This window comes from Schistocerca nitens, chromosome 8, assembly GCF_023898315.1.
Source record: "Schistocerca nitens isolate TAMUIC-IGC-003100 chromosome 8, iqSchNite1.1, whole genome shotgun sequence".
Classification (NCBI taxonomy): domain Eukaryota; kingdom Metazoa; phylum Arthropoda; class Insecta; order Orthoptera; family Acrididae; genus Schistocerca; species Schistocerca nitens.
This window is the reverse complement of record NC_064621.1, coordinates 138,494,742-138,566,830: the sequence shown is the minus strand read 5'-3', so window position 1 is coordinate 138,566,830 and position 72,089 is coordinate 138,494,742.

Genomic DNA, 72,089 nt, shown 5'->3' with positions numbered 1-72,089 from the left:
CCTTACCCTTTCCTTCCACCCAACCGTCCTAAACCTCCACCCCCACACCAACCGATTGGGTATCCAGAAGGCCTTGTCGGCCTTTCCAGGGAGGATTACAACCTGATTAATTCCTACCCTATCTTTACCGAGTGGCAAATGCGCTACATCATCTTCGCTCTGGCCAGCGGAGAATACGAAGAAGCAGGGCACACTGTACCCAGCACCCCAACCGAGGGAGAGCCCTCACCAACAGCCAAGAAGAAGAAGAAAAATCGTCACACCGACAAGCACAGGAAATAGGACATCGGCACTCCTTGCCAGTACAGAACCAACCACCAGTACAGACAGAAGATTCGACAGATTCCCAGGGGAGTAAAGGCCAACAGGCCACAAACTTCCAATAGAACATCCTCAGAGTGAGGAAGTCATAAAGGAGAGCAGCAGCAGCTCGACACTTCGCTTGAAGATGATGGGTACGAAACCCTTCGAAACGTTGCGAGAAGACGACGCCTTTACTCGGCTGATCACCCGAGAAGATTTCACGAGTGGTGAGTCATTGTTGAGAAGTTCCCATGGAGAGTGCTTGTTCAGATGTTGTCATATTGTTTTGATGGGCTAGACACCAGATATTGTTGGATTGGGGATGCTGTAATGATCAAAGTGTGCTTTTCGTCAATATATATGAAGGTAAAAAATTCCTTTTTTTATTATTTCAATGTCTTAAACAATAATGCCTCTTGGTCACAGGTTCAGTCAACAAAGCATCTGGCTCGTGTTCTTGTATTAGACTGTATTTCTGGTTTCTATGTGCAATTATAGTATTTCTGGTTTTTTTTAATTACTTCAGTATAAATGGTGTTTAAAATATCTGGTCTTATTGAGGAAGAACCGTGCCAGATGTGTACGTTGAATCACACTTCCACACACAGAACAGCTACACTTGTGTTTTGTTGTTTCCTAGGTTTTATAGTTGCTGGGGACTTAATTAATTAATTGTGTTAACGGAAATTTTCTTTCATTCTTTGTTGTTATTCTATGCAGTCAGATTGCGGAGTAATACTAGTCAGGGCCAACAGGTTACGAGACTTCGTAGCCGGACATTCAGCTACTAAAATTAAAATTATTTAATAATTAAGCCCCCATGCAAATTGTAACACAGTGTGCTTTATTTAGTATTACATATCTGTGATGATATAGTGATCATAGCTTCGTCGACAGTGTGGGGAGAGTGTTGGTTATGCGTTCACTTGTTAATTACAACAGGAGACATCTAGTTTATAGCAGAGATTTAGAAGCTCAACTACCTGTGTAAAATTGTCTTAACCAAACCAATAGCAGTCATGGCAGTCTGGCTGAAGGCAGAAAATTAAGGCGGAGCCATGCCCGGCTCGTGTTCGTCCCATTAATTGTCATCTTCTATTATGGTAGTGCTGCCTCGTTTTCATTTTCCATTTACTGGCGTTACTAACTTCCTGCCTTACTTGCCCGTGAGTGGCAGCAGCAGCGCGTATTGATAAGCTCACTGTCGTACCATCTCTGGAGCGACCAATAGTATTTGCGGGTCGTCGTGTGTCGGGTAGTCAGTGAGTAGGAGATGCACCAGCAGTGCAGTCGCGACGGAGCAGCAGTCACGGACGGACCAGCAGTCCAGTCCGTCGGTTGGCGTGGAGCAGGAAGCAAGCCCCCGTCGTGTGGAGTCGGGCTGGAGAGGCTGGCGGTATGCACGTGCGGTTGGAGTGTGAGGTGCTGCTTGCGAGTGCTACTAAATTCGTCACCCACCGATCTTGGACATGAAAGTTGAGTCCGCACTTAACTTACTATCGAGCTTCAACTGTTTACATTTCTTCATTTGATCCTGGTTGTCGCTTTTGGGACGTTCCCGCGAGCAACAACGGGCGTGTATCTAACTTGGCTAAGATTCCAGACGTCTACCTGTGAAATTTAATTTAACTTAATTATTCCCTGTTATGGAAGTTCACCAGCGGTATCTTCTGCCTTGTGGCTGTTGGCGTTCAGGTTACCTGCCCTGGTCGTTGACGTAATTGTAGGCAGTGTATTTTCCTCGTCGTGTTGTTGCTGTCCAGCGCAGCATGTAGTTCGACAGCTGAGGTGTTGTTGGTCGTTGTGGGCGCCAATATTCTGTGTGTTGTGTATTGAAATCTTGTGGTCGTTCTGCCGGTTGCGTGGAGCGGAACTGATTTGGTTGATTGGTCATTCAGCTGTTTGTCGGTTGGGTTTCCTCCAGATTAAGAAGTCAGTGGACAGGCTGCCTGTCTCACCAAAACGGGCGTTAGTGTTACAGTCCCAGGCCGACCCTTGGAAACTTCTGAGCGCCATTCCCTGTGTGTTATGTAGTAATTTCCCTGTTTGGATTTTAGTTATTTGGTTGATGTGTGGCTTTCAGCCGAATATCAGTATCTCTTAAATTAATGTTCTTGTCTTGCCCTTAAGGCGTGAGATTGTTATATTTTTATATGGAGCCTTCAGCCGAATTTTACTGGAGAGGTTTTAAGATAAGGCCTTCTACCTTTTAGATTGAAACTCTTTCTACGCCTTAAGACGTTAAACGTATTTTGTTGATATGTGGCCTTCGGCCGAGTATTAATAACTCTTAAATTAATGTCCTTGTCTTGCCCTTAAGGCATGAGATTGTTATTCTTCATTTTATATGATAAGTTTTAAGATACGGCCTTCTGCCCTTTAAAATTGAAACTCTTCTTCTAGAGCTTAACCGAATTACACTCCTGGAAATTGAAATAAGAACACCGTGAATTCATTGTCCCAGGAAGGGGAAACTTTATTGACACATTCCTGGGGTCAGATACATCACATGATCACACTGACAGAACCACAGGCACATAGACACAGGCAACAGAGCATGCACAATGTCGGCACTAGTACAGTGTATATCCACCTTTCGCAGCAATGCAGGCTGCTATTCTCCCATGGAGACGATCGTAGAGATGCTGGATGTAGTCCTGTGGAACGGCTTGCCATGCCATTTCCACCTGGCGCCTCAGTTGGACCAGCGTTCGTGCTGGACGTGCAGACCGCGTGAGACGACGCTTCATCCAGTCCCAAACATGCTCAATGGGGGACAGATCCGGAGATCTTGCTGGCCAGGGTAGTTGACTTACACCTTCTAGAGCACGTTGGGTGGCACGGGATACATGCGGACGTGCATTGTCCTGTTGGAACAGCAAGTTCCCTTGCCGGTCTAGGAATGGTAGAACGATGGGTTCGATGACGGTTTGGATGTACCGTGCACTATTCAGTGTCCCCTCGACGATCACCAGTGGTGTACGGCCAGTGTAGGAGATCGCTCCCCACACCATGATGCCAGGTGTTGGCCCTGTGTGCCTCGGTGGTATGCAGTCCTGATTGTGGCGCTCACCTGCACGGCGCCAAACACGCATACGACCATCATTGGCACCAAGGCAGAAGCGACTCTCATCGCTGAAGACGACACGTCTCCATTCGTCCCTCCATTCACGCCTGTCGCGACACCACTGGAGGCGGGCTGCACGATGTTGGGGCGTGAGCGGAAGACGGCCTAACGGTGTGCGGGACCGTAGCCCAGCTTCATGGAGACGGTTGCGAATGGTCCTCGCCGATTCCCCAGGAGCAACAGTGTCCCTAATTTGCTGGGAAGTGGCGGTGCGGTCCCCTACGGCACTGCGTAGGATCCTACGGTCTTGGCGTGCATCCGTGCGTCGCTGCGGTCCGGTCCCAGGTCGACGGGCACGTGCACCTTCCGCCGACCACTGGCGACAACATCGATGTACTGTGGAGACCTCACGCCCCACGTGTTGAGCAATTCGGCGGTACGTCCACCCGGCCTCCCGCATGCCCACTATACGCCCTCGCTCAAAGTCCGTCAACTGCACATACGGTTCACGTCCACGCTGTCGCGGCATGCTACCAGTGTTAAAGACTGCGATGGAGCCCGTATGCCACGGCAAACGCTGACACTAACGGCGGCGGTGCACAAATGCTGCGCAGCTAGCGCCATTCGACGGCCAACACCGCGGTTCCTGGTGTGTCCGCTGTGCCGTGCGTGTGATCATTGCTTGTACAGCCCTCTCGCAGTGTCCGGAGCAAGTATGGTGGGTCTGACACACCGGTGTCAATGTGTTCTTTTTTCCATTTCCAGGAGTGTATTTGTTGGTGAGCAGCCATCAGCGGAGTTTTAATGTCTCTTAAACTAATCTTCTTTTGTTGCCCTTAAGGCATAAGATTGTTATGTTTTTGAATGGGGACTTCAGCCCAATTTGCCTTTTGATTGAAACTCCAAAAAAAATGGTTCAAATGGCTCTGAGCACTATGGGACTCAACTGCTGTGGTCATCAGTCCCCTAGAACTTAGAACTACTTAAACCTGACTAACCTAAGGACATCACACACATCTATGCCCGAGGCAGGATTCGAACCTGCGACCGTAGCAGTCGCACGGTTCCGGACTGCGCGCCTAGAACCGCGAGACCACCGCGGCCGGCATTGAAACTCCTCTTATTGCTTAGTATTCGATCTCCAGCCTAGTTCCTTAAAATTAAATTGCTGAGGCCTTCAGCTGATTAGATTCAAGATTTAGAAAATATTCTCGGGTGAAACCTCCAGAAGAACCTTGTACTTCAATTTTGCAGAAGCCTTGTGTCTTGGATTTTGAATGTAGCCTTCAGCCGATCTAAAGTTAATCAAAGGAGATCGATTAAAGTTTTGCATCCTTGTTGTAATATTGTGTGTTGATAAATAAAGTTTGTATGTTGAATGCAACTGACAGGAACTCATTTTGGCCCCTTACCACAACCTAATCCGCTCTGTTCTGCTAGCCCAGGCATTTCAAAGTTCATTTTGGACTGATGGACGGGTAGCAATAGATGGTGATGTGGAAATCAGGTAGGCAGAAAGAACAGGTTGTACGTTCTATGTCTCTCTCGAATTTTACGTGATTAAATTTTATATAACAGGGATCACACCGTGAGGTGAATTTTTTGGTGTATCTGGAGTGACCGTTGGAAACTAGGAAGGTTGGGAGGGCAAAACGGAAGACAACATCATCAAAATGCAGGAGCAGATGGACAAGGGTAGGTGGCTGGGGCATATCAGTTGCTTTGAGGAACTTGCATACTTTATGGATGGGTGGTATGTCAGTGATTGCGAACATGCTGCAATATGAGGTATCAGCGTTCTTGGACTCTTCAAAATGGAAAATCGAGCCATCTGCTACCATGTCACTCTGGGCGATGAGTTTACATCAGAGGGGTCATCACCTTTGGAAACGCTCCACAATGCCGCAAAATCTTCCAGTTCCCATATGTTGCGATGCCTTGCACATTTTTGTAAATAAGCAACACCGCCTCTAACTTCTATTTCAACCATTGTGCGTGTTGTGGGAGCAGCATAGTTTACACCATGTGATATCTGGCTTTCTCCGAGAGCCAATGGATCGGAATGTCAGTTTAAAACCTGACACAGACCTCGAAGTCATGGTAGAAAAAAACAAAATGTATGGCTGTGGGTACACCTGTAGTCTTAAATTGAAATCAGGCATACAGCAGGAAATACAATGTATCAGACAACTCTCTCTTGCAACTGATAGTCTGTGGGATATGACCCTCCTACAGATTGTAGCGTTTCGTGATGCAAAAACCAATAAATATTGTGCGACGGACTATTAATACGATGATAAGTGTAAAATACCTGCGTGATAGATAAATACTCTGTGGAATTTAAACAAATTGGAAACAGCAGAACGCGAACTTTCTTCCGATCCATTCTTGGTTCCAGACCATGGCGCCTCAAGAAACTATGCTACACAGAAACTCAGCTCCCGATGGCTTCGTATTTTATGTCATAATTTCTAAAGGCTTTAGTCACTGAAATGTTATTGACTTTTAGTTATAACAGATACAAACAAGAACGAAACGTTTTCATGAATCTTGAATGGGTCGTTGCCCAATATGGATTGCTCTCATAACACGTAAGTTATAACGCAAAAGCAACTACACTGAGACGCCAAAGAAACTAGTATAGGCATGCGTATTCAAATGCAGACATATGTAAACAGGCAGAATACGGCGCTGCGGTCGGCAACGCCTAATATGAGACAAGTGTCTGGCGCAGTTGTTAGATCGGTTACTGCTGCTACAATGGCAGGTTATCAAGATTTAAGTGAGTTTGAATGTGGTGTTATAGTCGGCGCACGAGCGATGGGACACAGCATCTCCGAGGTAGGGATGAAATGGGGATCTTCCCGTACGACCATTTTAGAGTTACCGTGTGTATCAAGAGTCCGGTAAAACATCATATCTCCGACATCACTGCGGCCGGGAAAAGATCCTGCAATAACGGGACCAACGACGGCTGAATAGTTCAACGTGACAGAAGTGCAACCCTTCAGCGAGTTGCTGCAGATTTCAACAAGTGTCAGCGTGAAAACCATTGAGCGAACCATCATCGATATGGGCTTTCGGAGCCGAAGGTCCACTCGTGTACCCTTGATGACAGCACTGCTCTAAGCTTTACACCTCGCATAGGCCCGTCAGCACCGATGTTGGACTGTTGATGACTGAAAACATGTTGTCTAATCGGACGAGTCTCGTTTCAAATTGTATCGAATGGATGGACAACCTCCTCAATCCATGCACCCAGCAAATCAGCATCGGACTGTTCAAGCTGGTGGAGGCTCTGTAATGGTGTGGGGCGTGTGCAGTTGGAGTGAAATGGGAATCATGATAGTCTAGATGCAACTGTGACAAGTGACACGTACGTAAGCATTATGTCTGATCACCTGCATCCGTTTATGTCCATTGTGCATTCCGAAGGACTTGAGCAATTCCAGCAGGACAATGCGACACCCCAGAAGTCCAGAACTGTTACAGAGTAGCCCCAGGAACACTTTTCTGAGTTTAAATACTTTCGCGGGCCACCACACTCCGCAGACATGAACATTATTGAGCATACCTGAGGTACCTTACAACGTGCTGTTCAGAAGAGATCTCCACCCCCTCGTACTCTTACGGATTTATTGACGCCCTGGCCGGCCGAAGTGGCCAAGCGGTTCTAGGCGCTACAATCTGGAACCGCGCGACCGCTACGGTTGCAGGTTCGAATCCTGCCTCGGGCATGGATGTGTTTGATGTCCTTAGGTTAGTTAGGTTTAAGTAGTTCTAAGTTCTAGGGGACTGATGACCTCAGAAGTAAGGTCCCATGGTGCTCAGAGCCATTTGAACCATTTTTTTTTTATGGACGCCCTGCAGGATTCATGGTGTCAGTTCCCTCCAACACTACTACTTCATACATTAGTCGAGTCCATGCCACGTCGTGTTGCGGCACTTCTGCGTGTTCGCGGGGCTCCTCACGACGTTAGGCAGGTGTACCAGTTTTTCTGGCTCTTCAGTGTAAATAACAACCAATATGACGTTTCTCGTCACGTTATTACAACAAATCGTACCAATAACGATTCGTTCTCGAAATATTCAATGTGAAACGACGTATGTTCATGTGATGTAACATGTAAGATAAAACCCATCCCATATGGGTTTCTGCTGAACGCGACGAATACAGTAATGCGTCTCGCTTTCTGCTTGTGACGTGGGGAGCCTTTTTGCTTCCTACTGTTCTGCTTACGAGGTACGTTGCCGAAATACCGTAAATCCTTATTTTGTGTTTCATGTGACGACATGGATCCTCAACGAGAAGTAGCAGGTAGTGACGTCACAAAAAACGTAGGGCGCCACATAAACGGTAACTAACTCGTCCCGCGTGGCGAGGATTTACGCTATGCGAGCAGGTTATGTCCCGTCCTGCAATTGGTGTGTTTAATTCGGTTTTGGGCGTTGCGAGTCTTGACAGCGCCGCGCCGGCATTAATTTGGCGAGGTGAGCTAGTTGCCAAGAGCATGTTCCAGCTGTCCGAGCAACCCAGCCTGCTGGCAGGTTTAGTGGACAGCTACAACACCTCTGATAGGCTCTCTGAATCGAAATGCAAGCAAGTCGGAGACACTAAGCAAAGAGGTAAAAATAAATCTGCCCAGTAACTTCCCGCAAGAGACGGAGGAGAGGGGGGGGGGGGAGAAAGAACGACTCTAGTGCACCCCTGGCGTCTCCATAGCAGTCGTTTCTACTAAAGTGTCCGGTAACTAGCAATAAATACTTCATCTCTTACTTCAAGCCGACTTGTTGGGAAGCTAAAACAATTATTTACTGTGGAGGAACAGGTTGTACTGTAATATACTTGCCGCTGGCGCTGTCTGCTCTTGCTGAAATGAGCACTCGTCTTACGGCTTCTTGTTCTGACTGCGACTCAGGCGTAGGCTTCATCTCGTACTTGCAAGCATAATTTAAACTCGATCTCTTAGTCACTGTGATTATGATCTATACAGATGAGGTGATTACGTACCGATATAAATAAGAGTTGAAAGCAGCCTCGAATAAGCAGCTTTATTAAATAAACTCCTTAGATACAGATACAAAAAGTTACCTCGAATGAGTGGCAAAGCGTGCTTAAACTGTTAGAGTTCAAATGTTCAAATGTGTGTGAAATCTTATGGGACTTAACTGCTAAGGTCATCAGTCCCTAAGCTTACACACTACTTAACCTAAATTATCCTAAGGACAAATACATACACCCATGCCCGAGGGAGGACTCGAACCTCCGACGGGACCAGCCGCACAGTCCATGACTGCAGCGCCTCAGACCGCTCGGCTAATCCCGCGCGGCACTGTTAGAGTATTAGAGGCTGTTAGAGTATTAGAGGTTACTTGACCACCAATCACAGCTCGGTCAACAGCAGAAAATCGTATATAATAATTATTGTAACATATGAGGAAGTAAAGACGAAAAAGAGAGTCTGCCAGATGATGGTACGATGGAAACACAACGGTTAGTTTCCTGAACAGCAGCACGGATGACTCTCCAGTTTCGTGAACGGTCGTTCATTCGAGCTGTCATCATAATGTCCGTTATCTGTATTACTAATCAACTAAGACGGTTACACACTCATCCGATTTCAGCTGCCGGTTGCTTATCTAATGGTTTCCATGGGCAACAAAAATTTGATCTGCGGCGCTTCATATTGTAATCAGCGATGGAAAAATGCTCCTGTTGGAGCACAAACTCTGACAAAACATTCGGCAATCAACTTCCTCACTTCCCACCCTCGTCATCAATTCTGGCATGCAAACATACTTGTGCGCTTTCAACAAAAATCGTTTTAAATCCTTTTTCTCTCTGTAGTTAAGCCTCCTGTTCAGCATCTCCCTGTCACTACCGCTGTCTGTATATGTATCTTTTCTATTGTTTCCTCCCCCCCCCCCCCCCTTGATTTAGTTACAGTATATCCCACTATCTCCTCTCTCACACTGTCACCTTTTGTCTTTTTTTTTTTTCATTGCCACTGTTTCCACCACACCTCAGCAGCTCAAAAATTTTGGTGGTGCAATTTAACTTCAGGTTTCCGTGCCTCGGTCGGTAAAAACTGAACCCTTATAGAATAGATTTGTTGTCTGTCTGTCTGTCCGACCATCAAGAACACTTTTTCTCGGAATGAGTAAGTGTGTCAAGTTCAAATTTATGTCACATACTAAGGTCTGTGGTCTCTCCGCGATGTAAAAGATTGAAGCTCCAAAGTCAATGAAATCAACAGATACGGCTCAAGTTCGGTACTCGCAAATTCTCGTAACAAAACCTGTTCGGTACTTCTTGTTCACGTTGAATCATGAAATTCGGCAGGAGTACTTGTAGGGGAAAAAATCCGAAAACTGTTACTTTGTATTTATATCGCATAAAACTATCTTTTTGTGGTTTATCATCCGTCAAAAGCATAATAGATAAATATTACTGCATGCGAACGTAAAACAATGTGTAGTGATGTTTTAGTAAGTAACTTTATCAAACCTTCTCTCTCTCTCTCTCTCTCTCTCTCTCTCTCTCCCTCTCTCTCTCTCTCCACATACACTCATAAAAAAAAAGTTTTGCATCACCTCGGTTCCGAGAGTTCCGGAACCTGTACAGAAAATTGGAATAGAGACCAACATAAAGATCATTTTCGATCTTTTTATTGCTCATGAAAACCACACATTGCGTGTTGTACCACCATACAGCGAGATCTTTAGACGTGGTGGTTCATATTTCTGTACACACCGGTGCGTCTACCGGCCCCTGTGGCCGAGCGTTTCTAGGCGCTTCAGTCCGGAACCGCGCTGCTACTACGGTCGCAGGTTCGAATCCTGCCTTGGGCATGGATGCGTGTGATGTCCTTAGGTTATTTAGGTGTAAGTACCGGGTGATCTAAAAGTCAGTATAAATTTGAAAACTTTATAAACCACGGAATAATGTAAAAATTGACACAGATGCTTGGAATGACAAGGGGTTTTATTAGAACAAAAAAACACCCCATATTGCTAGACGCGTGAAAGATCTCTTGCATGCGTCGTTTGGTGATGATCGTGTGCTCAGCCGCCACTTTCGTCATGCTTGGTCTCCCAGGTCCCCAGACCTCTGTCCGTGCAATTATTGGCTTTGGGGTTACCTGAAGTCGCAAGTGTATCGTGATCGACCGACATCTCTACGGATGCTGAAAGACAACATCCGACGCCAATGCCTCACCATAACTCCGGACATGCTTTACAGTGCTGCTAACAACATTATTCCTTGACTAAAGCTATTGTTGAGGAATGATGATGGGCATATTGAGCATTTCCTGTAAAGAACATCATCTTTGCTTTGTCTTACTTTGTTATGCTAATTATTGCTATTCTGATTAGATGAAGCGCCATCTGTCGGACATTTTTTGAACGTTTGTATTTTTTTTTTGGTTCTAATAAACCCCCATGTCATTTCAAGCATGTGTGTCAATTTGTACCTCTCTATCTACATTATTCCGTGATTTATTCAGTTTTCAAATTTATACTGACTTTTTGATCACTCGGTAGTTCTAAATCTAGGGGACTGATGACCTCAGATGTCAAGTCCCATAGTGCTTAGAGCCATTTGAGCCCATTACTTTACCTCAGCGTATTTAGTGTTGCGACGCGAATTATTTACTGGGCACGACTGAGTAAAAGTGAGCACTTCAAGGCTGACGCAAGAGGCCACAGAAGCGGGTCTTTTCAGGTTGACCGGGCGAAGTCACACCGGCGGCTTCCTGCTAATACGACAAATACTGTCTCCGACGCGTCGAGACGGTTAGTACATGCCACGGCCAAGTAGAGGGCCAAAGATTTAATAGCACTGCACAGCAGAAAGGCAGTGCTGATGCTACATGGGTGACCTGATTGTTTCATACGATATTGCAGTGCCTGTGTTATTCTGATTACGATGGAAAGTTCCTTTGGACAGGCATGTATGTCCAAAGGAACTTTGCAGCGTAATCAGAATAACACAGGCACTGCAATATCATATTTATCTGCCGATACCGGTCAGAAACCAGATGGCAGTTATAAGAGTCGAGGGGCATGAAAGGGAAGCAGTGGTTGCGAAAGGGGTGAGACAGGGTTGTAGTCTCTCCCCAATGTTATTCAATCTGTATATTGAGCAAGCAGTAAAGGAAACAAAAGAAAAATTCGGAGTAGGTATTAAAATTCATGGAGAAGAAGTAAAAACTTTGAGGTTCGCCGATGACATTGTAATTCTGTCAGAGACAGCAAAGGACTTGGAAGAGCAGTTGAACGGAATGGACAGTGTCTTGAAAGGAGGATATAAGATGAACATCAACAAAAGCAAAACGAGGATAATGGAATGTAGTCAAATTAAATCGGGTGATGCTGAGGGGATTAGATTAGGAAATGAGACACTTAAAGTAGTAAAGGAGTTTTGCTATTTAGGGAGTAAAATAACTGATGATGGTCGAAGTAGAGAGGATATAAAATGTAGACTGGCAATGGCAAGGAAATCGTTTCTGAAGAAGAGAAATTTGTTAACATCGAGTATAGATTTAATTGTCAGGAAGGCGTTTCTGAAAGTATTTGTATGGAGTGTAGCCATGTACGGAAGTGAAACATGGACGATAACCAGTTTGGACAAGAAGAGAATAGAAGCTTTCGAAATGTGGTGCTACAGAAGAATGCTGAAGATAAGGTGGGTAGATCACGTAACTGATGAGGAGGTATTGAATAGAATTGGGGAGAAGAGGAGCTTGTGGCACAACTTGACTAGAAGAAGGGATCGGTTGGTAGGACATGTTTTGAGGCATCAAGGGATCACAAATTTAGCATTGGAGGGTAGCGTGGAGGGTAAAAATCGTAGAGGGAGACCAAGAGATGAATACACAAAGCAGATTCAGAAGGATGTAGGTTGCAGTAGGTACTGGGAGATGAAGCAGCTTGCACAGGATAGAGTAGCATGGAGAGCTGCATCAAACCAGTCTCAGGACTGAAGACAACAACAACAACAACAACAACCGGGCAAGTGACTTTCAAGTACAACGTCTGACCTGTGCAGGTATACGCGTATATGGCCTTCTGGAGATCCACAAAGAAAGGGCTCCTCTTCGTCCCATTATAAGTAACATTTGTGCTCCGACATATCGTGTAGCAAAACTGCTTGCTTCTCTGTAGAATCCACTAGCTGGTCGGTGTGAGTGTCACGTTAAGAACTCGGCGAATTTCTCAAGAGAGATCAGACCTTCGTCGCGCTATCGACCACGTATGCCCCAGATGAGTGATGACAATACCGAGGTGGCACCAAAGCCTACGGCCTTTTCGACTTATACGCGTATTTCCAAAAGCACTGGTCGTATATTGGGGAAATATGACCTAAAGTGTGTTTTTCGACCACCGCCTAAGATCAGGGGTCTTACAGGTTTCGTAAAGGGCGATCTTGGTTTGCGGAAGGCGAGTGTCTACCGTATACCTTGCAGCTGTGGCATGTTATGTATTGGTCAGACTATCAGGACCGTGGAGGTCCGTGTACTGACAATAAGCGTCACACACGCTTACAACAGCCGAGGAAACCGGCTATTGCAGAACAGTGTCTTGTCACCAGTCACCTTATGGAATATAACAACACGAGATTGTGGCATGCTCTTCCAGCTATTCGGATAGTATTACTACTGTTCTCTCCCTTGTCAAAAAGATTGTGACAGAGTTGATGCTACCTCACCTGTAGTTTAGTAACTCTCACGATCGATCAAATCTGGCGTTCGTCATCTTTGTTTGTGTGGTGGCGCTTATGTTTACAGTGTATGGCGCGTGTGTTGTCTTTCCGGAAGTGCTCTGCAAAGCGAAGTTTTAAATTCCCGTACACAGAACTTTCTTGCTGAAGTTTTGCCTTGAAAACGACGAAGTATTTACGTGTCGAAATATCGGCTGTTGTTGTCCATGTCACCCGGCTGTATTTCCGTAAGTTGTTCGTACAAGATCCCACTTATCTAGTATCCTAGCTGTCTCCACTACCAAAACGAAAACATCTGCAGGCTCATTAGCCGTAGCTTCTGTCCTCCTCTGCAACAATCTGTCACGCACTCTGCGGACAATTAAACGCCCTGTTGCTTTTAGTAGAAGTTGGAATACTTTCTTGTCATCCTTATAATGTTTCCACTAAAATCACCGTATATGGCCAACTTTCCCTCTGTTATACAGTAAATGCAATGCCATTGTGATTTCCTGTCAGAGAGGTCACAGTTCTTAGTAACTGACGGAAAGTCATCGACTAAAACGGAAGTGATTTTTGGCGTTCCCCAAGGTGGTGTTGTAGGCCCTTTGCTGTTCCTTATCTATATAAACGATTTGGGAGACAATATGAGCAGCCGTCTTCGATTGTTTGCAGACGACGCTGTCGTTTATCGACTAAAAAAGTCATCAGAAGATCAAAACAAACTGCAAAACGATTTAGAAGAAATATCGGAATGGTAGGACATACTCTGAGGCATCAAGGTATCACCAATTTACTATTGGAGGGCAGCGTGGAGGGCAAAAATCGTAGAGGGAGACCAAGAGATGAATACACTAAACAGATTCAGAAGGATGTAGCTTGCAGTAGGTAATGGGAGCTGAAGAAGCTTGCACAGGATAGAGTAGCGTGGAGAGCTGTATCAAACCATTCTCTGGACTGAAGACAACAAAAACAACAACAACGGAATGATGCGGAAAGTGGCAGATGGCACTAAATAACGAAAAGTTTGAGGTCATCCACATGAGTGCTAAAAGAAATTCGTTAAACTTCGGTTACAAGATAAATCAGTCTAATCTAAAAGCCGTAAATTCAACTATATACCTAGGTATTACAATTACGAGCAACTTAAATTGGAAGGAACACACAGAAAATGTGGTGGGGAAGGCTAACTAAAGACCGCGTTTTATTGGCAGGACACTTAGAAAATGTAACAGACCTACTAAGGAGACGGCCTACACTACGCTTGTCCGTCCTCTTTTAGAGTACTGCTGCGTGGTGTGGGATCCTTACCAGATAGGACTGACGGAGTACGTCGAAAAAGTTCAAAGAAAGGCAGCACGTTTTGTATTATCGCGAAGTATGGGAGAGAGTGTCACAGAAATGTTACAGGATTTGGGCTGGAAATCATTAAAAGAAAGGCGTTTTCTCGTTGTGAAAATTTCTCACGAAATTCCAATCACCATCTTTCTCCTCCGAATGCGAAAATATTTTATTGACACCGACCTACACAGGGAGGAACGATCACCACGATAAAATAAGGGAAATCAGAGCTCGTACGGAAAGATATAGGTGTTCATTCTTTCCGCGTGCTATACGAGATTGGAATAATAGAGTATTGTGAGGGTGGTTCGATGAACCCTCTACCAGGCACTTAAATGTGATTTGCAGAGTATTCATATAGATGTAGATGTACAGTGTCTCCTCTCAGTTATCCTTCTCTCTCTCTTCCTTTCTCTGTGAGTCACGCTTATATTCATTATCTGTGTGTCACCACGTTCGTCCTTTTTTCCTTCTTACATCCCTTCCTTTCATGCCCATTGCTGCTAGCGCTTGTAATTAAAACCTACCTTCCTGTAATTTCTATTTATTGTTATACTTCTCATGGACCAATTTAACTGTGTGTGTGTTTTCTAACTCTACTATTGGTATCTTTAATTTCTAATTGTAATACAACATGAATGGAAATGAAATTGAGATAAGGCGAGGAACTCAGGGGTAAATAAGGGATATTTTGACATATGGAACGTGCTGTGCAGCAAAGCAGTTTCGAAACGTTTTAAAATCAGACTATGCTAGAGCGTTATTCTTCCGGAAGCTCTGTATGGGTCTCAAACATTTACATTAAGATAAATAGATGAACAAAAGCTGGTAGTCTTCGAGAGTAATATATTAAGGAAAATATTGGTCACTAGAGGGGTTCAAAATGGTTCAAATAGCTCTGAGCACTATGGCACTTAACATCTGAGGGCATCAGTCCCCTAGACTTAGAACTACTTAAACCTACCGCGCGACTGCTACGGTCGCAGGTTCGAATCCTGCCTCGGGCATGGATGTGTGTGATGTCTTTAGGTTAGTTAGGTTTAAGTAGTTCTAAGTTATAGGGGACTGATGACCTCAGATGTTAAGTCCCATAGTGCTCAGAGATATTTGAACCATACTTAAACCTAACTAACCCAAGGACAGCACACACACCCATGCCCGAGGCAGGATTCGAACCTGTGACCGTAGCAGCAGCGCGGTTCCGGACTGAAGCGCCTAGAACCGCTCGGCCATAACGGCCGGCCCCAAGAGGGGACCCAGGTCACATGAATGGAGGATATTAAAAACCAGGAAATCGCAGAGCTTTACGTACAAAGTGATATTAGCCGAAGGATGAAGAAACGGATACTGATGTGGCCAGGACAGCTAATTAGGATGGAAGACTACTGCTACGAGTGGCGTCCAATAAGTAGTACAACACGTTTTTTATGAAAGGAAGTTGGTTTGAATCAGTATTTCAGTATATCCTATTTTCCCCACTCCTTTGCCTACAAAACCCTATTTTTCACAATCACCGTTCAATGTGACGACCGACCAGCTTACTGGGAGGGCCCGTATGCTCAAATGGTATCACTCTACTAATCGATGTCGGAGCCAACGTCTTACTGCATCAATAACCCCAAATCGTGCTCGTATTGCTTCATTGGGCCTAACAGATGGAATATGCGAGATCCGTGCTGCAGGGTGGATGGGGAAGAACGGGCCAACGAAGTTTTGTGAGCTCTTGTCGGGTGTGCAACTTGTGTGAGGCCTTGCGTTGTCAAATGGCTCAAATGGCTCTGAGCACTATGGGACTTAACATCTGAGGTCATCAGTCCCCTAGAACTTAGAACTACTTTGCTGTGTTGGCAGAAGAGCCAACACCGTGTTGCTAGAGGAGGCCGAAATGCACGCGTTTAAGCTCACGCAGCCTGGCGTGAGGTCTGGAACAATTAAAGGAGTTGAGTCTAATAAATAAAGAACGTAGTTGCTTGAATACTTAACTTTAATCCATAATTGGAGATCATCGGTCTTGATGATACATAATTACAATCTCAATATAAACTGGTAATGGCGCCTTGCTAGGTCGTAGCAAATGACGTAGCTGAAGGCTATGCTAACTATCGTCTCGGCAAATGAGAGCGTATTTGTCATTGTTCCATCTCTGGCAAAGTCTGCTGTACAACTGGGGCGAGTGCTAGGACGTCTCTCTAGACCTGCCGTATGGTGGCGCTCGGTCTGCAATCACTGACAGTGGCGACACGCGGGTCCGACGTATACTAACGGACCGCGGCCGATTTAAAGGCTACCACCTAGCAAGTGTGGTGTCTGGCGGTAACACCACATACTTAAACCTAACTAACCTAAGGACATCACACACATCCATGCCCGAGGCAGGATTCGAACCTGCGACCGTAGCGGTCGCGCGGTTCCAGACTGACGCGCCTAGAACCGCTCGGCCACCCCGGCCGGCCCTTGCGTTGTCAAGGCGGAGAAGCCCGTTTGTGCTTTCGTAGCCACGAACAAGCTGAAGTAGTTTCTTTAGTTTCCTGAGCGTAGCGCAACGCTGTCCAGAACTGACCGTTCACCATGAGGGAGGGCATCAAACAGAAGAAATACTTCAGAGTCCTGGCTGACTGTCGCCATGACTTTAGCGGCGGAGGCTGCGTGTTTGAACTTTTTCTTCGGAGGAGAGGCTGTGTGGCCCCACTCCATGGATTGCCGTTTTGTTTCTGGCTCGAAGTGATGAGCCCACGTTTCATCGTCTGTGACTATGTTCGACAAAAAATTGTCACGATTTGCTGTAACGCGCAAGCAATTGTTCACAGATGGTCCTTCGCTGCTTCTTATGGTTAGGGGGCGAGGAAGCCAGCCGGCACACACCTTTGGATACCCCAGCTGGTAGACGAGGGCGTCAGCGCTACCAACAGAGACGTCCAGTTGTGCAGCGAGTTGTTTTGTTGTGATATGTCGATCACCTCGCATCAAAGTGTTTGCAAGTTCCAACACTGAAGGGATCACGGCCCTGTACGGCCAGGGCGGCGCTCGGGAGCTCGGCCAGGTTTGTGCGATCTTGTTGTTATGACGACAGACGCTTTGCCCAATGACTCACCGTGCTTTTGTTCATTGCCAGGTCTCCGCAGACAATCTCCAAGCAGTCTCCATGTATATCTGCGATGTTCTCATTTTCCACCACAGGAAACTCAGCTCTCTGCTTTGAACGCACCTCCGTTACTGAAGTCATTTTGATGGCTGTGTATAGTGCCGCCACCTATCGGAATTTCATGAACTTCATGGGTATGAAGCGGGAATATTCCACTGTGTCCCACAACAAATTCCGCATTTATTCAACCGAATTTGGCTGAGAAAAAATGTGTTGGATTACTTATTGAACGCCCATTGCAGTGGCTTTCTCAGAATCTGTGGAGGGAAAGGAGCCGAAGAAGGCCACGGACAAGACAGAAGGATGATAGTAGCAGTGATACGCAGATGAAGGGCCTGAGAAGAGGAGAATCGGTTAGGAAAGACAAGAACAGAAATAACTGGTGGAAGAATGTAGATAGCGCATTTGGTGTCTACATGGATACTCTGCAAATCAAACTTAAGAGCCTGGCAGCAGCAACTAACAAATAGTATCATGCACTTTTCATAATATACGAGGGTCACTCCAAAAGAAATGCACACTATTTTTGTAAAAATACAGTTTTCATTCTGCATGTGTGAAAGTGTTACAGTGTGTAGATACATCCTTCCCGCTTGTTTTCAAACTTAGTTCAACCTGTTACCATGAGAGGCGCCGTCACAGCATGTCTTCAAGATGGCTGCGACACTTGACGTTCGTCAGAAGCAACGTGCTGTCCAAAGACCTTGTAAAAAATAATTAGACTCACTGATGGCGCTGCAGTCGCGGGATAATTTGAACCTTCGGCTGGACGCCATTATAGTGGTTGTAGTCTGATGTGTTGTGTAGTATTGTTGTTTATGAAGACCCAGATTCAACGTTGTATATTTGTTGGGGCGTACATACAGTATTTGTTACTCGTAATTCTACTGTCTGTACGTTCCAATCAAAAGAAGTACAATGGTGAAGAGTTGTGCAGCGATTAATTGTACAAATAAATTCGAGAAAGGAACGAATATTACATTTCACAGGTATGTGAATATTTTAAGTTGTTTTGTATGTCAGTGCACTTGCTTAATAAATGTTTTTGTAACACGGTGTTAGCATAATGTCTGTGCATCTATTTACAGGTTTCGTTTCTCAAAACCACAGCTGTTACAAAAATGGTTACACGCTGTCAGGAGGCAAGATTTCCGACCGACAGAATACCATTTTATATGTTCTGATCATTTTGAAGAAAGTTGGCTGATCGGTAGTGTTTTCATGGTCTAGATTAGGTTGAAACTTGATAATTTGGTCGTGAGTTGCCAAAGCACTATGCCATATAAAACGCCCTTCTCGTCATAAAATCTAAAGCAAGGTAGAGTCAGAAAATATCTATTAATATAGTGGGCAAATCTTCGAGTATTTTGATGCATTTTGCGTACATCTATCGTAAATGAACTACGAAAAATGCTAGGGGTCCAGGACATAACTTTTAGCTACGGCAGATTCCATGTAGTACGTAAGATAAATTCATAAACGGTGACTAGCTGCTGTTTGTTCGTAAATTAAAAAGTATATTGTAGTAAAGTATTTAAATTAGGCATTATGTTTGTGACCTAACTCAAGGGAAGGCATTTTATAACCAAAAGCGATGTATAAACATTCGAACTCCGCGCGTCAGTTTACCACTCTAATGGCCGCCGTCCAGCTATTCAATTTGTCCGCTCTTCACAGTCGACCACTCGTGCGGTTGTGGGGGCCTGGTGCTGTCATAGAATTCCTGTGCTGTGAAAACGAGACAGTGGGAAACATCCACAAGAGGTTGCAAAAGGGGTGTGGAGATGCTGCTGTCGATCGCAGTACAGTTAGTCGGTGGGCAAGCGGGTTATGTGGTGAAAGCGGGCACGACAATATTGAGGATTGTCCTCGCAGCGGCAGACTTCGTACTGCACACACTCTAGACAATGTGCAGAGAGTTAACGAATTGGTGACTGCTGGCAGACGGATCACAGTAAACGAATTGACACGCTACGTTGGGATAGGGGAAGGAAGTGTTTGCATATTACTGAAAGTGTTGGCGTTAAAAATGGTTTGTGCCAGGTGGATTCCCAGGATGTTGACAGTGGCTCACAAAGGAACAAGATAAACGGCATGTTGCGAACTTTTGGAACAGTACGAGAGTGGTGGAGATCAGTTTCTTGAAAGAATTGTGACAGGTGATGAAACATGGCTCCATCATTTTTCACCAGAGACAAAGAGGCAATTAGTGGAGTGGCAATATGCAAATTCACCCAAGAAAAAAAATTCAAAACCACACCTTCTGCTGGAACAGTAATGTCTGCGGTGTTTTTCGATTCCGAAGGACTCTTGCTTGTGGACATTATGTCAAGTGGAACCACCATAAATTCTGATGCATATGTGACGACACTGAAGAAATGGTTCAAATGGCTCTGAGCACTATGGGACTTAACATCTATGGTCATCAGTCCCCTAGAAAACTACTTAAACCTAACTAACCTAAGGACATCACACAACACCCAGCCATCACGAGGCAGAGAAAATCCCTGACCCCGCCGGGAATCGAACCCGGGAACCCGGGCGTGGGAAGCGAGAACGCTACCGCACGACCACGAGCTGCGGGCACACTGAAGAAACTTCAAGCTGGACTGTGTTCGACCACACCAGCAAAAGCAGAATGTTTTGCTGTTGCACCACAATGCACAGCCACATGCCAGTCAAAAAACCATGGAAGCGATCACAAAACTCGGATGGACAACACTGAAACACCTGCCTTACAGTCCTGACCTGGCTCCATGTGACTATCATCTCTTTTGGAAACTGAAAGACTCTCTTCGTGGAACAAGGTTTGAAGATAAAGAGTCCCTTGTGCACGTTGCCAAACAGTGGCTCCAATAGATTGGCCCAGAATTTTACTGTGTCGGTATACAGGAGCTGGTTCCAAGATGGCGTAAGGCAGTTGAGAGGGATGGAAATTATGTTCCTAAAGGAGGAATCTACACACTGTAAAACTTTCAAACATGCAGAATAAAAGATGGATTTTAAAAAAATAGTGTGCATTTCTTTTGGAGTGACCCTCATTTGTATTGCAAAACATGTAGAACACTTGGGTTGATGGTTCCAATCTTGTCAGGTTAAATAAATCAATCAATAAATAAAAATAATAATAAAGTCTAAAAAAGCTTGTAATTTGGCCAGTCGACCTCTTTGGAGGTCATTATTGTGGTCGTGTATAGTCTCACAGCCGTATCACAGTTTACAAAGCCAGCTCATAGCTGGTTGTGTATCACAGACGATCTGACGGCTTTCCTCGGGCAACTGGTGTAGTTTATACGCTGTTTTTCCATCTGACTGCGCCGTGCGATCGCGTGCAAACTGCACCGATGGCAGTTTGCTTTCATGGGCGTGGAGAATGCGGTACGGCTGGTCCGCGGTGTGGAGATTTCGCACGGCGGTTACGGCGGCCCGTGCGCTGTGTTCCCGCCTTCACTCCTGCTTCTATCCGCGCCATCTGTGGTCTCTTCCCACACTGGACACGCAACAGAGAGTGCCGTAGCCTAACACAGCTACACTGCTAGCGTAGTTCGGAGAGCTGTGAGGCTGCCATACAAAATGAAAAACGTTAGCCCGAGAGCGTTGTGTGGCGAGTGTCACGGAACTTAGCCAAAGATTAGGCCACACGATCTAGCGTGTGATGACGGAAATGGGAAGTGTTACCCCGTGAAGCACAAGTTAGATTTATATCAAACTCTGAAGAACATTCTGGCTACAGCAACAGTCGAGCTCCGTCTGTATCGAGGTACGTAATGACGTTACTATCAAACATGGTGTTGCTTTATTTTGTTGAAAGATAACACCACGAGATCATAAAATTAGGTGCACTGAGATCTGAAAACTACTTTGGAGTTGATGTTTATTTATATATTTCAATCCCACCTCGTGAGAACAGGACAGGCTGTTGTACAAACATTGTTCTTTGGAGCAAAATGTCCCAGAAGGCTGGTAGTGAGGCAGAAGCAATCCCATTTTGGAATATTTGGGAGTGATATCCAGCTCCGACATTGCCCCTACAAATACCTTAGCTTGTTGTTCTCACTCGTGCTACACTATACAAGCAAACCTTCACATATATTTCTCTGAACCTACTTGACGAAGAGATCACACGTCTCGTACTATCTATTAACACTACCTCTTGCCTTAAATTGTTTTCATCTATTCCCTGCCGATCCGAGTTCTTGTCACACACCTTTCTTACAGCTTATTAAAGTTTGATGTCCTCTGTTACAAAAATCTCGCACAGCCAACAAGATCGACAAGCGTCATTACACCCTCCTCTGAACAAGCGCTGATCTCCCGATTGTCTATCGGATTTTTACCGGAATAATATCTTTTGACCGTGTACCATATGCTCTCTTCACGATGCACTCTTGGACAAAAAATAATTGTCCTTATACACTTTAAAATCATCTTTCATAAAAAAACTCATGCACTACCTCTTAGCACAACTCCGCAACACCACTCCAACCACTATTTCCGTTGTTTTCCCCTTTGTCTTCGCTGAGTTTACATCGACAATATTTTCTCTCTGGTCATAGCTCTCAAATTACACACGTTTCTCATACATAAAACTTACATATGTCAGATAACATAATTAACATAAATATAAGGTAAATATGAAAACAAATAAAGAAACGTGAAATGTAAAATTCCGTCTCAAGTCGGTTTACTTCTTTGCTGAAGCCTTAACCGTTTCCGGACACATATGCCCCTCATCAGATTGCTGCACCCATGTGGCAAACACTGCATGTCGTTAGTGTCCCGTCGCCTACTGTTGCATTGAGTGAGACATAATTATTTCGCTGCTGGGTCTATGACTGTTAAATCTGAACTGAAGCATTTAGTTTCGCAGACTGATAATGAGCACTTTACATGTAAACATTGTTCTTAGCAGAAGCGAAATTAATACTAAATGCCTGATTATTTCTGTTTTTTGTGTCAAATAGTAATTCATGCAGTTATTTACATTACATATGGTCTCACACAAAGAAAATATCCGACTCCAGAACCGTCTGACGAAGTACACAGCTTTAATCTGTCAGAAAGTTTCGTTTCCGTTCGGAGTTAACGTATGTTAACTGTGTGACTTGGTTCCCAAAGAGCCTTAGCCTATACTTGCGTACTTCTGTCCCGTCTGTGCCATGTTTAGAATGACTTGATGGCAGTGCAATTTAGGTTCTGGTATTGTATTTGCGAATATTTCTACAGCTCCTAGCCACAAGGGATATTTTTTCAAAAAAATTATAAGTATTGCTTCCATGACTGTATCACTTTTGTAAAAAAGGGAAGGTTGCCTTCAGTCACAAACCGTGATTTTACTTCAATGCATTATGCATTTCGAGCCCTGGGGACTCGTCTTCAGGTGCTTGATCTGTCTACATCATTCTTCTCAAATTTAGGTTAATAGTTGTCCTGTTAAGGTTGCGTAAGTACAATTACGAAGTGTAAACTTATGTATACACATTTTTACACAAATAAGAAATCGAAAAATTACTTAGTTTCCACTAGTAGTTACATGGATTTCAAGTGCAATATCAGCAGCCATGTTTATATACATGTATAAAGTTTTCATCCTACAGCATATCTGTGAACAAAGTTGAAAACAAGTCAAAGAATATCAAAATTTAAAGATACTATCTTTCTACATATACATAACTATCGTTATTGCAAAGAAGATACAAAGATTTTACAGTGTTAATGATATATACATGCCGTCTGTAAAGCAGTTATTTGTATAAATATCAGATCTGTCTATATGTTATGAAATGGTTGCACTATATTAAATACTTGTTTCTTTAGGAAAAACGAGCTTCTAAAATTGCTGAGAAAACTGTGACTGTTAAACTCTGTTTGTTCATTCATTTTTCTTTATATAAAATTTCTAATTTCTTTCTAACAACCACAGTTTTTCAGCAGTTTTAAAAGTTTATTTTTTCTAAAGAAATAAATATGTAATAGTGCAACCATTTCATAACATATAGTTGCATTCGAAATTTATTCCAGTAACTAATTTACTGATGGCATATATTTATAATTAATAATGTAATATCTTTGTATCTTTTTTGAAATAGCAGCAGTTGCGTATAGGTAGAAAGGTAGTAGTATCTTTAAATTTTGATATCCTTTCACTCGTTTTGAATTGTTTTCACAAATATGTTATAAGACGAAAAACGTATATATGTACCTAAATACGACTATTCATACTGTACTCCAAAACCATCTAACAACTACTGCAAACATTAAATAATTTTTCGATATCTTAGTAATGGTAAAACATGCATACATAAGGTGCCACTTTGTAATTAAACTTATGTAAGCCTTGCAAGAAGAGTATTAACTTTAATTTGAAAAATGATATAAAATGATGAAGCACCTGAAAATGAGCACCCATGAGTCGAAATGTATAGTGTTTTAAAATAAAATCATGATTTGTAACTGAAGGCAATTTGTTTTTCACTTGACGGACATAAGTAGATTCTTGCCATCTACTTTGACAAGTGAGTAAATATATTGTGATTCTCTAATTAATATTTTCAAATGGTTAGACGGATGCCTAGAAGATGTAGCTGTGAGAATGTCACACATATTTGTAATTAGCAACAGATGCTTCTTGCCTGATTGAGAAGCTACTCCAAAATATTATTCATAAAGGGCAGTGAATAATAATACAAAAATATTTTAATTTATTTGAACGTAAACTCTTTAGCAAGTTTGCTCTGTCGTTTTCTCAGTCGAGGTATTCATCAGAGATCCTCAAGAACACAAAAACCTTCCACCTGGTTTACTGTTACTTGTTAGTGAGCTACCGTATCCGAAGATTATACTGCACAGATTTGCAAAAGCTGTATTTTCAACAACAAGAAAAAACCTTTGGCTATAGTGAATACTGTGTCACTGATTTTGTTTATGACAGCACGGAAATAATAAAGTCTGCAGAACTGTACCAAAATATGACTGCGAGAATTCAGTATAACATGTGGTCCCCAAATGCTGCAAGTAACGTATCTAACCGTACTAGAATCAAAGTCAGCCTGAATACGTTCCTACTGTATTTCTCATATGCATTCTAACCGTCAAATATCACCACCGGTAGCTAGTGAAAAATGTCGAGCAACTTGACCGTAACCCAGAAATGTTAGGCGGGGAACTCGTCAGGCGGACGTGTTACAACGTAAGCAGTGGTATCCACCTATGTTCAAAGCAGACTTAGACATTGCTCACCAGGTATTCTCCTGCTTAAATATTGTACTTGAGGTCGCTCCTTTGCTTCTTGGCTGCGAAACGTTGGGCAACGGACGAGACTGTTTGATATTCAACCGCTGATATTCGCCACAGGAAATAAATCAGCTATGGAAAATGTGATCGAAACACATACGTTAGTGAATATACACCAGAAGAAGAAACACATGATCAATATTTTCGGAATAAATGCTAGTTTCTGTAGGGAACGTCGTGTTAGGGACGTGGCAAACAGGCGCCTTAAGTGCGAGAATTCCAATAAGTATGCCAAGGGGCGGAGAGAGAGAGAGAGAGAGAGAGAGAGAGAGAGAGGGTGGGAGGGAGGGAAGAGGGAATAAACCGTTACAGTCATGTAAAGCTTAGATAAATCTCACTGATAGAGGATGGAGAAGTGCGTATGGAAATGGCCCCTCTCTCTCTCTCTTTTCCGCGAAGATATTTATCTACCTATTAGCCTTCTTACGACCTGTTGTGCAGTACTGCCATATATTTAAACGTTGTAGATAGCGCTCACGTGGACCATTAAGACGCTTTCCTCTCACACCTCGCATACTCTGTCCCTGCCTAGATTCCTTGAGTGTCGTCAGTTCGTCTCTTGCGACGAACTGACAAAAAATAGAAATCTAAATGTGATTACTTGGCGTTTTAAATAAACCGCGGGTTTGTCTGAAAAACGAAACTGGTTTCAGACGAACCCAGTCAATAGGTACTGAAATATCGACGCATTTATAATACGTCGAACTTCCGAGTGCCATGTTCGCAACATGTTGTAACACGATTTTTTTGAATGTATCTTCTGTACCCATACAGAGAGGTAAAGTCTCTTGCTTTGTGTCTCACAGTTGCCAGAGATGTCTTACAGCTGAATTCCACTATTTGGTTTATTCCTTTGCTCACATGAATTGCTGTGGTGCATGCCTTTGTTATTGTAAATAAAGTGCCAAGCGTAAAGAAGTTATCTTAAGTTTTGATCCAGGACATACCAACCAACAATAGTACTGGCAAGAAAAAAATAAATAAGTAAAGCAAGCTCCGATGAAAACAAGTAGCTCGTTAGTGCATGGAAGAAGAAATTAACAGTAAATCTGAATTCAATTTACGTCTGCTAAAAAATACAGGATAAGATGACCTGTTGTATTTAGGGTGAATGTAAAATATTAAGAATGTGGTTGAAAGGAAAAGTGAAATATTCAGATGAGAACTGTGTGTCAGTCAGTCACAGAGCCTTCAGAATTAAAGTAGCCTACTCTGCTATCGCTACTACAACTAATATGACTTCGACAGAGCTATAATTCCGTAACACACGTTTGACGTACCAAGAACGACAAATGTTCTTTAGAGATTTCGAGTCCAGATTGAAACACGAAGGAGGCACTACGAAATGTCGATTTTTTGGGGGTTGTGAAGGAAAAACACCGTACTACAGAGTAGAGTAGAAGGAACGGAAAAGATGATGCTTACGTTTTATGCGAAACTGAATACGGTACTAGAATGTAACTGCTACGTAAACTGTAATTAAATTTTTCAACAATATAAACAATAACCACAGATTTTACGAAATTTTGTCCCTAGTTGTTTCTGAACTATTGTCCGCCCCCGGTAGCTGAGTGGTAAGCGTGACAGACTGTCAATCCTCAGGGCCCGGGCTCGATTCCCGGCTGGGTCGGAGATTTTCTCCGCTCAGGGACTGGGTGTTGTGTTCTCCTAATCATCATCATTTCATCCCCATCGACGCGCAGGTCGCCGAAGTGGCGTCAAATCGATAGACCTGCACCAGGCGAACGGTCTACCCGACGGGAGGCCCTAGCCACACGACATTTCATTTCATTTCTGAACTATTCATTAGGGCTTTAGCAATCCCAAAATTGTTAGTGGTAAGCAGATACATAGGTAGCTTGTCAATTAAAATTATATATATATACGAGGGCAGTTATATAAGTAATGCAACACATTTTTTTCCGGAAACAGGGGTTGTTTTATTCAGCATTGAAATACACCAGGTTATTCCCCAATCTTTTAGCTACACAACACTATTTTTCAACGTAATCTCTATTCAATGCTACGGCCTTACGCCACCTTGAAATGAGGGCCTGTATGCCTGCACGGTACCATTCCACTGGTCGATGTCGGAGCCAACGTCGTACTGCATCAATAACTTCTTCATCATCCGCATAATGCCTCCCACGGATTGCGTCCTTCATTGGGCCAAACATATGGAAATCCGACGGTGCGAGATCGGGGCTGTAGGGTGCATGAGGAAGAACAGTCCACTGAAGTTTTGTGAGCTCCTCTCGGGTGCGAAGACTTGTGTAAGGTCTTGCGTTGTCATGAAGAAGGAGAAGTTCGTTCAGATTTTTGTGCCTACGAACACGCTGAAGTCGTTTCTTCAATTTCTGAAGAGTAGCACAATACACTTCAGAGTTGATCGTTTGACCATGGGGAAGGACATCGAACAGAATAACCCCTTCAGCGTCCCAGAAGACTGTAACCATGACTTTACCGGCTGAGGGTATGGCTTTAAACTTTTTCTTGGTAGGGGAGTGGGTGTGGCGCCACTCCATTGATTGCCGTTTTGTTTCAGGTTCGAAGTGATGAACCCATGTTTCATCGCCTGTAACAATCTTTGACAAGAAATTGTCACCCTCAGCCACATGACGAGCAAGCAATTCCGCACAGATGGTTCTCCTTTGCTCTTTATGGTGTTCGGTTAGACAACGAGGGACCCAGCGGGAACAAACCTTTGAATATCCCAACTGGTGAACAATTGTGACAGCACTACCAACTGAGATGTCAAGTTGAGCACTGAGTTGTTTGATGGTGATCCGTCGATCATCTCGAACGAGTGTGTTCGCACGCTCCGCCATTGCAGGAGTCACAGCTGTGCACGGCCGGCCCGCACGCGGGAGATCAGACAGTCTTGCTTGACCTTGCGGCGATGATGACACACGCTTTGCCCAACGACTCACCGTGCTTTTGTCCACTGCCAGATCACCGTAGACATCCTGCAAGCGCCTATGAATATCTGAGATGCCCTGGTTTTCCGCCAAAAGAAACTCGATCACTGCCCGTTGTTTGCGGCGCACAACCGTTACAGACGCCATTTTAACAGCTCCGTACAGCGCTGCCACCTGTCGGAAGTCAATGAAACTATACGAGACGAAGCGGGAATGTTTGAAAATATTCCACAAGAAATTTCCGGTTTTTTCAACCAAAATCGGCCGAGAAAAAAAATGTGTTGCATTACTTATTGAACTGCCCTCGTATATATATATATATATATATATATATATATATATATATATATATATATATATATATGTGTGTGTGTGTGTGTGTGTGTGTGTGAGAGAGAGAGAGAGAGAGAGAGAGAGTCTAATATCTGTTAAACGAATGCTTGCTAATTATTTTTATTATTCGTGTTATCTAAACGTCCTGAAACAAAGCATAGGGGAATAATATCACGTCTCTAAGTGTGTTCCCTGATGAAAAATGATCTTCTCGTAGTGAAGTTGTATTCTGCTGCACAGGCATATGAATTCAGTACGGATCTGAAAAGAGCTACAACATCCAGTGGATATTAATTCATAACAAGTGCGCCCAGAAATACACTCCTGGAAATGGAAAAAAGAACACATTGACACCGGTGTGTCAGACCCACCATACTTGCTCCGGACACTGCGAGAGGGCTGTACAAGCAATGATCACACGCACGGCACAGCGGACACACCAGGAACCGCGGTGTTGGCCGTCGAATGGCGCTAGCTGCGCAGCATTTGGGCACCGCCGCCGTCAGTGTCAGCCAGTTTGCCGTGGCATACGGAGCTCCATCGCAGTCTTTAACACTGGTAGCATGCCGCGACAGCGTGGACGTGAACCGTATGTGCAGTTGACGGACTTTGAGCAAGGGCGTATAGTGGGCATGCGGGAGGCCGGGTGGACGTACCGCCGAATTGCTCAACACGTGGGGCGTGAGGTCTCCACAGTACATCGATGTTGTCGCCAGTGGTCGGCGGAAGGTGCACGTGCCCGTCGACCTGGGACCGGACCGCAGCGACGCACGGATGCACGCCAAGACCGTAGGATCCTACGCAGTGCCGTAGGGGACCGCACCGCCACTTCCCAGCAAATTAGGGACACTGTTGCTCCTGGGGTATCGGCGAGCACCATTCGCAACCGTCTCCATGAAGCTGGGCTACGGTCCCGCACACCGTTAGGCCGTCTTCCGCTCACGCCCCAACATCGTGCAGCCCGCCTCCAGTGGTGTCGCGACAGGCGTGAATGGAGGGACGCGTGGAGACGTGTCGTCTTCAGCGATGAGAGTCGCTTCTGCCTTGGTGCCAATGATGGTCGTATGCGTGTTTGGCGCCGTGCAGGTGAGCGCCACAATCAGGACTGCATACGACCGAGGCACACAGGGCCAACACCCGGCATCATGGTGTGGGGAGCGATCTCCTACACTGGCCGTACACCACTGGTGATCGTCGAGGGGACACTGAATAGTGCACGGTACATCCAAACCGTCATCGAACCCATCGTTCTACCATTCCTAGACCGGCAAGGGAACTTGCTGTTCCAACAGGACAATGCACGTCCGCATGTATCCCGTGCCACCCAACGTGCTCTAGAAGGTGTAAGTCAACTACCCTGGCCAGCAAGATCTCCGGATCTGTCCCCCATTGAGCATGTTTGGGACTGGATGAAGCGTCGTCTCACGCGGTCTGCACGTCCGGCACGAACGGTGGTCCAACTGAGGCGCCAGGTGGAAATGGCATGGCAAGCCGTTCCACAGGACTACATCCAGCATCTCTACGATCGTCTCCATGGGAGAATAGCAGCCTGCATTGCTGCGAAAGGTGGATATACACTGTACTAGTGCCGACATTGTGCATGCTCTGTTGCCTGTGTCTATGTGCCTGTGGTTCTGTCAGTGTGATCATGTGATGTATCTGACCCCAGAAATGTGTCAATAAAGTTTCCCCTTCCTGGGACAATGAATTCACGGTGTTCTTATTTCAATTTCCAGGAGTGTATTTGTCATGAAATATGAAAACTATTTTGCTGTTGGACGCCGTTCTCCTTTCAGCTGAATTTGGCGAACAGCTCTGGGTTTAAAATGTTTCCTGTACCACTGTAACTTTCATTCACGATGTCTTCTCACATTAATAACTAAAGTCAAAAAGTACTAAACTGCGAATTAGAGAGCATTCACATGAGTCTAAGCATTACATTATTGTCAGTAGACACAATAGCAGTAGGGACCTGCACTTCCTAGTGTAGGGTGCATTGTTGCCAGATTTCTGATGACATCACCTGGCGATACCATGCAACATTGCCAAATTTCATGCCCAATCCTACTCCCACCCCTCTGATGTTATAGTCCAAATGGTGGAAGTAATCCACTTTTCCTATAACGAGTTTGTTTGCTTGGCCCTCCTCCGCAGCAGGCACACAAATATTTGTTTTGTAAAAAAAAGAAAAAAAAGCCTTCTCTTGCTGCGCTGTATTTCATTCTCTCAGACATTATCAGAGGGACCTGTAATGATACAGCTGCGATACACTTGTGTTTTGATATGTGCTATTCGTAGATTATAAAACAGTTCACTTCTCGGTTTTTACATAAATAAGTGATTACGTACAATTCTTCACGCTTTTAGTTAGCATCGGTGTTTCCTCTCATCTTGTCACATGGAGGTCGCACTACTGCTCTATTTACGTAGCATAAGCCTGTTTTCGTGTTAAAAGAAAAAAAAAGATTCAGGCATGTATACTCTCTCTCTCTCTCTCTCTCTCTCTCTCTCTCTCCCTCTCTCTCTCTCTCTCTCTCTCTTTCTCTCTCTCACACACACACACTAACACTCACACACACACACAGAGAGAGAGAAATATAAATATAACATAAATGAGTAGACGTTAGTTTTCAGCATATACTTTGTTAGGTTCGCAACATGTTCGTGAACGTAAACAAACCAAACAGGATGAGATACAAAGTGAACTGAAAGTACTTATGTCTAAATTAGTAAATTAGTGTTATGTCTGTATTAGTGACAGAAGACTGATAGTGCATCACAACAACGAGGAGAAACAAAATGAAAAGTATGAAGAAAAATGTTCGAAACACAAAAACATGGTTATATCTCTTAAATAGAGAGGTAGTGCTACGTCCATGTGACCAGATGAGAGGAAACACCGATGCCAACCAAAAAATGTGAAGAACTGTAAGTAATCACTTATTTACATAAAAAGAAGTGAACTGTTTTATAATCTACGAATAATCCATATCAAAACAAAAGTGTATCATAACTGTATCATTATAGATCCAACTGATGATGCCTTAAAGTGAAAAAAGGCGTAATGCGTCTGGGAGAACAAAAAACAGTGCAGCAAGAGAAGGAGTCTTTTATTTACAAAACAAAACACTTTTCCTATGTTTAAAATGAAGCGAAATCCGAAATAGCCCATTTTAAAATGGCGAGAAAAATCCAAGATGAGCACTTGTGCTGTGCTCATATTTAAGGTTTAATCCTTAGCAGTCGGTCGGTTCCGGACCGAAGCGCCTAGAACCGCTCGGCCACCGCGGCCGGGAAACGTTTAATGAATCAGTACATTATCCTCCCCATCCTTTCACCAGAGGCTCTTCACAACAGTAAAAGGGCGAAGTTCAAGGGCACTCTCACACTTATACCTGCTTGGAGATGACACACGACATGATAGATCTTATGAAATGGAGCTGACATACCAAAAATAGAAAAAATGTGCTGGACTATCTGTTCAATGGAAACGCAGTCGCAAACAGTTTTGTTGTTTTTCTATTTAGATCCCAGTACAGAGGAAGGGATCTTAAGCTCCTGATACTCAACTAATATCTAACATATAGACACACGTCAAAAAAAGTTTTGCATCAACTCGGTACCGAGAGTTCCGGAACCTGTACAGAAAATTGGAATAGAGATCAACATAAACATCATTTCCGCCCCTTTTATTGCTCATGAAAACCACACATTGCAAATTGTACCGCCACACAGCGAGACCTTCAGAGGCGGTGGTCCAGATTTCTGTACACACCGGTACCTCTGTAACCCGGTAGCACGTCCTCTTGCATTGATGCATACCTGTATTTGTCATGGCGTACTATCCACAAGTTAATCAAGGCACTGTTGGTCCAGATTGACCCACTCCTCAGCGGCGATTCGGCTTAGATCCCTCAGCTGCAGGACAGTTTCAAACTGGCGTCTGTACAAGCAACGTGTCGCCATTGAAATTCTCAGCCGGCAGGAGTGGCCGAGCGGTTCTAGGCGCTTCAGTCTGGAACCGCGCGTTCGCTACGGTCGCAGGTTCGAATCTTGCCTCGGGCATGGATGTGTGTGATGTCCTTAGGTTAGTTAGGTTTAAATAGTTCTAAGTTCTAGGGGACTGATGACCTCAGATGTTAAATCCCATAGTGGTCAGAGCCATTTGAACCATTTTTGAAATTCTCACTGCAGAGAAAGAAACTGTGGGGAATATTTACAAACGCTTTGTGCAAAGTCTATTGAGCATCTGCTGTCTACAGAAGTACAGTCACTCGCTGAGTACAGAGGGTGAGTTCATCAGAAGGCGGTTCGAGGGGAGCTCCACGATTTGCAACGGTCGGGGAGACCATCCACGGTTGTCACCCTTGACACTCCTGACCTAGCCCCCTCGGACTTCCGCTTGTTTGGACCGTTAAAAGATGCCGTTTGTGGAAGACATTTTGAGAATGATGAGTAGGTGATTCAAAAAGTGAAGCACTGGCTCCGCCACCAGGACAATGACTGCTACCGACAGGGCATACACGCCCTTGTTTCGCGCTGGACGAAGGCCGTAGAACGAGATGGAGATTGCGTGGAAAAATAGGGTGTGTGAATGAAACACCATTCTTTCGTGCGTGTAGTTCTCATTATGTTCAGTAAAGAATTGTTAAAGGAAAAAAATGTGATGCATAACTTTCTGGGCAACCTTCGTATTTGCACTTTTGTTTTAGATTGGATCAGGCCCAACAATTAATTAGCGCTCGTCAAAGATTTTATGCGACACTCAGCGTCAACAGAATGTGTCACTTTGTCTCTCATTACAAACAAAATGATTTTTAAATCGTATTTTTACGTGCCCATTCGTTGGAACAGTCCCAGATTTGTCCAGTGCGACATTTGTTTTATCGGCACGTTTTAACGGATGCAGTAAAACTCGAATAATACACAGCAGTCCAGTAGCGACTGAGCAGCGCTGCCTGCTTGGTGATAGCAGTCGGCGCAGACCACGCCTGTACTGTCGCTGCTGCAATACTGGTTATTCCTCGTGTTTTACTGTCCCTAGTAACACAAATCCATAAAACAAATATCCCACTAGACTACCGTGGGACCGCTCCATCGAATGAGCACGTAAAATTTCACTTTAAAAATAATTTTTTTGTAACGGAAAGTAAACCGACGCTTTTCATCGACAATGGGCGTTGTATGAAAGACGTGATGAGCACTATTTGTCTGGGCTGTCTCCATCTACACAACGCAAAAACGAAACTGTAAATATCTGCCGAAACACCAGACAAAATGCGCCGGACGAATTTTAGGGGCCTTTTATTAGCACTTGAAACGATATTTGGAAGGCAATAAGTGGAGCCTTTTTTACCTTATCCATAATATTGCTTTATAATTCGCTGCATTTCTTCAATAAAGATGACTTTTTTCTGTTGAAAAAAGTAATTTCATGAAAACAGTTTCGTATGTTCCTATTCCTGTACAGTATAGGTTTTTTCTTGGTCCAGATATTGTAAAACCTGAATAATTTTTTGCTTTCAGATACGTGACCTCATTTTCAGAAGCTCGCTCATGGAAAAAACACATAAGTTGTTGTGGAATATCTGGAACCACTAACCCACTGACCTCCTGTTCTACAAAGATTCGAACTCATCCATGTGAAACAGCTAGTTTTTCATGGATCTCAAAGTTTATGGCATATCTCCCGAACTACTCATCGTAAATAAAATTTTGTAGATACATCCAGTGGTATATGTGGATAATGTCTGCGAAATGCGTTGCGAATAGGGTTTGAAGTAAAAAAGAAATAAATTAAAATCTCATGCGTGATGCAGAAGTATTACTGCACACACAGTGAAAATGTCGTAAGTAGTGATCTTTTTTCCTTTCATTATTTGATATTTCGTCAAAGTTTTTTCGAAGTCGCTAAGTGATATTCCCAAATGAATACAGTATGGATAATTTGTGTGCTGTGAGTCACTCTGCCTGAAGACATGTACTATTGCTAACTTTAGTATTTGACTTATTGTGTTAAACCTTTAACGTAAGATTATACCTCTTAATTAGTAGATTACGACAGCATTTTAAATGTTTAAATTCGGCCAATAGTTACATGAAATATTGAAAATCAAGCCGTTAGACAGGCAACTTTCAACTGGAGCCGTGCACTGTTTTAGTGATTTAGTAAACCGAGCGGTTCTAGGCGCGACAATCTGGAACCGCGCGACTGGTACGGTCGAAGGTTCGAATCCTGCCTCGGGCATGGATGTGTGTGATGTCCTTAGGTTAGTTAGGTTTAAGTAGTTCTAAGTTCTAGGGGACTGATGACCTCAGATGTTAAGTCCCATAGTGCTAAGAACCATTTGAACAATTTCATTTAGTAACACGGATGTGGTACGAAAATAATGTAAACAATAGAGTAAACACTAAGAAGACGCAAAACAGCGAAATCAGCAGCCACAAAACTAGTGAGTGCGACGAGAGTTAACTTCCATTGTCAGCAGTCGACGACACCGCCCCTCCTTCCCCCGCCCCCCCTCCCCCTTCTGCCAACGAGGACGTCAAAACTTTCTTTCTGGGAAATCTTGGCCTTGATGTCCCGTACCGTTTCGTTGACGACCTCTGTGAATGCCGCCATTTGAAATGTGTTGTGGAATGTTTTGACGCTTCATTCCTTTACGTCACGTGTGAGTCGACCTTAAAAGATCGTAACTCGACAACCACTCATTCCTGCTCACCTATCATTTAATAAAAAATATCTGTTCTCTTTTCATAACAAAAAAGGAGGGCGGAGCTACATTTGATAAATGTAAAATGGCCACAATAACAGCAAACATCACAGACCAAGTCAGATCGAAGGTAATACTGGCAGCCACGTGGAGAAGCGAGAGAGACTCTCTAGGATGGCAGCCGGCGTGAATGGTGGCTGCGATCTGGCACACCTGAAGGTAGATTACGCTAGAGATGTCCGTTATGCAATGAGCTGAGAGTACATGATGCAGTTGTTGACAAGGACAGGAAATGGGAGATGTTACTGCAACCAATTTGAAACTGGAACTGGAGATGGACTATGGGTTGCCTGAATAAGGAGTGTGATGGCGAGCTTCTTTAACAATTGTATGAGATGGCCTCAGTAAGAACTAATTGGCTGCATACTTTTTTAGTCATTAAATGCTTGAATAAATTGACTTCTTTGTAAAATTAATTTTTGCGGGAGTATATTAATATTCATTTTCTTCCATTGTCTTTCACCGAGTGTTTTTCTTTTCTTTTTTTTTAAAAAAAAAAGAACTTCTTCAAAATTGAAATATAATGTATTTTAAAAATATTATTGTTCCAAGCAGCTGTTTGATATATAACAATGACAAAATTTACTAAATTGTGCATGTAACTTACTACTCCACATAGCCCTAACGAGGTTCTGATGATGATTTTGGTTGCTTTTCGTATCTATATCGATTACACGATAGTAATAATTATTCATCTTTCCAGTTTTGATGTTTTGTATTGTTATGTCAGTGACTTAAAATTGAACGAGATTATTTACGGTAACCCATTTATCGTGCCCATTGTTACCTTGTCGACAGTGTATGTACATTTGTTTGAAAGAGTAATTTTGGGAATAAGAAATGGATAACTTGCTACCTGAAAATTGTGTGGTAGCATTCGAATCCCATGAATTAGAGAAGTCTGAGGCCTAAATTTCTTTCGTGTAGAAAAAGTTCACCACAGTGCAGGATTCGCTACAGCATGACACTAAAGACTCGTCATAGAACCAGTACAATTATAAGACGGTGTAGCGACCACTCCATGGAAGTTTTAAGAGACTTCCGTATCTGAGGCAGTATACATTATGAGAGTCATTCAACAAATAATTCCCCACATTCTTTCTTACAGCTGTTAATCTATGTTTTTTAGGTGTTTCAAATCTGATGCATGTTCTGCATGTGTGCAAAGTGTGAACAATTTCGAGGCAATGGCAGAGCCGCAGTGAACCGTCAAAATGGCGTCCACTCAGTACGGTTATTACGAGCAACGTGCTTAATTGAATTCTTGATTGTAGAAAAAGAAACTTGGTGAACCTCCATAAAAGTTTAAATGCAGTAATGAAGCAATTGATAGAAGTACTGTTGGGCGATGGGCAAACAAAGTTCCATGTTGAGTCATTCACCTCTATTCACAGCCAGGCTCTGACGTGGCGATTCGTGCGGATGGCATTATCCAATTTGACCGGCGCCTCTACAACTGTCAGTGAGCGTTAGAAATGGGTGCTCAGTTACTGAGATCCTTGGTATTCAAAAGTGTGTCAAAGATGGGTTCCACGAATGCTCACAACAGACCATAAGATGAACACTCAGGGATCATTACAGGTGACGAAACTGGGATGTGTCACTCTGAGCACGAAGTAGAAAGGCAGTCAGTGGAGTGGCACCACCCACAGTCACCAAAAATGAGTTCAAGGTAACTTCCTCTGCTTGCGAAGTCATGATGATATTCATTAGCGATACTTATGCAGCCATTCTCGTACAAGTTTTCCAAAAGTGTCAACCATTCATTCAGAAGTATATGTGAGAACTCTGAAGAAACTCAAGAACGTTTTCCGACGAGTTCAGTCTGTCAAGAAAGCGGGAAATCTTGCTCCAACATGACAATGCACGCCCACACACAAGTCTTAGATCACAGAAAAATATTGCTAAATTGGACATCAATGGCTCGTCCATCTTATAGTTCAGACCTGTGGTGCTGGACTTCGATCTGTTTCGACCACTTAAGGATTGCGACACACTTCGAAGATGATGAGACTGTATTTCGTGTAGTTAAAACACGCCTGCGAGCGCAGGACAAGAACTTTTCTCAACAGGTACACAACACCGGCGTAAGACCATACAACGTAATGGAGACTATGTAGAAAATTAGTACATGTAAAACGGTTGTTGGTTGATGACGCTACAAAATTCTAAAGTTTAACAATAAATTAGTTCTGAGAAGAAAAATTGTGGCGCAATTTTTATTGAACGAATCTCCCACTACACTCTGTAAGGAACTGTCAGAGGAGCCAGTAGCTGTCTTTTTTCGCAGGTTTTTTTTATTATTTTTTTCACCAGTATTGTTATGAACGAGCATACAAAAATACTAAAGAACTCATCAGAATATGGCTGATAGGCAGTGAGATTGGCCATTCAGGATGTGTTTATTTTCGCCAGGCGTACGAGATAATTTCGGTTGGTGATAATAACGTGTCCCCCCGGGCTACGCGTAGGCGCTCAGCCGGAGTTTAGACTTGGCGAATTGCGCTGAGCGCGTTCCGGTCGTCAGCTGTCGGTGCTGCTGGCGTGCGGGCATTAGTGGCGCCACTGCGGTACCTCCTGCCAATTAACACGTGGCCTGCCGGCATCAGCCTCGCGCTCGCCGGGAGAAACGGCGAGCGGGTGATTTACGAGCCTCGTCCACAAGGCGCGGGACCCTGGACAGACGGAGCCGCGGCGAAAGTCGCGGACTCGGGGGAACAGAGGAGAAGAAAAGCGAAGAGGACGGCAGCGAAGAGAAACCGACGTAAGCTTTTTTTTCTTGCGGCTGCTTGCAAATGACCGCCTGTGGCCTGTGGAATCAATGCCACGCAGTTCCCGTCGCTTTCTCGTCGGGCGACATACGATATTAGCCTCCTCTTGTTTCTTTTCGTCTCCTCCTCTTTTGTTTTTGTTTTTTGCCCCTCCAAGTGCTCTCCCACTTACAGCGCACCGACCCCCTCCGTGAGGATTGGCATCTGTCTTCCTCCCTCTATTTCCCATCTGACGCAAAATGACTTACAGTCTAAATTGAAGCAGGAATAATTATAGTTCTTACTAAATTATTACTAATTTGCATCGCCATAGACTGGATTTAAGAAATCTCATTACATCTGTAATGTAGCGCTCCATTTGCATATTCAGTAATCGTGACTTGAGATGGTCATGTTGGAACTATAAAAAATACTCTAACTCTTCCATCACTGTTCACCACTCCACGCTCCATGTGTTTCAGGCCTTCTGGAACATACTTCATCGTAAATTACATATAGTTCAGCTCCATACTGCATTGAAGAAGAAGCAGAAGTACTTTGTATTCGTCATTACAGTAATTTGTTCTAAAGAACGCTACTAAATTCTTCACCAGTCAAACATATCTTATCTCCTTCCTTCTCATCTTTTGGATTTTGATAGCCCTCTGTCTCACCTGTTTCTTCCGTCTTCTTCATAAAGGCTGCTGCCTCTCCACACAGATCAAATTTTCCCTCATTACCTGCATTGATATTAGATAGTCTTGTCACACTTTCTTGTCTAAATGATGCCTCCAATCGTCTACACCGAGATACATTTGATTACTGTAATTGCCAAAGTACTTATTACGATTTACAATGTGCTTTTCGTAACTAACTGTGTGAGTGTATTTGGAACACACTGCTACTTTTATCTTTTCTGTTAATCCGCATACAACATGGTAGAAGCATTTTAGAGCTGCAGTTTGTGTATGTGTGTGTGTGTGTGTGTGTGTGTGTGTGTGTGTGTGTGTGTGTGTTCGAGGCATACAGGTGCCCAAGGGAGAGGTTATCAGCGCCCTTACGAAAAGTACTGAAACGAATGTGGTTAAACAACCCAGCCATACTAAAGGTCACCCAAAGAATCACACTATCTCACAGCCCTTAAGAGAGAGCAAATAGGGACAGAAGAGCAATTTAAACACAAATAATATAAAAGGGAAGCTAAAATAATTACACAGGAATACATGACTGGCTGATAACTTACGAGGGTTGAAACTTTAATAGTGGCAACTATTTATTTACAACTTATACAAAATAGATACATATTCTGAAGTTTTGCTGTCCATAAGAGTAGCCACAAGCCTTGAGTACAACCTGTTGCCAGCAGTGTGGAAGTCGTAGGATACCCACAGGAGCACGAGTGGTGTCGACAGCTGGAGTGGAGCGATCTACTGCCCACCGAACAGCTCTGAAGCGAATGCCACGAAGTGCTTCCTTCAACTTGAAGCCTCAAGGGCTCAAGTCCTGTGAGTGTGGTGGGCGGTAAAGCACTTCCCAGCCCCATCGATCGAATAAATTGAAAGCCGTCGCTCGCTTTTAATCATAAATACACTCCTGGAAATTGAAATAAGAACACCGTGAATTCATTGTCCCAGGAAGGGGAAACTTTATTGACACATTCCTGGGGTCAGATACATCACATGATCACACTGACTGAACCACAGGCACATAGACACAGGCAACAGAGCATGCACAATGTCGGCACTAGTACAGTGTATATCCACCTTTCGCAGCAATGCAGGCTGCTATTCTCCCATGGAGACGATCGTAGAGATGCTGGATGTGGAACGGCTTGCCATGCCATTTCCACCTGGCGCCTCAGTTGGACCAGCGTTCGTGCTGGACGTGCAGCTCAATGGGGGACAGATCCGGAGATCTTGCTGGCCAGGGTAGTTGACTTACACCTTCTAGAGCACGTTGGGTGGCACGGGATACATGCGGACGTGCATTGTCCTGTTGGAACAGCAAGTTCCCTTGCCGGTCTAGGAATGGTAGAACGATGGGTTCGATGACGGTTTGGATGTACCGTGCACTATTCAGTGTCCCCTCGACGATCACCAGTGGTGTACGGCCAGTGTAGGAGATCGCTCCCCACACCATGATGCCGGGTGTTGGCTCTGTGTGCCTCGGTCGTATGCAGTCCTGATTGTGGCGCTCACCTGCACGGCGCCAAACACGCATACGACCATCATTGGCACCAAGGCAGAAGCGACTCTCATCGCTGAAGACGACACGTCTCCATTCGTCCCTCCATTCACGCCTGTCGCGACACCACTGGAGGCGGGCTGCACGATGTTGGGGCGTGAGCGGAAGACGGCCTAACGGTGTGCAGGACCGTAGCCCAGCTTCATGGAGACGGTTGCGAATGGTCCTCGCCGATACCTCAGGAGCAACAGTGTCCCTAATTTGCTGGGAAGTGGCGGTGCGGTCCCCTACGGCACTGCGTAAGATCCTACGGTCTTGGCGTGCATCCGTGCGTCGCTGCGGTCCGGTCCCAGGTCGACGGGCACGTGCACCTTCCGCCGACCACTGGCGACAACATCGATGTACTGTGGAGACCTCACGCCCCACGTGTTGAGCAATTCGGCGGTACGTCCACCCGGCCTCCCGCATGCCCACTATACGCCCTCGCTCAAAGTCCGTCAACTGCACATACGGTTCACGTCCACGCTGTCGCGGCATGCTACCAGTGTTAAAGACTGCGATGGAGCTCCGTATGCCACGGCAAACTGGCTGACACTGACGGCGGCGGTGCACAAATGCTGCGCAGCTAGCGCCATTCGACGGCCAACACCGCGGGTCCTGATGTGTCCGCTGTGCCGTGCGTGTGATCATTGCTTGTACAGCCCTCTCGCAGTGTCCGGAGCAAGTATGGTGGGTCTGACACACCGGTGTCAATGTGTTCTTTTTTCCATTTCCAAGAGTGTATATGTCTGAGTGATGCTAAATATTATAAAGAAAAGTATTATTTCTCAATAATCTCCAAATTGTAAGCTACAACCTTAATTTTTTATATGAAGTTAGTGAACATATTCATGCCACTTTTGTTGCCTATGCCAGCGACCACTTTCAGAACTCAAATTAATAATCAAATTAATTAATATAATCAGATCGAAACGAATTTCTCGTGTACCTATGTACCACTATAATAAAAGTCCGCCCCCGGTAGCTGAGTGGTCAACGTTACAGAATGTCAATCCTAAGGGTCCGGTTTCGATTCCCGGCTGAGTCGAGATTTTCTCCGCCCAGGGACTAGGTGTTGTGTTGTTCTAATCATGATCGTTTCATTCCGATCGACGAGAAAGCCGCCTAAGTGGCGTCAAATCGAAAGACTTGCACCTGACGAACAGTCTGCCCGCCGGGAGGCCCTAGTGACACGACGACGACGACTACAATAAAATAAAAACAGTGAATAGCTGAGGGAGTCTGAATGAGAACAGTGGTGTATTTAAGTTTACAAAAGTAATGAAAAGTTTTATTAACCTTTTTATACGTACAATTTGGTAATACATCTTACAGAAAAAAGTGACAAACACAAATCGGAAAAGGGATGGTGCCTGATTGGCAAAGCATTCATTGGGGTGCAAGCTATACAAATTCTCCCCTGAATTGATCCCTTTTACAACGCAAACTGACTTCGTTTACATGAATCCACTGAGAGGCCAATTCTGTTCAAATGGAATCAACTACGACCAAGTATACCATAAACTATGGTTCACCAGAGAACAGGGAGCTATGCATCTCAATTAACAGCTCTACCCCAGTGCAGCAGTATTTTACACTTTCACCTTGATTCCGGCGGCGACAGAAAACGGCGCGATATTGGCGAGGAGCGGAGTTCTGCGGCAGCTGTAATGTTCTTAAATGTCCACGAAAATTTGCAACCTACACGGTCCGGTGCTCTAATTATCAGAATGCGGGAAACTTCCCTATCAGAGTCCCGAAATTCTGGCAGATTTCAGTGTGAGGTGCACCTGTTCGCTGGTCTGATCAAACCAATTTGACTCACAGTCACGACGTTGCGTGCTGGAATTGTCAAACGTCAGACAGCCGGTTCAGGACAAATAAGTGCACCCTTGTGATACACGATATGTCTGATATGATATGCAGCTCCACTGTCTATACAGTTGGAAACTGCCACTGGCTCTTAGTTCACCACCAGATACAGACCACATGTCTCACTCACTCGGGGAAAGATCTGAAGTTCTCCACCGGGAGAGGACCACAACACGAAGAAGGCAAAGAATCACAATCGTTTTCCACCAAGCCTCGGTGCGGGAGCCGAATTAGCAAAAACGAAACTGCCTCCACATTGCGCTAACCAGTCGAATTCTGCTCTCTCATTCATTGTCCCCTCTTGACCGTTCTGTTGGCCTGGCAGCCAATCCAGACACACCACCGGGGTTCTTATGCTGGGGAAGCGAGTCTTCGCTTTTCATATCCTGAGAGGAACCAATCAGCAACTCAAAATTTCTCTTGTCTGAAAAAAGAAGGTTTTAGACTAGGGAGCCGTCGTTCTAAAAATAAGCATGCCCATGTTATTGGCAAAAAAAAAAAAAAAAAAAAAAGAATATCTACCTAGACGCGACCACAGTCTTTCATTTATGGAGGGATCTAATCGCCTCTCCATTTCCTGAAAGAAGGCTGTTAAGCTTCCCAGACAATCATGCCCGTGAAATATATAGTTTTTGCTCTCGTTAAAAGAACCTGGTGACTTTCTGGCATCAGAGGAGTTCGAGTCTTGCCTCCACTAAACAAGTACACCAGCCGCTCTGTCCGTACCATCCCAGCTTCTAACATGAGAATGCACAGAGTTTCATGACCTCACCACCGTTTGCACAGTTTACAGCAGTCTCTCTTAAATGGCTTCCTCCACCCACTTTCCGCCAACTGCCCACTTTGCGACGGACTGCCACCTGGCCCACTTAAAATGTTTTGCAAGCTGGCGTCCTCCTGCTCCAACCCTAAGCTAAGTGGAAGGGGGGGGGAGGGTTACAGCCAGGAGTCCCTCTGCAGGTCCAATCCAGAGAGTGCTGCTCAGAGCCACTAGCACAGTCAGGTCGCTGCACTCAGTATTATGCCCCGCAGTCCACCTCTCTCTCTCTCTGTCGCCTCCACTACGGCCTCTCAGGTGCAAGTTTTCTACAGACTACACATGCAATTGTATGAACATCCTGCCCAAATTTCCTCATATAAAAAGTCATAAACGACACATAAGCAATGAAGGACACCGAGATGATGACCTAAAATATGAATATTACTCTGACTGAAACTGATGGCAAATTGAGAGATTGCCATGCCACCTCTTAATATTATCCACGATTTGCACCATACGCACCCAAGCATAGTCCTGCAACACGAAAGATGGGTCCTACAGAAAGTGTCGTCACTTCCTTCTCTAAGGTGATCGCAGGATCTGTTCCAAAAATGAACATGGTATGGCTTCTTGTCACGGCTGGTAATGATTGAAAGAACTCTGATTGCCTACGGTTCTTCATGTGGTACATCTCATATGGCAGTATGGTGGGCCCACTTTTTGCAGGACGATACTCGTCAACTCATTGCACTTGATGGTGAGATAAACTCGTGGCCAGTAAGCTCCCCAAATCTGCGTGTGAGCGCCAGCTGGGACACCAATTCCGTCTCAGTACCAGTATCCAGGACATGAAGGGCCAGTTACAACAGTTCTTGATCAGTCAGCCTCAGGAGACGATAAAATCGGTGCTTCCACGCAAGCCAGAGGGGCTACAACGTTGTAGTTCTATCTCATGCTGCCAAGTTCCTTGTAAATTTGACTCGATTTTGTACTCACTAAAATAACGTCACATACTCCTGCAAAACGTAAAGTTAAAGAGTGCTTAACGTAGGCAGTGTACGAGGTGCGACAATAAAGTAATGAGACATGTGAAAAAAAATGTTGCTTACAGTTTTAGTAAAGTTTAGTGTTGTCTGCGTCAAAGTAGTTCCCTTCTGATTGCACGCACTTTTTCCAGCGCTTCTGTCGTTGATGGTAACATTTCTGGAATTCATCTTCTTTAATATCCTCCAAGACCCTCGTCACAGCTTTTTGGACATCTTGTGTTGTTTGAAAATGGTGTACCTTGAGCACCGTTCTGATTCTTGGAAATAGAAAAAAGTCGCATGGAGCGATATTTGTTGCATAAGTACTGGTAGTACTGAAATTTGTTTTGAGGTTAAAAATTGCTGTACTGACAGAGCAGTATGGGATGGCGCATTATCGTGTTGCAGAATCCAATTATCAGCAATGTTGGCACGGACACGAAGAACTCTTTTACGAAGTCTCAATCGATGTTCAGTTCTTCTGCAATCATTTTCACGGATAATCTTCGATCAGATCGTAAGAGTTCATACACCCTAGCCAAGTTGACATCCGTCAGTGAGGTTGACGGTCGTCCACTGCGATCTTCACCTTCAACATCCGTTCTGCCTTCACTTAACATTTTATGCCAACGAAAAACTTGAGCTCGTGACATAACCTCCTCTCCAAAAGCCTTCTGAAGCTTACCGTCAGTCGTCGCGTTTTCAGCCAATTTAATGCAAAAAGAAATGGCGTACCGTTGCGCAATATTATGCCGTTCCATTTCCGTGACGAGAGCCACAAACACATGTTAACTTATTACAGCACAACTCTCGACTGAGCAGTTGCATCGATGTGCCGCTTGGACTAGAAGCAGCTTATAGACGAAGGTCAAAGATATTGTGCCTACGCAAGCCTGCAGGGTTGCCACATCTTGCAAAGAAAGTCAGTCTAATAACTTATTGTCGTACCTCGTATATTGCGCGACTCATCTTGAAACTTAAGCTTTAGGGATTTCAATAATAAACTTTTCCGTGAAGCACAATACCTCTCTAATGACCTATGACTCTAGAGTTTAGTGGGTATTTTTCTTATGCTATTATAATCACCAAACGATATGGTGACGATATGTGTCGGTGTCTTCATTTTCTCTATCTGTTCTGTAATTCAGATGTAAGGTGTCCCAGACAGACGAACAATACTCAGGAATCGGCCGAATGAGATATTTGTAATCTATCTCATTCTCGAGTGATTTGTGGGGGGTGTTCAATAAGAAATGTAAGACAATGTCTTCCTGAAAGCAGGTTGGTTTTGTTCAGGATTCCAGTACACCATATTATTCCCCACGGTTTTGCCACCCAAAACCCTACTTTTAAACATAATCTCTGTTCAATGCCTTGGCCTTACGCCACCTTACTGGGAGGGTCTGTATACTTGCATAGTAGCACCCTACTGGTCGATGTCGGAGACATCGTTTTGCTGCATCAATAACCTCCTCCCCCCCCCCCCTCCCAATCACCTAGCTACTGCTTTCTGTGGAGTGCATCCTCTGCCAGGCCAAGCAGATGGAAAGATGGAAGTAGGGTAGTGCGACATCAGGACTGTAAGGTCAATGAGCAAGAACAGTCCAATGAGATTTATGAGTTCCTCTCAGGTGCGCAGAGTTGTGTCAGGTCTTGTGGGTCATGGAGAAGGAGAAATTCGTTTGCATTTTTGAGGCGACGAACACGCTGAAGTCTTTTCTTCAGTTTCCGGAGAGTGGAATAACACACTTCATAGTTGATCGTTGCACCATGAGAGAAGATAGCAAACCCCTTCAGAGTCCCTAAAGACCGTCGCCATGACTTTACCAGCTGAGGGTGCGACTTTGAACTTTTTCTTCGGAGGAGAGGTGGTGTGGCGCCACTCCGTGGATTGCTGTTTTGTTTCCAGTTCGAAGTAATGAGCACATGTTTCATCGTATGCTACGATGTTCGAAAAAAAAATTGTCACCGTCAGCCTCGTAACGAACAAGCAATTCAGCACAGACAGTCCTCGATTGTTCTTTGTCAACTACCGTTAGGCGGCGAGGAACCCAGCAGCATGCACATACCTTTGAATACCCCAGCTGGTGGGGGAGGGTGTCGGCACTGCCAACAGAGACGTCCAGTTGTGCAGCGAGGTGTTTGACTGTGATCCGTCGATCACCTCGAATGAAAAGGCCATAGGTTCCGACACTGAAGGGGTCACAGCTGTGTGCAGCCTGCCGGCATGCGTGAGATCGGACCGGACTGCGCGACCTCTTTGTGATGATGATGGATGTCTCGCCCAACGACTCAGTGTGCTTTTGTTCGCTGTTAGGTCTCCGTAGATATTCTGTAAGCGCCTTTGAATATCTGCGATGCTGTGGTTTTCCGCCAAAAGAAACTCAATGACGGCTCTCTGCTTTTAACGCACCTCCATTACAGACGCCATCTTGAATGCTACGTATAGGGCTGACACCTATCGGAACTTCATGAAACTATAGAGGCTGAAGCTGGAATATTCCACGACCTTCCACAAGAAATTTCGCTCTTTTCAATCGAAACTGGCCTTGAAAAAAAATGTGTTGCATAACTTACTGAACATTCCTTGTATATTCCTTTGTATTTTTCGAATGAATCAGAGTCTGGCATCTGGGTTCCTATAAATCGTTTTATGTGATCGCTCCATTTACATCGTTCTGGGGGGATACCTTAAGATATTTTACAGTTGTTACTGTGCCCGCGATTCATCACCAATACTATTGTAATCTGACAGTTATAGGTCTTTACATTTATGCGTTATAAGTTAACATATATTTACGTCGAATACGTTAGTCCTCTATAGAAGTTTCTGCATTTCGCTACACGTTCAGGCAAGCGATTTTTCCATCTACAACAGCATCACTGTTAAATAGTTTCACAAAACTTCTTACTTTGTACACCAGATGAGCCGGCCGCAGTGGTCGTGCGGTTCTAGGCGCTCCAGTCTGGAGCTGCGCTGCTGCTACGGTCGTAGGTTCGAATCCTGCCTCGGGCATGGGTGTGTGTGATGTCCTTAGGTTAGTTAGGTTTAAGTGGTTCTAAGTTCTAGGGGACTGATGACCACAGCAGTTGAGTCCCATAGTGCTCAGAGCCATTTTACATCAGATGATTCATACAGGGTGAACCTGAAACTGACAAAATTTCGGGTTTGTTCGAGGATGTTTTATGATCATCTTGTTACAAGGGATTCGTGGTATCCGGTAGCAAGTTGCAGATAAACGTCGTAAGGTTTCTTAGCCCGATTTACCTTTGTGTCTGCTTTGCACTGAGAATACTGCATGACAATACAAATGTCGACGATATGCGATGTTGTTTGGAAACAAAATGGTCCAGTAACTCAGGATATTTGTTGTTGACAACAGTAATGCCCCCTATATTCGTCGCTCTCAACCTTGTATTCAGTACAACTGGGTCCTTCGTCAGGTTTGTTTTTCCGAGAATGATGGTTGTATGTTAACAGAGATAGACATGTACATTACGCTTGTTAAATTATGACGAAGAACTAACCAAAACCCATGACAGGGGCTATAGACAGTGTTTGTTAAGCCCAAAACGGTGTTACCAGAACATAACTTTCAGACTTTCTGACGACAATAAATTTTGCAATTCCAAATGTACTCACGGTTACTCTCGTTAAGACACCAAATGAACTAATTATACTTTGTACAATAATAACTGTAAGTGTAATAATACACTCAGGTTGCTGTTGTTGTCTTCAGTCCGAAGACTGGTCGAAGGCAGCTCTCCATGCTACAATCATCTCCCATCTCCAAATAACTACTGCAGCCTATATCCTTCACAATTTGCTTACTTTATTCATCTCTTGGTCTTCTTCTACGATTCCCCCCCCCCTCCCCACGCACACACACACACACACACACACACACACACAAACACAGTTCCGTCCAATACCCCCCAACACACATACACACACACACACATACACAGTTCCCTCCAATACTGTTGCTTTGAAAGGGCACGGCCGACTTCCTTCCCCATCCTTCCCTAATCTGATCGGATCGATGACCCCGCTGTTTGGTCCCCTCCCCCCCCCCCCCCCGCCTGAAATCAACCACCCAACCCGCCAATACTAAATTGGTGATCCCTTGATATTTCGAAATGTGTCCTGTCAACCGGTACCTTCTTGTAGTAAGGTTGTGTTCTAAATTTCTTTTCTCCCCAGTTATATTCACTACCTCCTCATTAGTTACGTGATCTACCCATTTGATATACTGCATTGTTCCACAGCATCACATTTCTAAAGCCTCTGTCCTCATCTTGCCTAAACTGTTTATCTTCCATTTTCACTTCTGCACTTGGCTATACTCCGTACAAATACTCCCAGAAAAGACTTCCTAACACCCTAATCTATATTCGATATTAACAAACGTCTCTTCTTCAAAAACGATTTTGTTGCCATTTTCCAGTCTACATTTTATATCTACTTCCGCTATCGTTAGTTATTTTGCTTACCAAAAGGCAAAGCTCGTCTGCTGCTCTAAGTATCTCGTTTCCTAACGTAATTCCTTTAGCATCACCTGATTTAATTCGACTGCATCTCATTATCCTTGTTTTGCTTTCTTGATGTTCATCTTACACCCTCCTTTCAAGATACCATCCATTCCGTCCAACTGCTCTTTCAAGTCCTTTGCTGTCTGAGAGAATTATGTCATCGGCAAAACATCAAAGTTTTTATTTCTTCTCCCTGGACTTTAATTTCTACTACAAATTTTTCTTTGGTTTCCTTTACTGCTTGTTTAATGTACAGGTTGAATAACATTGAGGGCATGCTACAAACCTGTCTCACTCCCTTCACAACCACTTCTTCCCTTTCATGCTTCTCGACTTTTATAACTGCCGTCTGGTTTCTGTACAAACCTTTCGATCCCTGTATATAGCCCTTGCTACCTTCAGAATAGGCTATTTTCCTACGTTAACAATATGGTTCAGATCGTTGTTATTCTGACTGATTATAACATTTAAAAAGAGTTTACGATGAATATTCTCACAAAATATTTGTTATTTTTGCCCGCATCTCGTGGTCGTGCGGTAGCGTTCTCGCTTCCCACGCCCGGGTTCCCGGGTTCGATTCCCGGCGGGGTCAGGGATTTTCTCTGCCTCGTGATGGCTGGGTGTTGTGTGCTGTCCTTAGGTTAGTTAGGTTTAAGTAGTTCTAAGTTCTAGGGGACTGATGACCATAGATGTTAAGTCGCATAGTGCTCAGAGCCATTTGAACCATTTTTTTGCTATTTTTATGTAATATAAAGCTTAAGAATCATTAAATATCAAGATCTGGTCACGTGACCGAAATCGCTCTGTTATTGGCAGATGCTCTGGTCACGTCACAAGCTAGAAGTAAGATGAAGGTATACTTGTATTATAGGAACTTTAGCCGAAGTTTCGAGGTTTTTACGTACTTTTACTGTAAAGAGTTTAGCTATTTAGTGATGGAAAACGCAATTACAAATTTTAAGTAACAATAAAAAGGGATTTTGTGAACGCTGTTAGTGAAAGCCTAACGAAAGTCATTGCATTTATGCTTCACACATTTAAAGCGGCGCGACGGACATTCTTTGCACACCTCCCTGCAACGTCATTAAACTTTCTCAGAACTAAGGAACTGCAGAACTTTTGCAAATGGGTCCGCATATTATAACTAGGCCCAAAGCACAACAAAATTAGTCTTGGTAAAACTTAGTGCTGATTTTCTTTGCATAAGGCACTCGGTAGAGACGCAGCGTTCATCAGGCATTCCGTGGCGCAACGGATAGCGCATTCGACTGCTGCAAAAGAGGTCACGTATTTTTGAAAGTTTCGCAAGAAATACGAAAATAGCATTGGTAAGAACTGATTCTAGCAGTTGTTTCGATTGTGAGATGTGTTATGTATAGCTTCACATTGGTCTTAGTCTGAGAAATGGACAACAGAGGATAATTGAATTTGCTTTGCTAACAAACAATTCACTTCTATGGAAACCATTGCTAGTAGTGAAGATATAACCATACGTCCACAGTACAACTAGGTGTACGACGATAAGTCTGTACCGAGAGATATAAAGGACGTACAGCACGTAGGCGATCCAAACGTAACGGCTGTGATGTTTGTGAGCGTAAACTAACATTAGCGTCTGAAGCAGACTTACTTCGTATCTACCTAAGATGATGAAATTGCAAAACTTTAAGCAATAAAGATTCTAGCTAGACAGTATGAAGATAAAAAACACAGTTTCTAATAATATCTTTTTGAACGTGACATATGTGAATAGCGATTGCAAATGTAAGCTCACGTAAACAGCTAGAAAAACACAATAATATTTGTTTCTGATCAGTGTGGCGAAGTCTTACAATTGTGATTTGGTTTTCATATGAGAGGACTGTCTAGTCGTTTTACAAATAAGTTGAAACTTTCTTCGGGTTAGATTCGAGCCAGTGATCTATGGTCATCGTCTTATAAAATTCGGCGGTTTACTACTACACCAACTGAGCTACAGAATAAGTGGGATCTAGTTGGGTAAAATGACCGTTTTCACTAGGAGTTTATTTTCGTTAAATGACGCTATTGTTCGTTGTAGCGGTGGGAGACCATATCTCGGGGATAACTTTGGAAATTTGTGGTAAGCTTCTATGGGACCAAACTGCTGAGGTCAGCGGTCGCTAGACTTACACGCTACTTAATCTAACTTAAATTAACTTACGCTAAGAACCACACACACACCCCTGCCCGAGGGAGGACTCGAACCTCCGACGGAGGTAGCCGCGCGAACCATGACAAGGCGCCCCTAGACCACGGGGCTACTGCGCGCGGCTCTCGGAGATAAGTTAATGTTAACATCACAGTCAACACATTTTTAATTATGTTAGTGAACTTGTGCGCCGATGTGGTGGCAATTTTCCGGTGCAGTGCAAGCACAATTTGCGCATCTTCTCATTCTCTAGAACACTCAAAAACAACTTTTCAAGAGTGTTTTAGATATATTTGTACAGTATGGTACTATACACCATTTGTAACCCATTTTCCGAAACGCAGATTCCAAAACAAGGCATCAGTTGTGAATTAGCATTATGACAGTAGTAGCAGTGAGCTAGCCAGTGACGTCACAGGCATGACATGACTCGAATGGAGCCTTTTAGCGGGCATTCAAATTATTTGAATTTCATTTCCGTTTTTATAAAATAATACTAAAATTCAAGAGCAAGAAAGCATGTTAGAAGCACAAAATGACATAATTGATCATTTAAGAAAATTTCTAGGAAACAAACAACCTATTTCAAAGAGAGTACTCGATTCAATACTGTTAAAAGCCTACAGATGCTATGAACGTACGTTCGTTTTTCTTTCCTTAGCCTATCTTCTAATATGCTCATATACAAAATATATTCTTCTAAAAAGGAAAAAAAGTAATAACTAAAAATATGGAGCAAGCCGGCCGAAGTGGCCGAGCGGTTCTAGGCGCTACAGTCTGGAACCGCGCGACCGCTGCGGTCGCAGGTTCGAAACCTGCCTCGGGCATGGATGTGTGTGATGTCCTTAGGTTAGTTAGGTTTAGGTGGTTGTAAGTTCTAGGGGACTGATGACCTCAGCACTTAAATCTCATAGTGCTCAGAGCCATATGGAGCAAAAGCGAGTGTCGGAGGGAGTTAAACTGCCAACATTCGAGGAATGTAGGACGCGACAGCATCAGAAGCTGAGGGCGATAATAGGGTATTAGAGGAAAGCGTGTTAACGGTCCACTTGAGTGTAAGTATATGGCCGTACGGGAGAGGACCTCGCGGAAAGACTACAGGGGTAAAGAAAGAGAGAGAGTGTGCGCATTTCCATACAAACGCCTCTGTCCTCGATCAGTATGTCTTGTCTAACCCTTATGCTGTTAAAACGGTTTATGTTTGTTCTCTCTTTCTCTCTCTCTCTCTCTCTCTCTCTCTCTCTCTCTCTTGACGTATGTATTGCGAAGCTCGCGCTCAGCCCACATCGAGTGCCACATTGCCGAGAATTATTTTTTCCACAGTAAGTAGAATTAACTCTGAAAGTCTCGATTACGTGGAACCCAATTCATACTACTGTTCTTCTTCTTACAATACATATCACCATTGGCTGTTTTCAGTCATATTTCCCGTAGCTACTCGGTTCCCTGCGGCGTGTGTCAGTCTCGTAGACTGCCTAATGTTTCGCAGCCAAAGAGCTGTGTGAACTAGCTCTGTGTGAAATATTTCTGCAGAACAGTGCCTGGCCGTGTGTGGCGGAGATTGTACAAGAAATCTTTCCTGCACGACCTTATGTCATGTTTCCCATCGAATACGTCTCACTTACGTTTGACAGTTTGCTCGTCATGATTCTCTGCCGTGACCGAAATCTCTGTGCGTTTCCTTAAGGCGCTGCGAGTAGTCAGCACATATCTGGTGTAGATTGGCGCTTAAAGTTGAGGTGATAATACACTGATGAGGCAAAATAATATGACTGGCTGCTTAATACATTACTGTTTGGAAAAAGTGAAACACCAGGACCGAGAGATGTGGAGGGGATTAGTGTTTAAATTCCCCTCGACAAGGAGGTCATTGGAAACGGAGCAGAAGCTCGGGTTAGGGAAGGATGGGGGAATGAAATCGGCCTGTCAAAGGAACCATTCCGGCATTTGCCTGAAGCGATTTAGGGAAATCTCGGAAAACCTAAATCAGAATGGCCGGTCGCTCGGTCCTAGAGATATGGCCGGTTGCGCTATTCATCTGTGTCCTCGGTGGCTCAGATGGATAGAGCGTCTGCCATGTAAGCAGGAGATCCCGGGTTCGAGTCCCGGTCGGGGCACACATTTTCAGCTGTCCACATCGAAGTATATCAACAACACCTGTCAGCAGCTGAGGTTGTCAGTCATCATTTATAAGTATGGAGGTATGCAGGTGGTCTGCAATAATGTTGACGCAGTCCACAGGTGTCGTGGTACTACCACAGGCCCCACGAAAGCCTGGGTGAATGCCTCGCACAGCACAACACTGCCCCACAGGCCTGCGCCCGTGGCTCTGTGCGTGTTTCGAGCAGTAATTCGGCTGGGTGATGGCGTGTTCGCAGACGACCACCGACCTGGTGTAACAAGAAACGTGGTTCATCCGCCAAGGCAACTCGTTTTCAGTTATCCACCTTCCAACCTTGAAGATACTGTGTCCACTGCAATTGTGTTATCAGATCTGCCATAGATCGCCGACCACCTGCTAACCAGAGTAGGTGAGCCTCCGATCTCAAAAATTCTGTGATGAGGCGTGGAAGTCCAACATCTTGTCTCCTGCTCGTGGGTTCATCAACCTTCAACCACTTTCTATAGGTGCTGAGGACAGTAACAGACGAACAGCAGACCACCTTCGCCGCTTCCGAGCTGCTCATTCCCAGGCGCTGTACCACAGCAGCATGCCCTTTGTCAAAGTCAGTGGATTTGGGGACTTGCGGCCGGTATCGTTGCCAGAATGATTCCCTATTCCTCTCTGCTTATATGCTGTCCTTACAGCATCGCTTGACCACAACACCGTATGGCTTTCAGTATCGCGGTGGACAGTCGTCATAATGCTCCGGCAAGTCAGCGGACGTCCTATTGTAGGGACATCTGCGTTGGACGCGGCTAAATCTGGGAATAAATCCTACTGAAGTCAAATAACCAACTATTTACTGTCATTGATTAAAGGCAGCTATACACTGAGGTGATAAAACCCACGGGATACCGCCTAACATTCTGTGGAAGCTCCTTTTGCCCGGCGTACCGCAGCGACTCGACGTGGCATGGATTCAACAACTCGTTGGAAGTTCCCTGCGGAAATATCGAGCTACTCTGCCTCTTTAGCCGAACATAATTGCGAAAATGTTACCGGTGCAGGATGTTGTACAGGAATTGACGCCTCCATTATTTTCCTTAAATGTTCTATGGGATTCGTGTGGGGCGATCTGGGTGGCCGAATCATTCGCTCGAACTGTTCAGTATGTTGTTCAAACCAATCACCGACAGTTGTGGCTTACTGACATGGCATCTTAAATGGCTGTAAATGTTCTCTAAGTAGCTGAAAGTAACTATTTCCACTCAATGATTCGTTCAGTTGGACCAGACGACGCAGTCCACTCGATATAAACACAGCTCACACCATTAAGGAGCCACTACCAGCTTGCACGGTGTCTTCTGGACAACTTGCGTCTGTGGCTTCGTGGGGTCTGCGCCAGACTCGAACCCTACCGTCAGCTCTATTACCTGAAATCAGGGCTCATCTGGCTAGACCACACAGTCGTCTAGGGTCCAACCGATACGGTCACAGAAATTGTACACTGCCCAAGAGAGGCGCTGCGGGCGACGTCGTGCTGTTGGCAAACGTACTAGCATAGGTCGTTTGCTGTCATTGCCCATTAACGACAGATTCTGCCTCACTGTCCTAACGAATACGTTAGTCGTAACTGCTAAATTGATTTCTGTGATTGTTTCGTGCAGTGTTGCTTGTCTGTTAGCACTGACAACTCTGTTAAATTGCCGCTGCTCTCGGCCATGAACTGGAGGCCTTCGCCGTCTGCGTTGTCCGCAGTGAGAGATAGTGCCTGAAATTTGGTATTCTCGGCGCACTCTTGACACTGTACATCACGGAATATTGAACTCCCTAACGGTTTCCGTAATGGAATGCATCATGCCTCTAGCTCCGACTACCATTCGGCATCCAGAGTCTGTTAATTCCCGTCGTACGACTATAATCACGTCGGAAATCTTTTCACATGAGTGAAAATGACATATCCGCCAACGCACTGCGCTTTTATACCTTGTGTACGCGATACTACCGCCATTTGTATAAGTCTTCGTATATCCATAATTGAAACGGACGAGCTGTATTAAGGTGTTGGTTTTATTGGCAACTAGTTTCGATGTTGTGACAACATCGAAACTAGTTGTCAATGAGCCGTGGTAAAAATTGCTGTTTTGAAGAGCGCGCCGAAGCGTGTAGTGTGAAGCAGTCGCCCTCCGTTTCTGGCGGTGGCGCCGCTTTGGCAATCGCAGCTTTGGTGTCTCCCTCTGGTGCGAAAGGGGAAAGGTTGCCTGTTCACGTGCATTTAAGGGGCGCTATGAGCTCGCCAGTCCCGTCACCTTCGTGAAGCTCCTGTCTCTTTCCTCTCCACCCTGGCCAGGCTCTACAATGTAGTCCTGTCCACCGGTTACTACCCCGACCTGTGGAAAACTTCCCGTATCCTCATGTTCCTTAAACCTGGCAAACCGCCGTCCGCCGTCTCCTCCTACAGTCCCATCAGCCTTACCTCGGTCTTCAGCAAGGTCCTCGAACCTATCCTCACCTGACGCATCCACCAGCATCTCCGCCAGCACCGCCTCCTTCCCGTTACGCAGTGTGGCTTTCGGCCGTCCTTCTCTTCCGACGACCTTCTCCTTCACCTCACCCATCTCCTTTCTGACCAGCTTAATTCCCGTCGCTCCACCATCTTCCTCTCCCTGGACCTCGAACGTGCTTATGACCGCGTCTGGCATTCCGGTCTCCTCTTCAAGCTCCAAACCTTCGCCCTTCCCATTAACTACGTCCGTCTGATTGGCTCCTTTCTCCCCCGCCGTCTTCCTATGTCACCATCCATAACACGGATTCCTACACGTTTTTCCCCTCCGCCGGTGTGCCCCAAGGCTCCGTCCTCTCCCCCCTTCTGTACCTTTTGTACACGGCGGACATGCCGCCGCCGTCACCCCCCGTCCACCTTCTCCAGTTTGCCGATGACACCGCCTTCCTTGCCCTTGCCCCCACCCTCCAGCGCTCCCAACACCTTCTCCAATACCATCTTGACCGGTTTACCACTTGGTGCAACCAGTGGTTGCTGAAGGTCAATCCCTCCAAAAACCAGGCGATCATTGTAGGCAAAACCACCCCTTCCTTCCGCCTCCTTGATTTCTATATCACCATCTATGGCCGTCCTATCGCCCTCACTCCCACCCTTAAGTACCTTGGCGTCACCCTCGACCGTCGCCTCTCCTGGACCCCCCACCTCCGGACAATCCAAGCCAAAGCACGCTACCGACTCAGTCTCCTCAAGCTCCTCTCCGGCCGTACGTGGGGTCTGGACACCTCCACCATCCTCCACACCTATAAATCCCTCATCCGCCCTGTCCTTTGTTACGCCCATCCGGCTTGGATCTCCGCCCCCCCTACCTTTTATAAATCCCTCCAAATCCTTGAATGCCATGCTCTCCGCCTCGCCTATCGCATCCGTCTCCCCTCCCCCACGTGGATCCTGTGCGATCTCATCCCCTTCCCCCATCTCCTCCTTTTCCTTGAAAGGATACATATCCTGTACACCTCCCGTAAACTCGATCCTCCTCACCCACTAGTCTCCCCGATCCTCTCCCGCCCCCACCTGCTGCCGCACCTGTATTCCCACATCCCACCCGGTCTCCATCTCTCCACCCTCCTTACCCTCTCCCAAGGTGGCTTCCGTCAGCTCCCCCTCCCTGATGATGTCCTCCTCCCCTCCATCTACCCCTCCTATCAACTTTGACCCTGCCCCACCCCCCACTTCCGGTGTCCTTTCCTTTAGGCACCCTCCCTCCCTTCTCTTCCCTTCCCTTCTCTTTCCTTTTCCCCCGTCCCCTCCCTCCACCCCTCTTCCCCCGGGCTTCCCCTCCCCCTTCCTCCCTCCCCAATATCTCCCATGCCCGTGGCATCTCTGCTCTCCCCTCTCGCTCTCCCACTCCCCTTCCTCCTCCTCCTCTCTTGGCAGGTCCTCGGACTCGCACACGCATAGTGAACATTCGCGCGCCGGAAATCATCGCCATCAGTGTCTCGTGCGTGTGCCTTCGCTTTGTGTTTAGCGTTCTTTCGCAGTTACACCTCCACTGTTCACATGTGCCGTCGCCGTCCTCCGTGTTCTGTGCGCCGTGTCAACAAGTGTTAGTGCTTTTATCGTCCAGCGTGAACGGCTTCATGTTTATTGTTTTTTTTTTGTCTCTACCTTTTTTGCCCGCCATTTTCATTGTATTGTCTGTGTCACTTATTTGTCATATGATTGTACCGCTTAAGGCTGAAGAGCGGCGTAATATGCTGCTGACAGCCCGCCTGTATGAGGTGCATAAAATTACGATAAAGAAAAAAAAACTCGCCAGTCGGTCAGTCTGGGTCAGTCTCTCGTCCGCATTTGTTAGGCAGTTAGTGTCTGTCGTTCGGATCAATCTTTAAAGCCGGCAAAATGAGAGTCTTTCCACTCGCCAGTAAGAGAACTCAGCGAGTGGTCGACCGGTGGGGGCTTAGTTCCTGCATCTGAGTCTGCGCGTTAGGCCGCCAGTCTGCTCGAGTTTGCCCAGGCAATGGTCATTGGCGGTTGGATCGAACGGTTGGTCGGTCGCGCCCTGAGACACAAGATGACTTGTCCGTCTTGAGCGTCGGCGCATGTGAGGTCGCCACGTGAGTCCAGTGGGCCGCGCCGTAGAGCGAGGGGTAGTGACTTCGCTGTCGACACGAGAGCAACAGGAATCAACCCACGACATCGGTCTGGCCGGTGCGAGCTGCGACGCCGTGAGATGGGAGATCGGCGCACCTTCCTGCGTCCGTTAAAGCGGCTGGCAGCGGACGGTTCGGGAGAGCGTTGGGGGTGCTGCGCCAGGTCTTCGCCAGAAATCGCAGTTTATTAGAAGTTGAGTGATTGGTGATATCTTGTTTGATATACTCTTTTAAATTCTACTTGTTTTCTTGGTGAGGTCACCAGCCGTTTTGCTTTGGGGTCGTCCCACCATTCTTCTCCGTTTGTCCACCCGCGGGACGGTGGTTGTTTATAAATTGGGTGGTCCGTTTTTCCCTTGTAGAGTAGAGGCAGGTTAGAGCAACCTGCGGTTCGGGTTGTTCGGTAATCTCCCTATCAATCTACCGTACGTTAGTAGCTGCCTCTGTCAAGTTTGTCGGATTTGGGGTGTTAACGAATTTATTGCTTGGAGTGAAACGGCCTAATACCTGAAATATGTTTTGATCTTTGGAAACTTTGATATTATTGCTTATGATCTTGAGAGGCGGTATCTGTGTACTGTAGAGCATCTTAACTATTGTTTGGCCAACCTTGTAGAAATTTATATAAGATTGCATTTCATGGGCTTTTATTTAAATGATCATTTTAGTATATAAAGTTGCCACCCTTTCACCGTAAGAGTTTTCTTAGAAGTTAAAATCAAGTTGCACCTTCGGTGGCAAAGTTAATATTTTAATTGTTAGTGTTTTGTACCATTTACATCCCTCCTACGGGGGGGGCATAGTTTGTGTGCTTGTGTAAATTGTTAAAACTCTTAGTTTAAAGTAATCTGGTGTGATGCAGATTTGCACCAGTGTAGTCTTCCAGAGGCTGTTGTGAGTGGTCGTAACTACGGCCGTGTCAAAAACTTTGATGTTTAGAGGGTGCTTTCTAATTTTGAGTCCGTTTCTTTTAAAAAAATGCTTTTAGGCACTATTAAAGTAAAATTCCCATTTGTTAAAAGGAATTTGGTTATGATTTCATCAGTTACTGCCTGGCAACTACTTCCACGCTTACATAGTGTGATTAAATGTGTTAATGTTCTTGATGAATTGCTGTTAAATAAAAAATTCTTAAGAATATTCTTTGAAAATAAATCGCGGTTCAGCTAATAAAACCAACACCTTAATACAGCTGGAGGAATTTCGTCATTTTGTAACATATACAAATATGCTATATCGCTGTCCCATGACTTTTGTCTTGTCAGTGTACTAGCCATATGTAGGCCGTTGCAGAGGGGATGCACAAACTTCAGTTTCTACGTCCTATCAGAGGAGAGGGGAGACACGGAGTGCAGGTCTGGGTTTACTTAATGAGAGTTGGCCGATATGCACCTCATGATGAATGCAGTGGAATAGCGGCGCAACGAAATTATGCTGAGGTGTTGCCACAGCGACGACAGCCGTATTACAGTACTTTTGCATGTGAGACTTGTTCCATTACTTAGTGTTTCGTGATGTACATTTTGGGGATTGCATATTGAAGCCGTTTTCATTGAATCAAACTACAATAACAAACCGAATAAATCATAATTGCCTTATTACGGTGTTACTAGCCACCAGGTGCATTATATATAAATACTCAGAAAATAATCCTGAACAACCTCCGAAGTTTTGAAAGTGGAATTCAGGTTCACCCTGTATGTAACATGAACGGTGACGGTCCCATAACATACCGTTGGGATTCGCCGGAGATTAGTTTTACATCTGACGACTGCATTCTGTTAGAACGATGAGTTGATTTTTATTTCGTAGGAAGTTTAGAATCCAATCGCAAAGCTGGTCGTGATTCTTTAATCTCGTTGTGTTCTCAAGGCGACGGTAAAGAATTGTAGAGAGCGCCTTCCGGAAGTCAAGGAATGCGCCGTCAATGTGAGGTCAGGTATCCATTCATTCTACTGCCTTCTGCAACTGATGAACGATCAAAGCGATTCGGATTTCACAAGCTGGTGGTTTCCGAATACTCGTCGATTCCAACAGGTACCATTTTCGTTCTCTGTAATCGGTCATACTACGCGATGATAAAACGAGATCTATTTTTTCTTCTTTCTTTCTTTCACTGGTGCCATGTCCCGCGCTGACGCAGGGTCGGCATTGTTAGGAACGGATTTGGCAAGGTTAGTGGAAAGGGGTGGCCGGATGCGCTTCCTGCTGCCACTCTGTACCCCCCCCCCCACCCACCCCAGACGGAATTAGTGTACCCCTGCTGTCTGCGTCGAGTATAATTAATGGAATAGTGCGAGCGTGTTCAGGTGTCTGCAACTGAGGCGGAACATGCGGACCAGCCCGGTATTCACCTAGCGGGATGTGGAAAACCGCCTAAAATCCACATCCAGGCTGGTAGGCACACCGACCGACGACGGCAATCCGGGGGCGGTGCGCCTGCCCGAGTCCCGGAAGCAGTGCGTTAGCGCTCTTGGCTAACCTGGCGGGTGATAAAACTAGATCTACGAGGGCAGTTCAATAAGTAATGCAACACATTTTTTTTCTGAAACAGGGGTTGTTTTATTCAGCATTGAAATACACCAGGTTATTCCCCAATCTTTTAGCTACACAACACTATTTTTCAACGTAATCTCAATTCAATGCTACGGCCTTACGCCACCTTGAAATGAGGGCCTGTATGCCTGCACGGTACCATTCCACTGGTCGATGTCGGAGCCAACGTCGTACTGCATCAATAACTTCTTCATATTCCGCGTAGTGCGTCCCACGGATTGCGTCCTTCATTGGGCCAAACATATGGAAATCCGACGGTGCGAGATCGGGGCTGTAGGGTGCATGAGGAAGAACAGTCCACTGAAGTTTTGTGAGCTCCTCTCGGGTGCGAAGACTTGTGTGAGGTCTTGCGTTGTCATGAAGAAGGAGAAGTTCGTTCAGATTTCTGTGCCTACGAACACGCTGAAGTCGTTTCTTCAATTTCTGAAGAGTAGCACAATACACTTCAGAGTTGATCGTTTGACCATGGGGAAGAACATCGAACAGAATAACCCCTTCAGCGTCCCAGAAGACTGTAACCATGACTTTACCGGCTGAGGGTATGGCTTTAAACTTTTTCTTGGTAGGGGAGTGGGTGTGGCGCCACGCCATTGATTGCCGTTTTGTTTCAGGTTCGAAGTGATGAACCCATGTTTCATCGCCTGTAACAATCTTTGACAAGAAATTGTCACCCTCAGCCACATGACGAGCAAGCAATTCCGCACAGATGGTTCTCCTTTGCTCTTTATGGTGTTCGGTTAGACAACGAGGGACCCAGCGGGAACAAACCTTTGAATATCCCAACTGGTGAACAATTGTGACAGCACTACCAACAGAGATGTCAAGTTGAGCACTGAGTTGTTTGATGGTGATCCGTCGATCATCTCGAACGAGTGTGTTCGCACGCTCCGCCATTGCAGGAGTCACAGCTGTGCACGGCCGGCCCGCACGCGGGAGATCAGACAGTCTTGCTTGACCTTGCGGCGATGATGACACACGCTTTGCCCAACGACTCACCGTGCTTTTGTCCACTGCCAGATCACCGTAGACATTCTGCAAGCGCCTATGAATATCTGAGATGCCCTGGTTTTCCGCCAAAAGAAACTCGATCACTGCCCGTTGTTTGCAACGCACATCCGTTACAGACGCCATTTTAACAGCTCCGTACAGCGCTGCCACCTGTCGGAAGTCAATGAAACTATACGAGACGAAGCGGAAATGTTTGAAAATATTCCAAAAGAAATTTTCGGTTTTTTCAACCAAAATTCGCCGAGAAAAAAAATGAGTTGCATTACTTATTGTACTGCCCTCGTATAATTCTTCAAAAGCCTTATGGTATTCGTATAGAGTATAAAAATTCGATGACTCTTCTCAAAAATGGAAATTGATTCATGCCTCTTTCTAATCGTTTGGAACGCTTCGTTGCTGTAGTCTCCTACGATGACCTGAAGCATTTTATTTCGCACGAGCCACATAGTGTCGTACAGTTAGGTCCATATGTTTTGTCTCTCCTCTGCTGAGCGAGTATACTTGACACTCTGTTCCCCATTGCAGGAGACGTGTCACGAGCTGTTGCTCAACGACGTTCCTGCAGCAGTGTGTAACTACAACAAAGTAGGCCTGTTTACTGTGCATTAGGAAGTTCTTTTTTGCCTGTTTAACCAATAAATGGTTAATGTGAGCCAATCTTATTGCTTGTGTCTTCAAGTGTAATTTCCACAGTAACTGTCTCCAGCTGCAGATGTCTGCGCTGTACACCTGCATCGTTGCTCTAGCACCGCATCAAAGCTTTATTTTGAACCTCAACTAAATAGATCCTTCAGACATTAGCTGGGTTCGACCCTTACACTATTAACTCCAAGGCTCTCCCATTACGTGAAAATTTTTATAAAAACAATTTAACATATTTAAATTTTCTATATTAATCTTTATTAAGGAGTTCACTTGTGCCAATATGTCATTTTTACCGTATTGAAAGTGATTTATAAGTGAAACCTCCTCTATCTGACTTGTGCGTTCAGCAGCCGGTCATTCCAACTTCCCTTGCTGCGAGAAATATGATACCATTCTGTCGAGATCGAGAGAAACAAGGGACGCTGTTAAAGTTTAATCTAGTAATTAGTAAATGGGAAAAAAATACGCAACTGGTCATTAAAATTGCTACACCACGAAGATGACGTGCTACAGACGCGAAATTTAATCGACAGGAAGACGATGCTGTAATATGCAAATGATTAGCTCTTCAGAGCATTCACATAAGGTTGGCGCCGGTGGCGACACCTACAACGTGCTGACATGAGGAAAGTTTCCAACCGATTTCTTGTACACAAACAGCGGTTGACCGGCTTTGCCTTGTGAAACGTTGTTGTGATGCCTCGTGTAAGGAGGAGAAATGCGTACCATCACGTTTCCGACTTTGATAAACGTCGTATTGTAGCCTATCGCGATTGCGGTTTATCGTATCGCGACATTTCTGCTCGCGTTGGTCGAGAACCAATGACTGTTAGCAGAATATGTAATCGGCGGCTTCAGGAGGGTAATACGGAAAGCCGTCGAGATGACAGGCATCTTATCCGCATGGCTGTAACGGATCGTGCAGCCACGTCACGATCCCTGAGTCAACAGATGGGGACGTTTGCAAGACAACAACCATCTGCACGAACAGTTCGACGACGTTTGCAGCAGCATGGACTATCAGCTTGGAGACCATGGCTGCAGTTACCCTTGACACTGCATCACAGACAGGAGCGCTTGCGATGCTGTACTCAACGACGAACCTGGATGCACGAATGGCAAAACGTCATTTTTTCGGATGAATCCAGGTTCTGTTTACAGCATCATGATGGTTGCATCCACGTTTGATGGCATCGCGGTGAACGCACATTGGAAGCGTGTATTCGTCATCGCCATACTGGCGTATCACCCGGCGTGATGGTATGGGGTGCCATTGGTTACACGTCTCGGTCACCTCTTGTTCGCATTGATGGCACTTTGAACAATGGACGTTACTTTTCACATGTGTTAACGACCCGTGGCTCTACCCTTCATTCGATCCCTGCAAAACCCTACATTTCAGCAGGATAATGCACGACCGCATGTTGCAGGTCCTGTACGAGCCTTTCTGGATACAGAAAATGTTCGACTGCTGCCCTGGCCAGCACATTCTCCAGTTCTCTCACCAATTGAAAAGTCTGGTAAATGGTGGCCGAGTAACTGGCTCGTCACAATACGCCAGTCACTACTCTTGATGAACTGTGGTATCGTCTTGAAGCTGCATGGGCAGCTGTGCCTGTACACGCCATCCAAGCCTTGTTTGACTCAATGGACGGCCAAAGGTGGTTGTTCTGGGTCATGGACTGTGCGGCTGGTCCCGGCGGAGGTTCGAGTCCTCCCTCGGGCATGTGTGTGTGTGTTTATCCTGAGGATAATTTAGGTTAAGTAGTGTGTAAGCTTAGGGACTGATGACCTTAGCAGTTAAATCCCATAAGATTTCACACACATTTGAACATTTGTTTGGTTGTTCTGGGTACGTGCATGAAAATGTAATGACATGCCACTTATACTATCATATATTTGTCCAATGAATACCCGTTTATCATCTGCATTTCTTCTTGGTGTAGTAATTTTAATGGCCAGTAGTGTAATCAAAGATATGCGAAAATTGACAAATTACTGCAAAATAAAGAAATAATTTGACATAATCACTTCCTTAACCATACACTATCTGCATCACAGAAGTAGCTACACCTCTACATTAAATTTTGATAACAGTAATAACCCAAACTTTAATTAAAGTGAAAAGTGTCAAGCCATCTTATACGTCCCATTTCATTTAATTCGAGGATAACACTCTACCTAGTTAGAGGATTATGAGAGGGCTGTGTATGATAAAAATGTTTATAAAAGTGAATTGGACTTGTGTGACTTTATTTACTGACTTATAACTGACTTCAAATGTTAACTACACTGGTGTCTAACCCACGATATAATCATGCTGTCAACCACATGCCCGTACGGTCGTGTTCTGCACGTAAGATGCCATTCCGTTAACAGATAACCATGCCAACGATGACTTAAGGGCACCTATGAAACGAGGTATTGTTTTCCGGGTAGCCCAAAATCCACAATCGACCTTAAAGAGCACAGGTGGTTGATGTTTTCTTGGGAACTGAAGATACTGTACGCATGGCGTGGCCTGCTCGCTCTCCCGATTTGAATCCCGTAAAGTATGTCTGGGATACTAGGGTGACGGCTTGCATCACATCACCATCCACCAACCAAGACTGTGAGCAGCTCTGCAGGAATAATGGGTGTTACTGCCTCAACATGAGACTGATGACATCATTAACAGCATTGTCAGGCCTGTACTGCTGTCAGAGCACCCCATACTGAGCACATTAACTAGTTGTCGGAATGTGTGTGCCAATCCTTGAAATTGGAAAAAAACGAAGAACATTTTTCTCTACCGTTATGCATGTTGCAGCTGTTTGCGTTCTGTACTCATTGCATTGTTTCTAGTTTACTGTCACCTGTTTATACTGTTTTGTAGCAAAATAAACGCAACCTTGCAAAATTTGCTTTTGTTGCTTTAATTTTGGACACCCGTGTACATTTAAAATGGTGAGAGTTATCGTTTCTTTTTTCTTTTGACAGCGTATAGTGACCGAATGCTGGATCTGGGACAGGCGCATCCGTGTCCGACATCACGAAAATAGTGGCTTCTGGCGTCCACACAGGCATCAGAGGCTGGCTCTGTGAAAGGCACCTCAGTGGCGAGCTCCAGGGCGTTGGAGGTATTGAGCGCTTATGAGCCACTCCTAGCTCTGCGAGCTGGATCTGGGACAGGCGCAGCCGTGTCCGACATCACGAAAATAGTGGCTTCTGGCGTCCATACAGGCATCAGAGGCTGGCTCTGTGAAAGGCACCTCAGTGGCGAGCTCCAGGGCGTTGGAGGTATTGAGCGCTTATGAGCCACCCCTAGCTCTGCGACCGAGCAGAGGTCACGGAAGGAACTTCACATCAGCAGTAGGCTGGTGCTTTCCCATGTTCTGAAGAGTCCCTTCAGCAGATAACGACCTTACGCTTTACTAAATAAACACGGCTTGCAGAAAAATAAGGCCATAGCCTCAGGTGCAGTCTTTTCTTTTGTTTGCTTCCAAAAGACCTCGCAAGCAAAGGTAGTTGCTGTGTGCAAAAACGCGTGAGTGGTACAAATGTTGTAACACCAGAAACAGGAAGCAGAATCAGTAACTTTTTTTGTGCGGGGGGGGGGGGGGGGGGGGAGGGGGAGGGGGAAAGAAGGGCGAATCAGAAAGTCATTGACATTTTAATGTGACGCACTTTCTTGGCGGGATATTTGGATATTGGTGCAAAAAGGAATCACGCCATTGGCAGGTTGTTATTTAGCAGTTGCTGGGCATGTGCTGTTTGCCTGGATGAAAACAGATGGCTCACTGGCCTTAAGGAAAATGTCAATTTCGAACTAATCATTGCGGTGTCGAAAGAATTACAGGAACAGCTTTCTAAATGTTTGAGGACGCGCCAACCCGCAACATTTTTGAGCTGTTTTCAAGACCGTTTGCCATTTCAGTTGAAATTGCCCCTTTGCATCGGTAGATGGAACTGGTCGATCTGCAATCTAATTCCTCTTTTTGATAGACAAATGGTTTTGCGTTAGATATTTTCTTCAGAAGAGTTTCCACGTCTTTATAATCAGCTTGCAAATGTGATATCAATGTTTCGATCAACATATGTGTGTAAAAGGCTTTTATTTTTCAATTTTCTTAGTCATCAGTTTTCCGTCTGCGTTGATGTGATCCGCCACAAATTGCTCTCCCGTGCCTACCTGTTCGTCGCAGAGTAGCACTTCCAACCTACGTCCTCAATTACTTGCAGGATGTATTCCAATTTCTGTCTTCCTTTACAGTTTTATCCTCTACAGCTTCCTCTAGTATCATGCAGGTTATTCCTTGATGTCTTAGAAGATGTCCCACAATCCTGTCAGTTCTTCTTGTCAGTGTTCTCCACATATTCCTTTCTTGATATTCTGCGGAGAACCTCTTCATTCGTTACCGCATCAGTCTACCTAATTTTCAACATTCTTCTGAAGCGCCACATTTCAAATGCTTCGATTCTCCTCTGTTCGTTTTCCAGCAGTCCATGTTTCACTACCATTCAATGTTGTGCTCCAGACGTACGTACTCAGAAATTTCTTCCTCAAATTAAGGCCCACGTTTGATACTAGTAGACTTCTCTTTGCCAGGAATGACCTTCTTGCCAGTGCTAGTCTGGTTTTCTTGTCCTCCTTGCACCATCCGTCATGACTTATTTTGCTGTCTGGGTAGCAGAAGTCCATAGCTTCATCTACTTCATGATCACTAATCCTGATATTAAGTTTCTCGCCGTTGTCATTTCTGCTACTTCTCATTACATTCGTCTTTCTTCGATTTACAGTCAATCCATATTCTATACTGATTAGACTGCTCATTCCTTTCAGTGCCGAGTGAGGTGGCGCAATGGTTAGCACACTGGACTCGCATTCGGAAGGACGACGGTTCAATCCCGCGTCCGGCCATCCTGATTTAGGTTTTCTGTGATTTCCCTAAATCTCTTCAGGCAAATGCCGGGATGGTTCCTTGGCACGGCCGACTTCCTTCCCTAATCCGACGAGACCGATGACCTCGCATCTGGTCTCCTCCCCCCAACACAACCTAACCCATTCCTTTCAGCAAATCCTGTTATTCTTCTTCACTTTCACGGAGGATAGCAACGTCATCAGCGAAATTTATCATTGATATCCTTTCACTTTGAATTTTAATTCCACTCTTGAACCTTTCGTTTATTTTCTTAATTGATTATTCGACGTATACATCGAACAGTAGGGTTCAAAGACTACATCCCTGTCTTACACCCTTTTTAATCCGAGCCCTTCGTTCTTGTTCATCCACTCTTATTGTCCCCTCTTGGTTCTTCTACATATTGCATATTACCCGTCTTTCCCTGTAGCTTACAGCTATTTTTCTCAGAATTTCGAACAGCTGGCACCATTTGATTTCGTCGAATGCTTTTTTCAGGTCGACAAATCCTATGAACGTGTTCTGATTTTCTTTAGTCTTCCTTCCATTACCAACCGCGACGTCAGAACTGCCTCTTTGGTGCCTTTACCTTTCCTAAAGCGAAAATGATCGTCACCTAAAACATCTTCAATTTTGTTTTCTGCTTCTCTGTATGTTATTAATTTCAGAAACTTGGATGTATCAGCTGTTGAGCTGAGTGTGCGATAATTCTCGCGTTTGTTGACTCTTTCTGTCTTCGGAATTGTGTGGATGATATTTTTCTGAAAGTCTGATGCTATTTCGCCAGTATTAAGTCTTCCAGAACTATTTTAAATTCTGATTTTAATACTGGATCACCTGTCTCTTCTATATCGACTCCTGTTTCTTCTTCTAGCACCTCATCAGACCAGTCCTCCCCCTCGTAGAAGCCTTCAATGTACTCTCTTCACCTATCCGCTCCCTCCACTGCACTCTAAACGTTACCACCCTTGCTTTTAATTTCACAGAAGATTGTTGTGACTCTTCTATATGTTGAGACTCCTTTCGACAATAATTCAATTTTCGATTTCTTCACATATTTTATGCAGCCATTTCGCCTTAGCGTCCTTATACTTTCAATTTTTTTTCATTCGTAAGTGACTTGTATTTCTGTATTCCTGATTTTGCTTGAGCGTTTTTGTACTTCTTTCTTTCATCGATCAATTGACCCACGGTTTCTTCGCAGTTACCTTCTTTGTACCTACGTTTTTCTTTTCAACTCTATTATTGCCCCCTTTAGAGATGTCCATTCCTCTTCAACTGAACAGCTTACTGAGCTCACAGCGTCTGTAGCCTTAGAGAACTTCAAGCGTTTGTCTTTATTCCTTAGTACTTCCGTATCCCACTTCTTTGCACATTGATTCTTCATGACTAGTCTCTTAAACTTGAGCCTAATGTACATCATTACTTAATTGTGCCCTAAGTCTATGTCGGCTCCGGGGTACACATTAAAACGCAATATCTGATTTCGGAATCCCTGCTTGACCATAACGTAATCTAACTGAAATCTTCCCGTATCTCTTGACCTCCTTCTAGTATACCTCCTCCTCTTGTGATTCTTGATCAGAGTATTCGCTGTTGGTAGCTCAGATTTATTGCAGAACTCAATTACTCTTTCTCCTCCCTCATTCTTACTACTAAGCCCATATTCTCCCGTAACCCTTTTTCTTCTCCTGTTTCCCCTACAAACACATCCAATCCCCCATGTCTATTATCCGTTAAAAATCCTCGTATGCTTCCTCTATCCCTTCATCTTCAGCCTGCGATGTCGGTATGTACACCTGGACTGTCTTTGTCAGTGTTGGTTTGCTGTCGATTCTGAAGGGGACAACAATGTCACTGAATCATTCACAGTAACTCACTATCTGCCCTATCTTCCTATTTAGAACTAATCGTATCCCGTGGTACAATTTTCTGCTGCTGTTGAGCCGGCCGGTGTGGCCGAGCTGTTCTAGGCGCTTCAGTCTGGAACCGCGCAACCGCTAAGGTCGCAGATTCGAATCCTGCCTCGGGCATGGATGTGTGTGATGTCCTTAGGTTAGTTAGATTTAAGTAGTTCTAGGTTCTAGGGGACTGATGACCTCAGATGTTAAGTCCCATAGTGCTCAGAGCCATTACGTGCGACCAGAAGACCTTGTCTTTTTCCTAGTTCATTTCACTTACCCCCACCGTATCTAGATTGAGCCTAAGCATTTCTCTTTTTATATTTTCTAGTTTCTCTAAGAAGTTCTAACTTCTAGCATTCTACGTCCTGACGTTATATTTTCATTGGATATTTGATTGCTTTTTCTCATGGTTACATCCTCCTTGGCAGTCCGTTCCCAGTGACCCGAATGGGGGATTAGTTCGGAATTTTTTTGCCGACGGAAAGATCGTCATGACAGTTTCTCAATTACAGGATTCGTGTCCTGTGGATACACATTATACGTCTTTAATGCAATGGTTTCATTGCCTTCGCATCCTGGCGCCATTGATCATTGCTGATTCTTTCGCCTTTACGGGCTGCTTTCCACTCCAAGAGCAAGAGAGTGCGCCGAACCTCTGTCCGCTGCTCCACCCTCTTTGACAAAGCTGTTGGCTGAACGAGGGTGACTTCATATGCCAGAAATCTTCGGCTTCCATTCATGATGATTTTTATTCAACGTTTATGCGGTGACAGGGTTCGAACTCGGGAACGAGGACGTTTTGATTACTAATCAAAGACGCTATACCTGGTGTAAACCTTAAGGGTCACGATTGTGTGGCAAACTGACTAACGAAAATGCGCGAAACTGTCTGTATGTGTCTGTATGCGCTAAAAATATTTTTAAAAACATGATACTAAATATACCGGGTGATCAAAAAGTCAGTATAAATTTCAAAACTTAATAAACCACGCGCGTCGTTTGATGATGATCGTGTGCTCAGCCGCCACTTTCGTCATGCTTGACCTCCCAGGTCCCCAGATCTCAGTCCGTGCGATTATTGGCTTTGGGGTTACCTCAAGTCGCAAGTGTATCATGATCGACCGACATCTCTAGGGATGCTGAAAGACAACATCCGACGCCAATGCCTCACCGTAACTCCGACATTCTTTACAGTGCTGTTCACAACATTATTCCTCGACTACAGCTATTGTTGAGGAATGATGATGGACATATTGAGCATTTCCTGTAAAGAGCATCATCGTTGCTTTGTCTTACTTTGTTATGCTAATTATTGCTATTCTGATCAGATGAAGCGCCATCTGTCGGACATTTTTTGAACGTTTGTATTTTTTTTGGTTCTAATAAAACCCCATGTCATTCCAAGCATGTGTGTCAATTTGTACCTCTCTATCTACATTATTTCGTGATTTATTCAGTTTTCCAATTTATATTGACTTCTTGATCACCCGGTATGTTTTGTTGATGATTTACGTTGTTGAGAAGTGTGAAACAAAGCCGCACGCCGCAGGCGATGCTTTGCCTGTCCTCCCGTTCTCCCTCTTCCCTCTCAGACAGCGTGGAATTTTAGAGGGGGAAGTGTTCACTCGGACAAGAGAGCTTGCTACATGTGAATGAGCACTGCACGCTAGCGGAGTTCTTGGCTGTCCCTGATACAAAACGTCTGACTGACAGAGTTCTGTCTGTCAGACAGCGAAGATAAATTTGGTAACAAACTGATAAAGTTTATATTGCTTCTAGGTAATGGGTAGGAATTACTAATTCACGTCTGTATTTTAAAAAATGAAATAAAAAATAAGCACTTGTAAAAGGTCAGCATGTAGCCATATTTACACACGAATGTGTAACCTGAATGTAAAATGACTCCTTTCACATCATTGCCATCAGCTGTACAAAGAAACAACTAACTATGAACGCTCTGGCTCAGCTATCTGCTGTTAAAATGCGCTATAGTCGACGGCGACCATCGTCATCAATACTTTGTTGCTCTTGGCCATTAGTTCGGTGTAATGTTCCTTTCTCTGTCTCTGCTTTTCCTGATTTTATTTCTCTTTACCCGGATTATTTAATCTTCTTGAGCACAGGGTCCTGAACAAAGAATGTAAATTGGAGTATCAGTTGTTGAAATAACAAACTCGGAACCATTTGTTATATAAATGTAGCTCACTTTGTATTTATTTGCGTTCTGAAAACCTGCCTCCACTAGTATTTGGTTGGCAAGGATGAAAGAGGTGTTGGTGTTTTAAGTTATTGATCAACAGACTAGGCGCCAATGTTCTGGATTAAATGCCGAGCTTCACCGCAGTGTCTCTTGAAGTGAGGACATGTGACACTGTTGATTGTGATCCACCTATCTGAAGGGGTCCTTATGCCCGACGGTCCACTTGGTGTTATTAGAGAGTAGTAAGCTGCGTTCAAATGGTTCAAATGGCTCTGAGCACTATGGGACTTAACATCTATGGTCATTAGTCCCCTAGAACTTAGAACTACTTAAACCTAACTAACCTAAGGACATCACACAACACCCAGCCATCACGAGGCAGAGAAAATCCCTGACCCCGCCGGGAATCGAACCCGGGAACCCGGGCGTGGGAAGCGAGAACGCTACCGCACGACCACGAGATGCGGGCAGTAAGCTGCGTGCTGGCAATGAATTTCACCCTCTCCTTTCTCCCTTCATCATACAACACAAACATGACACCACGCTATACAGGTACATCCGTTACAGTCTTACTCTCAGCAGGTACAAATAAGATAAACCAGGAGGAAAGGACGTAGGTGTACAAAGAAACAACAAAGACGTCCCAACATACCCCTTGGGGCCTACCCGCCAACAATGCCGTACGACGCTGTTTGTTCGTTCTTTCCGTTTTCCAAAATAAATTAGCTGCATGGTATATTAACTCCTCGTCAGAAAAAGGAACTTGCTAGCTTGTCTTGCGTTAAGGGGAAAACGAAAAAAGCGAAGTTTCTTGTGGCAGCGATTTTCGCAGCAGCTGTACATAAACTGAAGTAGTTTGAAAGAAAGACGTCTTTCGCATGTTGCACATTAAGTTTTTTTTATTTAACCTGTGCACCCTACGCCTTCCTCCATAATTGCAAGCCATCTTCAGTGGTTGACCTGAATGTTACGCGAGTTTTTTCGTTTCCACATATACGTTATTGTTTGCTTTACAAATAAGGCTATACCTGCTTGGTTACACAAGTTAAATAAAGAAAAACTTAATCTTCAGCATGCAAAAGGTTTTTCTTTTTTACACTATGGCAATTTAAATTGAAGACACTCTCCTCATCTTCTCGTGTTTCGACAGGTGAAGGAAATTCAGGCGACAATGATTTAATTGGCATGGAGTGTGCTACATCACTGGACATGCAGATAACTAGTATGTTAGGACGACTGCACAAAGAGTATAGATTCTGCATCTACATTCTGTATAAAGGGTGTTAGGGATATAAGTGCAGATGTTTTTATTGGTGACTGATAACGGTTTACTGAACAACAGTGCATTAATATTTACTTCGATTGCAGACTAATAATGCAGCTATTAGGAGCAGAAAGTTTTTAGGTTTCTTAGTACCTCTGAATATATGTGGCAAGAGCAAACCATTAACGTTTATTTTCCTCTGGGCAGTAGGTCAGGTGTTGAAGTTTGGATGCGTGGATGCATTCCAGTTATACTGACAGGTATAGTCCACTTAGTGGTGCAGTACGACTGTGCAGAAAATATCAGGTAGTAAATTACGTAATGTGTGTGGGAAGACTGTTACACACAGAGAAAAAACGAGTAACACACTAAAGTGGGTACATTTTAATCTACTAATGATCACAATATGCGCACTTATGCCACTAGCATACTGTAGTGGGTTTCTCATTCACAAATCACATTTGAATGTTGATTGTTTGTGAGAAGATTGCCTTACCATCAAGTAAATAGGAGAAAAGTTTACGTGTCGATACCACCCCACGGGCGTCATAGCAACGGAATTGCAAGTTTTCGTCTGCGCGACCTAGCGGACCCAATGGTGTGCAATTGCTGAGCTACGCCTGCAGCAGCTCTACAATACGAGCGCCC